This window comes from Rhinopithecus roxellana, chromosome 4 (assembly GCF_007565055.1).
Source record: "Rhinopithecus roxellana isolate Shanxi Qingling chromosome 4, ASM756505v1, whole genome shotgun sequence".
NCBI classification, from domain to species: domain Eukaryota; kingdom Metazoa; phylum Chordata; class Mammalia; order Primates; family Cercopithecidae; genus Rhinopithecus; species Rhinopithecus roxellana.
In genome coordinates, this window is record NC_044552.1 from 113,544,861 (window position 1) to 113,616,949 (window position 72,089).

A 72,089-nucleotide genomic window follows, 5' to 3' on the forward strand; every position below is an offset into this window, starting at 1 on the left:
GGACTATAGGCACGTGCCACCACGCCTGGTTAATTTTTGTATTTTTAGTAGAGATGGGGTTTTATCAGGTGCAGTGGCTCACGTCCATAATCCCAGCACTTTGGGAGGCTGAGGCAGGTGCACATCTAGGTTTTAATAATAATGTATAATTTCTATACTTTTTAGGCTGTATGTATACCACACTAAAGCTCCATAAATCCAGTAATGAACCAGATACTCCATTCAGCTATTGGAATCTTAGCAACAAAATGCTGACAGATAGAAACTTACTCATCTTGTTATTCTGTTTCTGATCTATGGCTAAATTCTATCAAACCTTTTATGTGCAGACACAGGTAAAATATACTAGAATTAGAAGGGTATATTTCCAAGCCCTTTCCTCTAGAAAATAATGCAAACCACAATTATTTAACATTTGTAAGCTCCTAAAAATAGAGTCTTACTACTGATGTTTCAAATAGTCATTAAAGATGTGGAAGCTATGAGTCATGCTTGGCAGTTAAATATTTTATTTGCTGCTAGAACTTGGATTATGTCTTTGTATTTCATCAGGTAAGCCAAATGTGGCATCACGGGAACAGCTAGTTCCCTCTGCTCTCCTGGCTGCTGCTATTAAATGATGTGTTTCATAACTACACAAGTGCTAAGGAACTAAGTGAAGCAATTACAACTTTGTTTATATTGGGACTAAGATAATTTGATAAACTTGGGACTTGCCTAACAGGGGTTACTAGTCTATATGTTATTCAATTGGCAGATCAACTTAGTATTTTCTTCCCACCAAATTGATTTTTTATAAATTGATTTTTTAAAAAAACTAAAAGATCTACCAATGGTATTGGTATTGGATAGGTAGTCTCAAATATTTAATTAACAAAAGATCTTTTGAACCTAAGAAAGAGAGTTTCTATTGGACAAATAATAGTATTGCCTATGTCCACTTTTTAGCTAGAGTTGCCACCTAATCTATGACAAGGCATTGGGTTTATGAAGGATGTAGTTTTTAATGATGGGAATGTAGAGTTTACCTGTCAGAAAATGATAGATTTTTCTTCCATAATACCCAATTTTGCAAAAAAGAAGCTTTAAGCTGAAAAACATATACTGTGGAAAAAATACTTTATTCAATAAATGGTGCTGAGAAAGTTGGAGAGCCACATGCAGAAGAGTGAAACTAGATCCTAGTCTCTCGCCACATACAAAAATTAACTCAAGATGAACTGAAGACTTAAATCTAAGACCTGAAACCATAAAAGTTCTAGAACATAATATAGGGTAAACTCTTCTGGAGTTTACCTAGTGTTACTAGTACTAGTAACTAGTACTAGTACCTAGTTACCTAGTGTTACCTAGTGTTACTAGTTCTGGAGTTACTAGTGCTTAAGCCTAGTATGCTATCAACAAGCAAAATTCTCAAAAATACCCAAATTTAAATTTTATGACAATATTTAAATTAATATGGTAAATTACTATCTAAAGCTTTTACTTCCCTAGTGTTTTATAGTTTACAAAGAACTTTATGTAGTTCCTACTTGAGATAATTCATAAAACAACTCCTGCAGTTCAGGAGGCGAAGTGCCCTACTCTAGACATTCAAGTAGTAAACAGCAAGGTTCAATTCAAATCCAGTTCTCTGGGTACATTTTTGGTAATATTTTCAGTATAGTCAGTCATCTTTCGATGTACTATGTTTTCTTTGGATTAACTTTAACATAAGCACAATTTTGAGTAAAATGATACATAAATCTTCCACACCCATCACAACTCTAGGCATTAAGGCAAAGAGTGCAGATGAAACATCACTGACCTTTACGTGGGCACTCCCCACTCTTTCCTGTCACTGGAGGTGGCCTCACAGTCCTTCACAACACAACTCTCCAAGCATCTACTATAAATTAGTTAGGTTTAAAATGCCAGAAGAAACCCAATTTTTTTCATTCCTGGAATAATGTTCTGTCAGTATAATGTTATTACGCATGTTGTTCCATACTGCTAATTCTTAATTACAAAATCATAAAAAATATCCAAGTTCTTCTGGAATTAGTAAAATTCTATAATTTTAATTCTAGATTATCAGTAACTTTTAACTTTCTGATTTTTCCACTTCTCTCATTCTATCGCAAATTTGTCTTCCTTAAATCCATTTTTACTAAAGTGACTCTTTTTTAAAATCTTCTTTGCTCTTTCAGGGACTACTTAATTAATTCTAAACCCTTTGCTCTCACATCCAAGACCCACCACCATCTAGCCCAGTGTCTCTTTTTAGTCTCATCTAATAAGAACACCATTCCTAGACAACTAGAACCACTCATTTCCTAATACACACTCTTCTTAACATCACCCTCTTTTCTTGATGAGCTCTATCAGAGCCCTCTTTCCTTTCTTTAATCTTATTCCAACTTTTTTGGTCAAAATTTCTGCCAGTTTTCTAGATTGACCAACTGCTCTCTGAGTTTTAATTCTCATTCATGCAATTACCAGCTGTATAAACATAGTTAAGTTACTTCACTTTCCATGACTCAGATTCCTCATTTATGAAATGGGTACAGTAACTACCTTATGGGGGTTGTTATGAAGATTACATGAGCTACTCTAATCAAAGGTCTTAGAACAATGACTGAAACATGATAAGTGTTATGCAAGCATTTGCTATTAGTATCATGCTATTAGTATCATAATTTAAGAAGTTAGTCTTTTTATTAAACTGTAGTACTATTTGGTATTATCTTGTGATAAGATACTTATCACACATTGCCTTGATACATTACATATATATATATTCTATGTTCTTTTCTAAATTTTAAGTTTCTTTAAGGAAGTTACCATGAATGTAACAAATTTTTGTATCAAAAATCAATGATATAGTGTCCTGAATATCATTGGTGATTGAGAGATATTAATTGAAGCCAAGGTTTTGACAAAAGAATGCTACCTATTGAAATAATTTAATATGTATTACATTTTCAAAATTCATTGCATTTTTCAATCTTACACACAATAACTAAGTTATTTGCTAGAATCTCTGAGCAGGCAATGAACTTCAAAAGGATTGTAATTCACCTTGTTACTTCCAAACAAATGACCACTTCTCTTCATTTAATTGATCTCAAAGGACAAAAATACTTCAATAATCCTTTTTGGCCCATTCTAGTGTTTATTTAGCTTAATTTTTTCTAGACAAATTCTCTTGATACAGTGAGTGTCTCCTAAATATATTATCTTCTCAGTCTTCAATGCAAGTAAAGCAAGATTATTAGCTTCTTCTCAAAGGATCTATTTCTCTCATTTTTAAATCAACTTGAATCCTCTGCCCAGATTCAGTCTCATTCTTGCACTGAAAAGAGAATTTAGAAACTAGTGCCAAGAATCAAGGATGAATGATTTTCTGGATATGTTGAAATTTTATCTTGTATTTTTCATAAAGGCTGCATTCTTGCCTTGTACTCACAGTGATTGATAAGACTTTCAGAACTTGGCTGCATATGTGTGGATTTTCTCCATCCCAGAGCGGTCTAAGTCCCTAAATGAACTGTTTTGCAACATGGTCTATAAACCATTCTCAAATATATCAAGGAAATTCTAGAAGGTGTTATGTGCCCCAGCTAATTTAGTGTCATGAGCAGATGTGATGAAATCTCAATTTCTTTATCCAGGTCAGAGCTATTAAATGAAATCGACCCTTGAGGGGTTCCTGAGGAGCAATTCTTAATGAGTAATCTTTCAGCTTGTTATGCACCCACTACCAGTGGGTAGGTCCAGACTTAATCTTGTAGCTTATAGACAAAACTGCCAAGAGGTGAGTAGGTGGTGGTGGTGAAGGAGAATCTAAACGCTTGTTAAAATCAATCAGGGTATGCCTATTACTTTTCCTTGGTCTAAACACAGCTCACCTCTCATATAGCACGAATGCAATATTTTATAACATGACTCACTGCTCAAAGAACCATGTCTCTCACATATAATACTTTGTTTTTATTTACATCACTGGAGTTTACCATTGGATCATTTTTAATAATTCCAAACCTTTTTATATTATTTTTATGTTGTCTTAGTCTAGAAAACTATTTTAAGAATGCTCCTATACACTGCAGCAAAGACTAAGAAGTCTACAAAATAATGGGTGAATTTGTGGTTGAAAGCCTACAGTGATAAATGATAACCACAAAAATCCCACATGTGAAGAAATACCCTGTTCTTTTAGGAAAGGGAAAGGCAGTAAGGGAAGATTAGATCTAAAGTTTTCCCAAAGGCTTATGTCCTGAAAATTGGAAAAAGACCAAACTCTGGAAACTGTTAAGAATTTTTTAAAAGGGCTTAGGCCTGAAAGCAGGCTGAGGGATAACGACTCTAAACTGAAAGATGGATTGTGCCCAATTGATATCAGATGTCTGAAGTTAAACACCAAGTAATCTTTCCATTTTACTTTTCATGATAGTGACAGGCAAATCAGAATCTATTTTTGATGCTCTTTCATGGCAGATATTGGAGAATCTATCCTGCCTTTGTACATTTGGTGTTTATGACAGGTCATATTTTCTTTGAAAGCCATAGGAATTGAATATATACTAACCCAGGAAGTGGCATAAATGACCCAATAGAGATGTTACCAGTCCTCAAATTGTTTCTACAGCTTTGAAAATCTGCCAAGAGAAGTTAAAAATATTTTAATACAGCCGCATTTTTACTTGAAATGAGAATAATGTATTACTTTGCTCATTGTAAAGATTACAATTATTTACTGTTTAATAAAAAGATCAAAAATGAAAATGACAAAAGATAAAAATCACTTGGCAGCTTTCCATTCAACCACTTTTAGCTTGTTGTATGCATCCTTCCATCTCTGTGCATACATAAGCACATATACAATTGTGTTTCCAAGTTTCATATGTAGGATCATATTATGTAATATATTTTCACTCCACAACATATTATGAATATTTAATGTCAATAATACGTTTAAATGACTGCATAGTATTATGTTGGATGTATGTACATTTAGGTTGATGGATATTTAATGTTTGTAATGTTTTGTTATTATAAATAAAACTTCCATAAACAACTTTCAGTATACATATTGACAGATTGATGCAATTGTGTCTTGAAGATCAATTATTAGGTATGGTGTTTCTGAGACAAAAAGACTATTCATTTATATTTTTGATACATATTACTTAACTGCCCCCCAGAAGAGCTTTATTAGTTTACTCCTAAGACAATGCATGATCTACTTCATTTACTTTGCTAACACTGTTTGCTTTTGCAAACACCAAGTTTCATCAGCTTTTTGATTGTTGTCCACCTGAGTAAAAATGATATTTAATTGCTTTATGTTTCTTTGCTTAATAGTAAAGCTTAAAATATTAATGTGAATTTTTAATATTTTGCGAATTGTCAGTTTATTATGTCCTTAGTCATATTTTATATTATTGATTTTAAAGATCATATTTTTAAAAATACATAGTAGGATGGTCAATTTTGTCTGCCATATTTAATTACAATAATTTCCTGAATTTTTTACTTATCTTTCAGTTTTATGTATAGTATTCTTTAATTGTGAAAATTTGTAGTTGACATAGTCAAAGTTTCACGTAATCAATTTTACACTTATAGTTTTTATGTCATAACATGCTTAGAAAAATACTCAATTCTAACAATTTTATTGTGTTGCTTTTTGCATTTAAATTTTGTGATTCATAAGGGATTGATTTCTGTATGAGGATGGAGTTAGGGATTAATTTTTTTTTCCAGTGGCTAAAATATTGTCCCAATATCCTTTGTGGAAAAAATCATTATTTTGTTCAGTTATTTAAAATACCTGTCTTATTTTAGGCAAAAGTTTTATATACACATGGTTATCTTTTTGCAATATCTCTAGAATAATTGGCCTATCTCTATCTATAGTGGTGACATCAACTATAGCTTTTCGATATACCTTAATAACTAGTGAGTAGAGAAATTTTATTACTTTTAAAGAACGTTTTTAGTTCCCCTTCTAATACAGCAGTCCCCAACCTTTTTGGCACCAGGGACTGGTGTCACAGAAGACAATTTTTCCACGGACCATAGGTAAAGTGGGGGATGGTTTTAGGATGATTCAAGTGCATTACATTTATTGTGCATTTTGTTTCTATTATTTGAAATTGTAATATATAATGAAATAATTATAGAACTCACCATAATATAGAATCACTGGGAATCCTGATCTTGTTTTCCTGCAGCTAGATGGTCTCATCTGGAGGTTATGGGAGACCCTGACAGATCATCAGGCATTAGATTATCATAAGGAGCACACAACCTAGATCCCTTACATACGCAATCTCATGATAGATAGTGAGAATCCAGTGCTGCTGCTGATCTGACAGGAGGTGGAGCTCAGGCTAATGTGAGCGGTAGAGAGCAGCTATAAATACAGATGAAGCTTTGCTCACTTGGTCCGCCACTCACCTCCTGCTGTGTGGGCCAGTTCTATGGACAGGTACAGGGTTGGGGACCCCTGTTCTAATATATTATTCTAGATAAAACAGTTAACTTCCAAAAAAATTATTGGATGTTTAAGTGAATGACTAGATGAATTTCAGTGGAATTAATTTTTGCCCTCTGGTGGCTTTGTGATGTGTCAGCTTGGCAAGGCTGAACTACACTTCCTGGAATTCCCTTTCTTATATATTTTCAGAGAGATGCTTGGATGAGATTTGGGGGTGGAGGCGAAGCAACGGACATTTTGTAGCTCACACACTTTATCTCTTATCTGCTGGTTCACTTTGTTGGTATGAGGGAGGCAGCAGCTGGACCTACAACTGTTGCACCTTCTCCTTCAGCTTCTCTGACTCCTGGGTCAGGTATATATGACTCTTGGGCCATAACAAAGGTGCCTAGCTTCTGCAGGATACCATCAAAACCTGAGACAGGACCAGGACTAGAGTGAGAAAAGCCAGGCACCTAGGACATAAAAGTTAAGGGGGCACTCACTCTTAGATTTGTGTAAGTACTGCCCCATGCTTGCACAAACCAGAAATCATGGACCTATTTAAATTTACAACCTAGAAGCCACATCTACCTCACCCAAGTTTTGGCACTATATAATTCAATAGTAACAGACCCAGGCTTCTGTTAGTCCCAGTGAACTCCAGATTTTGCCTTTGGGTTCTATCTTGTTCTTGCTCTGTCCTACCTTATAGTCATCCTCCTGTCCCAACTGCCTGCTCTGTGGATTTCAAGCTCCAGCATCAGATTCAGACTGCTTAGCTCCCACAATTGCAGACAGCCAAATTCCTATAACAAATTCCTTTGTATACATACATACATACACCCACACCCACATACATGCACACATATATTCCAGGAAACTACGACAGATAAAGTTGAACATCCCTTACATATAAAAATGCTGTTAAGAATCAATAATAGAAAAATAGGCTGGGCGCGGTGGCTCACACCTGTAATCCCAGCACTTTGAGAGGCTAAGGTGGGCAGATCACTTGAGGTCAGAAGTTTGAGACCAGCCTGGCTAACATGATGAAACCCCGTCTCTAGTAAAAATACAAAAATTAACCGGTCATGGTGGCGCACACCTGAAGTCCCAGCTACTTAGGAGGCTGAGGCAGGAGAATCGCTTGAACCCAGAAGGTGAAGGTTGCAGTGAGCTGAGATTGTGCCACTGCACTCCAGCCTGGGCGAAAGAGCAAAACTCTGTCTCAAAAAAAAAAAAAAAAAGCAATAAAAAAATAGATGGACAACAATATAATAAACCAATAATTTATAAAAGAATTAAAATTCAAATGTATATTTTAAGATTCACTATTAATCAAAGAAATGAATATAAGTACAATTAAATATCATTTCACCTATCATATTGGTAATATGATATGTAAGTATTCTCTTAGATCAACTCTTTTGCCTCCTTCCTCAAAGATCACAAATCCTATGATGTACATTATATATGAATTTAACTCACTATTCCATCTTGTTACAGTCATCTACAGAACTTCAGTCACTCCTCTCAACTCACTGAAGATTTTATCTCCTGGTTTACCATCTTCTCTACTGCTAATTTCATCTTCATTCTTGACGATGTTGCACAAATTTTCTATTCACCCCTGGACGCTCAGTTCCTCAAAATCCTCACTCTGAAGGATCTTGCCCTCCAATTTTTTTTTTTTTTTTTCTTGAGACGGAGTCTTGCTCTGTCGCCTAGGCTGGAGTGCCCTGGCGCGATCTCGGCTCACTGCAAGCTCCGCCTCCTGGGTTCAGGCCATTCTCCTGCCTCAGCCTCCCGAGTAGCTGGGACTACAGGCGCCCGCCACCTCGCCCGGCTAGTTTTTTGTACTTTTAGTAGAGACGGGGTTTCACTTTGTTAGCCAGGAAGGTCTCGATCTCCTGACCCCGTGATCCGCCCACCTCAGCCTCCTAAAGTGCTGGAATTACAGGCGTGAGCCACCGCGCCCAGCCCAGCCACCATTTCTTAAGGTCACATCCTGTAATGTTCTACATCAGTGGGCAGTGAGACAGTCACTGAGATGTCAGACATCTTAATGCCGAGTATCTCATTGTCACCAAAGAAGTGGACAATTGATGTATAGAAAAAAGGGTTTAAAAGTTTAAGTAATATCTTCACAAAAGAAACATTTTTCCCATGAATGGTTTTCACTTACAATAATCTGATATGAATTTTAGTTACCAGATTTTAGTCTCCAATACCATTCTCCCTCCAAAGAAACCAGGTGAGTGTGACAGTGGCTAAATCTGTGTTTTGAATGAGGAATATATCCAGATGGGTCTGTAATACATTGGTGTTTCGAAAAATCAATAATACTTTTTTAAAAAGTGCTTAAATAGGCTGGGCACGGTGGCTCATGCCTGTGGTTCCAGCACTTTGGGAGGCCAAGGTGGGCGGATCATGAGGTCAGGAGTTCGAGAGCAGCCTGGCCAACATAGTGAAACCCCATCTCTACTAAAAATACAACAACAACAACAAAAAATTAGCTGGGCGTGGTGGCAGGTGCCTGTAATCCCAGCTACTTGGGAGGCTGAGGCAAGGAGAATTGCTTGAACCTGGAAGGCAGAGGTTACCATGAGCTGAGATCATAACACTGCACTCCAGCCCAGGCAACAGTGTGAGACACCGTCTCAAAAAAAAAAGTGCTTAAATAACAAAGGAATTTCTTAAAGTTGAACTTGAACTTGAATTTGAAAGCTGTTTCCACAATTTGAATATCAAAATAAATATAAATGTTTGGAGCAAGTTGAGTCTATGTAAAACAACTAGTTTATAATAAGTTTCATAAAAGGAAAAGTAATATAAAGTGTATTTTTAGAATAGTTACAATAAAAAAGAAAAGTGGCAAGAATAGGGTATGACTTCCTTTTTAACTTAATTTTAATAAATTTCAGGCCTTTCTATGGATGTTATTTTTTCTATACTTATATGCTTCTCTATGAAATGTATTATTAAAACTTGAAATTGCCAACATTTGGCCATTTTGAGTTATAAAAATGGCAATTTCATATGGTTCAACCAGTAAATAAGCATTTGCCTCTGTCTGTGTAAGAAACAAATGTTGTAAACAGGTAAATGTGAAAGTCATAAATACTAGAAACTATGCAAAGAACTGGAAGAAATTATTTGATCTAGAAGTCACTCAAAATATCTAGTTAGAAGAAGAGGAAACAAGGAGAGGTCAAATAATGGATTAGCCCAATGTCCTGAAAGACATTTTCATTGCACCAAATTACCTCCTTATCCTTGGGATCACCCTGCTATTAATAATGAAATAGTGAAAATGACCAACAAAGTAAACAGCGAAGAAGGAAGAACATCTGTAAAAAAATACTCAATAGGAGTGAAAAAACATCATCAGATGTCAAGGAGAGATCTGGTTTACAGTGTCCCATACAAGTAGCAACTGAACATTGACTACCACAGGCTTCAGTTTGAGGTAACAACCAGATCCTTGTAGGAAATGGCTCTGCCATAATGCCTTGGTGAACTTGAATTTTTCCACATAAGTTAGTAGACTGCAGTCTAACCAGTCTTGGCAGAATGTCCTGTCATTTTTCATACAGCAAGGGGTAATAAGTCTGGTGAGCAGCCACCAGAGAGTTTCTTATCCTCATCTTGCAGGAGATTGCTACATGGCTGTTTGCTATCCATCTCCCTAGTTTCAGCTAAGCACAGAACTTTCATCTTGACGCTCCCTTACGGTACAGGTGCAGGCTTTTGTGTAAGTCTATAAAACTGCTTGGTTGTAGTTTAGAGTTGGCTCGTCTACAACAGAGCGGCACACCACTCATACAGTTAGTCATCTGGTCTCTCTGGTTTGGTGCCATCTTTTGGTACAAGGGATGCAGGGAGCCAACACCATGCCACTTGCTTTTGCTTTCTGACTCCATTTGGGCTCATTGTTTTTTTTACCAACTGAAACTACGGAGGTATGTGGCAAGCCAAGCTCACAGGTGCAGTAGTAATATTTGTGGCACTGTTAGCCACTGTGTTGCTGCTTTGGGAATGCTTGACTGCTTGACAGTTCTCTAGCACAACCAAGAATCAAATATTCAGTAGCTCAGAATTGAAAATCTCAGCTGGTCTGAAACATCCTTTTTGTTTGGACCTGGCATGGTTAATGACACCTTAAAGAGGTAGAGAAAGAAGTACAATATAATAAAGAGATGAAACAAACCCCAAATTTTGCAACTTTGAAGTAGCATATGAAATAATAAATGTTTATCATTGAAATAATTGGTGTATATGTTTAAGATAGCAAAAGCACTTAAGAAATTTAATATGTTACATCATGTTTTCCCCTAATATTTAAGGATATTTGTGTTTGAAATCCACATCTAAATGTTTAAGACAAACTTATTTATAAAATTAACACAGTTTGATTTACTAATAGTTCGTTAGTTGTGTAAGTAGTGTTTAAATGTTTACATTAAAAAATTTAAAGGACTTATAAGTTATTGAATTGAAAATGGAAATATTTAAAATTAGTAGCAAGTGTTCTGTTTCTCATACAAAGAAGCCCGGGCATTATAGATCCCAGCTACATAATTCTCTCCTCTCTATCCAGCCTTATTACACTGGAACATACAATTCTTTAATTTGATGGCACATGGAGTCTATTGATCTCACTAATTTATGCTGCCCATCACCCCCCTCATATTCTCACATCTCCTCTTCCTGGCTTAGAGTCCATGGTCCAGCACCATACTCTTTCCTTTGAAAACATGCACCATTTCCTTAGTTTCTTTCTACACATACTAAACTCAAAACACAGGTCCAAATTAACCCAATTTTTTGCCTACTGCATGGTTTACCACACCTAGCTGACCAGTCATACTTTAAGTTTATGACCAAAATTTCAAAAGCAGGACTTCAGCATCGCTCAGCAGTTCTAGAAAATTCACACTTTCTGATAACAACTTTATAATTGCTTCTCTTCTTCTAGTCTCCAATACCCTCTCCTCCATTCCCCACTTCAGTTGATGACCTTGGTTTTTATTTCCCTGGGAAAGTAGAAGCAATCAGGAAAGACTAGCTCATCTTCCCACCAGCAAATCTGGTACATATTCATTTACGTAGTCATAAACTCTGCTTTCTTCCTATTGTTAGGGATGACTACCACTTCCATTTATTTATTGGATTGTATCCTCTCTTGCCTGTTCAAGGACTTTGTTCCTGAAATTATCTGCTTTTCCTTCTAAAATTACCTGATGTTCTTTCCAGTAGTAGAAAAATACGCTATTTTTTTCACAATGAAGAAAAACACCACCACCCTTATTAACTCCAAATCCTCCTCCCAGCTAAATTTTTCTGGTTTGTTTTTCAGCAAAACTCATCATTAGAGTTTTCTCTGCTAGCTATTTTTTTTCTTATTAACATTCACTCTTTCCATTCGTTTAACCCAAATCACTTCACTAGAAGGGCTCCTGTCAAGGTCTACTGGGCACCTCTGAGAAACTTTTTTGCTTCTATGTGAGTGATTCTGGAAGTACCTCTATCTTCCCCTCAGTGTTGCCAGTAAGAAACTACTATAGCCAACTTGCCACGTGTCTGAGGATATATATCCATTGAAAAGGGAAATTAGAAAAAGTAGAACTCAAGGGAAATGGCTCAGGTCACAGCTTAAGTCAGCCTGCACCCTTCTCTGCTTCTGTGCTTCATTCATTTTTTATTCACGGATATTTACTGAGCACCTCCTATAAGGCACTGCTTGAGGTGCTGAGACAGCTGTGAACAAAAGATGAAGTCTATTTTCATGAAGCTTACATGTCAGTGGAAAGGACAGATGATTCTGAATAATAATTTAAGAAATGTAACTGAGTTAAGGCTAGGGGAAATGAAGCAAAATTAGGGTGGTAAAAACTAGAGTAACATTCATGGGGATTTTGGTGGCAGCAATCTCTGCTCTCCTTATTTTCCTGAATAGTATCACTTTTCCATATCTAAAGTGTGATTAATAATAAAGATGGGATTTGTCCTCATTCAGTCAGGAACATTCTTGATGCTAATGGAATTGACTTTGTTGAGCTGCACTGACAGTATTGCAGGGAGATGGATATCTGAATAACATCTTCTAGGAATGCAGAAGGAGACTTAAATATTAAGTTTATTTATTTAATGTTAAAGATCATGGAACAAAATATGAATATCCATATATCTTTTACTGCTAAAGAAGCTTCTGCTGCCTAGTGTTCTCATGAGGGTCTTCTGGTGCTAGAGAGTTCTTTTAGCGGTTGTTTACTTGTTTACTTCCTTACTGACAAAATAGGGAACCTGTGGATAAATTATAATAAAATTTTATGTCAGTGATTGTGCTATTTGAAATAACCTCCTAATTTGGTCTAATTTCCAATATTCTTGCTGGACTTAGATCCAGTTTCCAAACAGCAGCTGAAGCAGTCTTTCTAAAAGGCAAACATGTCCAAATTCCCTGCTATGTACATAACTTTAGTGAACTCTCCATGGCCTACAGAAAACAATCTGAAACCACAGTAAGAGATACTAAGCCTTGACAACCTGGTTTGTACCTAGTCTTTCAGCCTTTTAAAATCATTTCCTTATATATTAGTTTATTATACATCTATTTGGTGCCAAGCTCTGTTCTAGGCACTAGACATACAACAATGAGCAAAACATAGATGGATGGAATACCTTATTAGGTTGGTGAATTTGTAGGAAAAAAAATTGGGCATGCAAAGCCCAGTTCCTTCTCTTTCTCTAGTGGTCTAGTGCTGCCATGATTAGGAGACCAAATTCTGGAATTCACATTTGGAAAGCACAGTATCCTATAGATACAGGCAACCTACTTCAATAACCACCTTGTAATTAATAAAGGTAATATTTAATCCCACATTCCCTACTCTGTCTGCCTTTTAAATAGTTCCAAATTCACGTAGAGAAGAGGGGTACCATTTATTGGATCTGTTTAAATTTCTAACACCAGCAATTTCACTCATAAAAGCTCAGTACAAAGGCTATGACTACTCTGATTTAGATAGATTTAAGTATAAATACACTTGAAAGTATGAGAATTCCATCTATTTTTATCACTTTTATATTTATCCTGAAATATTTGCATATGCATATCTGTTTGTCTATTACTGCCAAGTCTTTAAAAGTAATCCACAATGGACTGTAGGTGAAATTAACATAGGTTGTAGAACCACACAAAGTGCCTTAGGCTTACTATTTTATTACTCTAGTACTAAGTGTGAATATATTTTCTTCTACATCTTTTTAATTATTTTGAACACCACTAGTCTCTAGGATTTATTTACATGGATGATTATACATTAAAATTAAGCCTGCAATAAAAATCAGATTGAAAATCTTAATCTTCTAGGCAAAGAATGGAGTTGTTTGGCATCTCGCACAAGTCAACAAAAAGAAAAGCAGCTGTTTAATGAGGATTTGCTAATTTTTAAATAACTAGATGCCAAACTGTCACCTCCACACCAAAAAAATCTCTGCTCTCATTAAGAGGATAGCACATACCAATGTCTATGGGAGTTTCATAAATATCAGCCCTTCCAGTTCGTCACAACTTAGTGGTTTCAATAATGAGAAAATCATGCTTGAGCAAAAAGAGTTATTTACAAATGCAAATCAGCCTCCAAAATGAGCTTTTCTGAAGATAAATTTTACTACTTCTCTAAGAGAATTTATATTAGCCATTTGACTTGTGTCCACTGATTATGTTCTAATACTTCCCTAAAAATACAAAATGTAAACTTCACTTGGCATAACTTGTGTTCAATTTTAATAACTTTATTCTTCGTTCATCACACACATACTTTTTTTTATAGAATAGTGTATCAAAGAGATTTTCATTCCATTTTTAACATAAGTCATTATGTATTTAATTATTTTTATCTGCTCTCCTATCAAAAAGACAGTGAACAGTTTCAAAAAAATAAGTATAGTAACTGTCCTGACTACTTTTGGCAATCACTAAAGTGAATATATTTGACATTAAATTTAGAGACTCCATAATGTAATTATATTTGTAATGTGGGGATATGAATTCATCATTTGGAAAGTCTAAATGATTAAGCTAACTAATCAACCAATCAAAAATATTCGTTCTTTTTAACGGGAAGAACCTCTGCCTGAGTCCAAGTTAGCAATAATATGTTGATCCTTGGATTAAAAATGAAGCCACATGTAGTAGTGAAAATATAGCTATCATTTATTGAGACTGTTATGTGCCAGGCATATACCAGATGCTCAGTATATGTTATCTCATACAATTTAATCCCTACGATAATAACTGGGGTAGATACATTACAATTACACAGTTTTACAAGTGTGCAAACTGAATCTCAGAGAGTTTAAGCTTAATTAAGATCACATAGCTTGTAGGTAGCAGAGCTGGGATTTAAACTTAGGGAAGTCTTCTTGAAATGCTGTCCTTTGTCTCTACACTATGAAGTATTTCAGATGATGATCCATTTATGCCGAAGTCATCATTTGTGAACTGGTTGGCCAGGTATGGGGCAGTGGTTTAGAGCACAGCCAGCCGTTCAGTCTCAGGGTGGATTTTAAGATATTTTCCTTCATTAATATCATAAACTAAGTATTGGACTAACTTGTCAAAGATATCCCTTATGTGAATATAAATTTGACATAAAAACATAAACTCAACTCAGGTTTTTACAGATATCCTAAATATCTGAAGCATTTATGACCATTTATCACTGAACTAAGCTGTTCGTACAAGCTGTACAGTTTGCTAATCTTATACAGGTAGAGTTTAAGATCTATGCTTTATGGATAGAGAGGAAAATGAAGTGACAACAAGACAAATAATCCACACCTTCCCAACCAAAGATTCTTTCACATAAAATTTCTTGACATTAACAAGAAATAATATCAGACAGTGTTATCAGCAAGATGGTGGAATAGGAGGTCCCAGGCTTCACTCCCTCTCACAGAAGATCAAGTAGCAACTATCCACAGACCAAAGCACCTGGTGAAACCTCAGTATGTAAAAATCAACCTGAATTACCTGTGTGTTCCACGAAACTAAATAAAAACTTGCCTTGAAAGGATAGGAAAAATGATCTCACTTTAACCACATTACTATTCCTTCTCCTCCAAGTTGGCACAATGCCACAAAGAGAGAATTCTCCAGGTTTCTACAGTGGGAAAAGAACCAAGTAAGTGGATATCCAGCTTCCCTTGCATTCTGAGATGCCTACCAGGAAGCTCACTTTGCTTTCATCTCATGGGGAATGGGGAACATATAGAAAAACTGCATGGCTAGATTCCCTGGGGTCAGGGAAGAAACAAAGCAATTGATAGAGGCCACAGAGAACAATGTGTCAATTTTTGTGAAAGCACAGTGTACCTGACAGCAGTGGTGCTCAATAAAAGGTACCAACTAACAGCATAGCTCATCCACAAAACCAAGTTGGTGACTCCTAGAAAAGGTGAGAAGTGCTACATTGCTTGAATTCCTGGATGGTCAGCCTCTATAGCCAGCATTACACCCTACCCCAAATCGTTATCCTGAGAGGGAGAAAATTCCTGCAGTGAATTTCCAAACAAGTAGTATCTAGATAGGCCACATCTGAAAGCTTAATCAGTATTCCCTACAACCTCAAAACTCAACCCTAGACCCTGTCCAGGGAGGGAGGGAAACCTCAATTGTACATTTCTACTGAGCTTAGCAGTTGGTCCATGCATCCTTGTTTACTTAACCTCAAGGCTCTTCTTGCAACCCTGTGCAACTTCTAAACTCAAATGACAGCGCCTTCTAGCCTGAGAATACACTCCGTAACCTAGCTCAGTTTCAGAGCAAATGTATCATCCCAGCCATCTAGAGAACCTGAAAGAAAGCTTTGCTTGCCAGTCCATCTAGAATCACAGGCTAGACTAACTAGTGAAGGTCTATCCTTGCCAAAGAAAATCTCCTATAAAAGCTGGAAAAAGTGGCTATCCCTGCAAATGTGTAAGCACCAAGGCAAGGACAAAAAGATTACAAAGACTCAGGAAATCATGACACCTACAAAAAAATTAACAAAGCTCCAACAATAAACCCCAAAGAAAGGGAGATCTATGAAATGACAGAAATAAAATTCAGAATAATCTTCTTTTAAAAAGTTCAATGAACTTCAAGAATATTCAAATAAAAAATTAAATACAACTTGGATAACAGTACATGAACAACATGAGAAGTTTGACAAACAAAAAATAAATTAAAAATAAACAGGAATTTTATAGTTAAAGAATACAATGATTAACCTAAAAAGTAAAATAAAAAACTTCAACAGCCAGCTCAATCAAGCTGAAGAAAGAATCAGTGAATTCAAAGGTAGAACATGTAAAATTACCCAAGAGAGTAGGGAAAAAAAGAAAGACAAAGAAGAAATGAAGGAAACCTGTGGGAATTATGGAATACTATCAAGAGACCTAACCCACACAAAATTGGCATTCCAGAAGAAAAAGAAAGAGAATGAGGACCAGAAAGTATATTTAAAGAAATAATAAATAAAAGCATCCCTAATCTGAAGAAAGAAGACAAAATTCAAGTACATAAAGGTAAGAAGTCCCCTGTGAAATTCAACCCAAAGAGTTCATCAAGATATATAATAATCACACTACCAAAAATCAAAGACAAAGAAATCCTGAAAGCGGCAAGAATTAAGAAATATATCAGATACAAAGGAGTCCCAATACATCTATCAGTGAATGTCTCAGCAGAAACCAGGAGAGAGTGTGATAATACATTCAAAGTGTTGAAGGGGGGGGAAAAAAAAACCTGTGAACCAAGAATACTTTACCCAGCAAACTTATATTTCAGAAATAAAAACATTTCCAGACAAACAAAAGCTAAGGGAGATTATCACCATAAGGACTGCCTTACAGGAATTGCAAGAGAGTTCTTTAACCCTTTTCCCATTTGCCCTAAGAATACTGTCCAGTGGTGATTATGGCTACAGCATTTACCCTGAGATAACTTTGCCACAAAATATCTCACTTTTATTATTATTTTCACATTGCTCTAGCCTATCGACTTTGGAAAAAAAGATGTCATTCGGTTTATAGAATTCCATTTTTAGTAGTGATATTTGCATTTACAAAATGTAATAATTCTCAATAGTTGAAAACGTCAAATCCTAGAAAATGTAGCATTCCTACAAGTGATGTTAACATCGCTCTCAAACAGTTGTTGGCTGAAGATAAATCTGATTTTTCATTTGATAAATCTTATTTTTCCAAAATAGTTGATTCTGATTATTTAGATGATTCTGATGTTAGTTCTGTTTAGAAATACTTCCAAGAACAGTTTTTATATTTTATTTTTACATTGAAAATCAGTTAGATTTGCTTCAGCCTCAAAGAATGTGTTTATGTAAAATTAAATGAGTGCTTGCAATGAGCTGCACTCTTTTTTCTAAATGGGAAAAGAGTTAAATTGAAATGAAAGGCTGCTGATTAATAGAATAAACTTACAAAAGCGTAGAACCCAATGGTATAAGTGATACAGAGCAATATCCAGAATGCCCTTAAAGTGTAATTGTGTTACATAAAGTAATTTTATCTCCAGTTCAAGGGTGAAAACACATTAATGAAAACTGTAACTGAAATAAATTTTCAACAGGTACATATTATAAAATGATGTAAATTCAAACATCAAAAATGTAAAATTGGAAGACAGTGTAAAAGTGTAGCATTGTTGTACATAATTAAACTTAAGCTATTATCAGATTGAAGTAGACTAAGTGTACAATGTTCAATGTAAGCCTCATGGTAACTGAAAAGCAAAACTCCACAGATACACAAAACAAAAATGTAAAAGATTCAAAACATACCACTGCAGAAAACCATCAAACCACAAAAGGAGACAGAAAGAAAGGAAGAAAGAAAGAAGGTATTTACAAAACAACCAGAATACAATTTTTTAAATGGCAGTAGTGAGTTATTTGCTATCAATAATTACCTTAAATAAAAAAGAATTAAATTCTTCAGTCAAAAGACATGATGTGAATGAATGGATAAAATGTAAAAAAAGATCCAATGATATGTTACCTATAAGAGATTCACTTCACTTTTAAGGACACACATAGATGAAGTGAAGGGATGGAAAAAGATATTCCATGCAAAGTAGTGACACTTATATCAGATAAAATAGACTTGTCAAAAACTGAAAAAAAAGACAAAGAAGGTCATTATATAATGATAAAGGATTCAATATCAAAAGGACATAACAATTGTAAACATACATGTGCCCAACAGTGGAGCACGTAATGTGTAAGACAAACATTAAACAATAAAAGTAGGGCACTTTAATACACTACTTTCAATATTGAGTAGATCATTAAGACAGAAAACTAATAACGAAACGCTGGACTTGGACAACACTTTAGATTAAATGAGCTTAACAGACACACATGGAACATCCCATCCAACAACATAATACACATTCTTCTCAAGAGCACACAAATCTTTCTCTAGGATAATTTATAAGTTAGGCTACAATACAAGTCTTATCAAATTTAAGAATATTAAAATCATGTCAAATATCTTTTTCAACCACAATAATATAAAACTATAAATCAATAACAGGAGAATTTTCAGAAGATTAGCAAATACATGAAAATTAAGTAACATATTCATGAACAACAAATGAGTCAGTGAAGAAATTAAAAGGGAAATTTAAAAATATGTTGAAACAAACAGAAATGAAGACACAACATCACAAAACTTACAAGATGCAGCAAAAGTGGTTCTAAGAGGAAAGTTAATAGCAATAAATGTCTATGTCAAAAAAGAAGAAAGCGGTGGCTCAAGCCTGTAATCCCAGCACTTTGGGAGGCCGAGACGGGCGGATCACGAGGTCAGGAGATTGAGACCATCCTGGCTAACACGGTGAAACCCCGCCTCTACTAAAAAATACAAAAAACTAGCCGGGCGAGGTGGCGGGCGCCTGTAGTCCCAGCTACTGGGAGGCTGAGGCAGGAGAATGGCGTAAACCCGGGAGGCGGAGCTTGCAGTGAGCTGAGATCCGGCCACTGCGTTCCAGCCTGGGCGACAGGGCGAGACTCCGTCTCAAAAAAAAAAAAAAAAAAAAAAAAAAAAGAAGAAGAAAGGTCTCAAATAAACAACTCAACATTATGCCTCAAGGAAATAGAAGAAAGAACTACCTACACAAATGTTAGCAAAAGAAAGGAGACAATAAGGATCAGAAAAATCATACAAAAGATCAATCAAATTAAGAGTTCGTTTGTGAAAAGATAAACAAAATTGACAACTTTTAACTAGATTAACAAAGGAAAAAAAGACTCAAAGTCAGAAATGTAAGTGGAGACATAACCGACACTACGGAAATACGAAGAATTATAAGAGATTTTTACGGACAATTATATGCCCCCAAATTTCATAACCTAGGAGAACTGGATAAATACCTGGAAACATACAACCTGTCTAGACTAAATAATTAAGAAATAGAAAATCTGAACAGAGCAATAACAAGTGAATATAAGTAAAAAAAAAAAAAAAAAAAAAAAAAAAAAAAAAAAAAAAAAAAAAACACACACACACACAAAATAAAAATAAGTTTCCTGTTGAATAAAAGCACAGGACTAGATGGCTTAACTGCTGAATTCTATCAAACATTTAAAGAACTATTACCAATCCTCCACAATCTTTTCACAAAAACAGAAGATGGTGGAATACCTCCAAACTCTCCTTCATGAAGCCAGTGTCACTCTGATACAAAAGTCAGACAAAAACATCACAAGAAAAGAAAGCTACAAGCCAATATCCTTGATAAACATACATGTAAAAATACTCAACAGAATACTAGCAAACTGAATTCAACAACATTTTAAAAGGGCCATTCACCATAATCAGGGGGATTTATCCCTTGAAGGCAAAGATGGTTCAATGTTTACAAATCAATAAATGTGACAATCATATTAAAAGAATGAAGTACAAAAATAATATAATCATCTCATTAGATGCAGAAAAAGTATTTGAGAAAATTCTACATTCTTTCATGATAAAAATATGTAGCAAATTAGGTATATAAAGGATGTACTTCAACCCGAAAGGTTAAAAACATGCAAACACATTTTTAAGTATAAAATTCCAGAACTAAAATAATCTTGAAAGTGTATTTATTTCCTCATGATTTGATCTTGATTTTAAATGATAGCATTTATAGTTTCCTATTCTTGAGTTGTTGAATAGAAGCTTACCTGGGGTAATCAAAAGTGGTGAGACAGAAGGAAGCCTCTGACCTTCATTTCTATTTAAAATTAAGCACAAAGGCCACTTTGCAAAGGGTGGCTTTCTATCAGAACAAGCCACTTTATACTCCATCATTTGTGCATTGTACTGTGTAGTATGATGTTGAGCTTATCATTTCAACACTTGTGGTGTGGAAGGAGCTGATAAGAATTTTCCCTTTCATTAATCTTATGTTAAAATGCCTAATTCAGGCAGGGTACAGTGGCTCATGTCTGTAATCCCAGCACTTGGGGAGGCCAAAGTGAGCAGATTACTTGAGCTTGGGAGTTTGAGATCACCCTGGGCAATAGGGAGAAACCTGATCTCTACAGAAAAATACAAAAATTAACGGGGCATGAGGGTGCATATGGGTAGTCCCAGCTGCTTGGGGGGCTGAGGTAGGAGTATTACTTGAGCCCAGGAAGTTAAGGCTGCAGTGAGCAGAGATCACGCCACTGCACTTCAGCCTGGGTGATAAAGAAAGACCATGTCTTTTAAAAAGCCTAATTCAAATAATAAACATTCAGCATCTACATTTCACAGTTTCTTAATGAACAGTTGTTTGCTATCAATAATAATAGAACATTATAGAAGAATTGTTGAATGTGAACATACTAATAAACAATTAACCTTTACATATTGTAATCACAAACACCAGTAATTATTAAGTATTGACTAAAATGCAATAAAAGATTCATAAATCTAAAAGTTTACCAGAAGACTTTGATACCCTGAAGTATCCAGAACTCTCTGCCCTCTTTAACATCTAAGGTCAGACATGAAATAACTCCCCCACTAATTTCATTTTGTTATTTCCATCAAAATCTTTCCTATATAAACCCGTTTTATTCTCTTTGATTTCTTGTAAATAAGCAGAAAAACTCAGTTTGCTTCTCATAAAATCTCCTTAAATATTTCACAAAGGCATAAATCATCATTTAATTGATCATTTTTTTCTCATGACACCTAAGTTTCACTAGAGTACAGGTGGTGTAATCTTATGATCTACAGTTCATTTGAATAGTAACCCCAAATACATGGTTTCACTTTTGTAGGAGATTTATAACTTGCATTGAAGGCCCAGTAGTATTGAATTTTTCCATCATTATGCCTCATGTAGAGATTAAAAGTCCTATTTCTTTCAATTCTTTTTGAGGAAGGGAAAAAGAAAGAAGGAATGAACATATTGAGTGCTTGTATGTTAGGCATTGTGCTGGATGTTTTCACAATTCCTCCTGCTTAATCGTCCCAACAAATAACTGAAATGGTTATTATTTTCTTCATTTTGTAAGTGAGAAAACAAAGAATCAGAGTTATATAAGTTGTTGAATATTGCACAGCTATTAAAAAGCAGGGACTGAATTTCAGGCCTATAATGCCATGAGTTCATAACACGAGTGAAATCCAACTCTTGGAATATGAAATTCCAGATGTAGCTAATACTCATTGCAAAATTAATACCTCCAAAACACCTGTTCAATCCCCCTTGTACTTTCTGGCATTACACACCTTCTTCATTAGTACATATACTCAAAGAAAAACAACATTGACTTACAATATCAAAACAACATTATGCAAATATTCTGCTACACACAAGATCCACAATTCAGAAGAGTTTTTGTTGTTGTTCTTGTTGTCTTTGTTTGTTTTTGTTTTTGGGGGGTTTTTTGTTTGTTAGTTTTGTTTTGTTTTGAGACGGAGTCTCACTCTGTCACCCAGGCTGGAGTGCAGTGGTGAGATCTTGGCTCACTGCAACCTCCGCCTCCCAGGTTCATGCCATTCTCCTGCCTCATCCTCCCCAGTAGCTGGGACTACAGGCACCCGCCACTGCACCTGGCTAATTTTTTTGTATTTTTAGTAGAGACGGGATTTTACTGTGTTAGCCAGGACGGTCTCAATCTCCTGACCTCGTGATCCACCCGCCTCGGCCTCCCAAAGTGCTGGGAGCCACCGTACCCGGCCCAGAAGAGTTTTTTAAGAAAAAGAATAGTTTCTGTTGCATGAGATTTTACTGGTAGAACTAATATTCAGTGAAGTGTGAACAATAGAATGCACAGACGAGACTTTCAGGGAAATGTCACTCTTCATAGAGTGTTTAATAGGTGCAAGTGTTTGATTCTAACCTACACATTTTATAGATTAAACAGGAATTTTTGCATAAATAACTCTGATCCCAACATTGTGGGGCTGCATAAAATAGTAAACAGGTCCTCCAACCTGGGTTGTGGGTAACTAAAAGGTTTTCCAGGGTGGAGGTGGGAAAGGTGGGAGTTGGAAGTATACATTTAGGATAATAGAGAATGGGAAAGATGAAGCTGGCAAGGGGTACGGCATGACAAATGGAAATATCATAACCATAGGTAAGGATGACTAACTCATGTTAAAGATGCCCTCAATTATTTGAGGAGCAAGCCAAAAAATAAATGAAGGGCTTAATAATTCATTTTTGAAGCCAGAATATAGTGATATAATATCATAACATTTACTAAGAGAAAGCAACGTGAAAATTCTGCTTTAGAGACCTTGACTTTTAAAGAGAATGGTGAGATAAACAGAGAGCACATTTGGGTTGAAACATTTTAACATAAGCTAGTCTGACTCTGGAAAAAAAATTAAATTCTATCCATTTTCTATTCAGTTCCTGAAAAGAGGATGCAATTTCACAAGTATCATATGACTTCATAATAGTTACGTGTCTAAAGAATTTTGTATGTTTAAGAGGTAATTACAAGTGTTGCTGGAAGGACTTTTTGCTTTAATTTTTAAAATATGTATGCTTATTGTAAGAAATGTAAGCAATACGAAATAATGTAAAAAGTGAAATTAACCTCTGTACCGCTTCCTGTTGACTCTTTGACAAACATCTGTTATGCAACTAGTTTTACCTTCTACTTAATTTTTTTTTCCATGTGAGTACATGCAAGTTCTCATTCTTCTTAACAGCTATGTGACATTCCATAACATGTACCATAAGTGGATTGTAGTATTTACATACCGATTATGTATCAAATATTTTTTAACCTCTTAATGAGCTTTTAGATTGTCTCCAATCTAAAATTGTTTGCTGTAGCAAACAATCTTGTATATGTGTGGAGTTTTAATACGTCATTTAAAAAACTTCTAAGGTTTAATTTTGGCAATTTTTCTTTGGTGCTATTATGAAAGATAAATTCCTTTGTTTGGGGTTCCATTAATAAACTTAACAGCTGTAGGACAGTCATTTAGAAAATGTGATTAAGTAGCAAGCAAGGGAGGCTTTCAGTGTGTGTGCATGGGAATATGTAATAAATTTCCACATGAGAAATTTTGGAGAATGAACCAGGTAGCTCTGTGACTCTGGATTAAAAATCACATTTGGAAATTGTCTGTCAAACACATCAAAGTGTTCTGCATTAGTTACTTACTGGGGTTAGCAGAAGAAATGATTAGTGCTGCTTTCTTTTATGTCTTGGATGAAAGGGGAGCATAGAGGTAGATTTTGGTGCCTCTCTCCTTATGCCCTCAAATGTATTTTGTTTGGAATTATGTAGTTCTGGAAAAAGCATAACAGGGTGACTACAGTCAATAATAACTTAGTAGTACATTTTAAAGTGACAAAAAGAGTATAATTAGATTATTCGTGGCATAAAGGATAAATGCTTGAAAGGATGGATGCCCCATTCTCCATGATGTGATTATTATACATTGCATGCCTGTATGAAAACATTTCTTTTACCCCATAAATGTATACACCTACTATGTACCCACAAAATTTAAAAATTGACAATAAAAATTCCTAGCATTCTAGAACTGGAAAAAAATTGTGAAGATCATTTAGTCCATATACTATGGGGAAAATGAAGTCCAGAAGGGCTAAGATAGTTGCCTCAGATCGTACAGTCAGTGAATAGTACATGTACCCAGTCCAGTATCTTTATCATCATTCCATTAGCATGAAAATAATAACGGATAAAAATAAACAAATTGGCCATTGTTAGTTTCTTTGCACTCACAGAGCCAGACACGAAGGGGAGTTGATTGATCTTTGGTTTATGTAATCAATGATGACAAACTCTGAGTCTAGTATTGGGCCTGGATTGTCCTGATTTATGACTGACTGAAGAGGCTCCCCTACCTGTCCTGCACTCCGCACTGACACTCCCACCCAGGGCAAAATGCAGCTGCAAAATGCCAATGTCTTGTATCCACTGGTGGGCTCAAGCAGAATTAGCAGCTGCCCAAATAATTAACCATTTATTAACAAGCAGGCTGTACAGAAGATTACTTAAGGAGAAATAAAGCCTGCGCCATTGTGACCCTTATCGTTGCTGAGGGTTGCTCTGCTCTGTAAGATCTTCTATCCATAAGATAGATAATTTGGAAATACCAAGAGAAATCCAAAGTAATTTTACTTTAAAACAATAAAAACAGATTATTTAACAAAGCAAATAATCCTATAGGCCAATATGATTTTTCCTGAATCCCTTATTTAATTTCCAGGTCTTTCTCCTCAACTTGAGGTGATAGATTTTCACATTACTCCAGTGCCCACTCTGACACTCAAATAACAATTGAAAGGAGGACCCAGGGTATTCAGAGTAGTATTTCTTAACTCATATCAAACTTCGTCCTCCACTATCTAATGTATCTACTGTCAGTCCCAGAAATGAGGAGACGATGGAGAAAAGAAGGGACAAAGTACATAAAATCCCTATTCTGGGACATGACAGTAAACTTTCTATTTAGCTAGAGAAAGCTTACTTGTTCTTCAATGTGCAACTCAAATGTTAACTTATCAGTAATAAATCTTTGACTTCTCTTTTATCAATCACTTCTGCACTATGGTTTCCATTGTATTTGTATGTACATTAGGGTACTGTTACACTTTATAAAAACCATATGGTTCTCTATCTCCCATAATTATGAATTTCTTGAGGACATAAAATCATGTCTATCAATGTTTGCCCATAGCTTATTACACAGCAGGTAATGAGCAAGTGTGTGTTAAATTTCTACAATCCCCTTTGTGTCATCTGATTTGGTCAAAAAGCATAATTATCCTGATTAAAGCAAAGATATATGTGTTCTAGGTAAAGAGTCAATGTTAATTTAAAAAACACAATAAAATGCGCTTAACATCTGATTTGCACTAACAGGTTTTCATTTTTCTTTGATAATTCACACAGCATTTACCATGTCTCAGGGTCATCATTATAAATGTCAATTGCTGCTCTGTGGAATATGTCCACACATGCCAGTTAATGCAAATCTCTGGCGAATAGAATGTCAGATAAACCACCTGTCTCTTTGTTCTGCCTTCTACCAGACATCACTTAAGCACCCACTTTGACAATGGTTAGGGTTACCCATGACTGATCCATGTGTTCTATCAATTCCTGTTTCTAAGAATCAGGATTGGATGTCTGCAGGATTTTTTTTTATCTTTCTTTCTCACTCAATATACAGCATTCCTCAGTGCACACATGTACACACACACACAGTCACTCACACATTCCCTATCACATTTTAATATCCATATTCAGCTCTGTAGGCAATCATCATGTAAAAATGAAAGTGAAATGAGCCAAATAAAACCAATAACACTCAGCTTATACAGTTTTCAAAAATCTGATGTTTATTCAAGCATTGTGTCTGGTAATTCTCAGAAGGTGTGAAAGTATGTCCAAATCTAAGGTCATCTATGCAAACAGTAGAGCAATAATCTGATTTGGGGTCAATAAATCATAGTAATCATAAAGGATTCAAAATTTCAGATCTCCATCATTCTTGATTTGACTTCCAAAATGGAAGAAAAGCTAGTCTTATAATACAAAATTATAATACAAAAAAAATTTGGAGAGGTCTTCTGACTTACAAAAAAAAAAAAAAAAAAGCCAGCTGAACCTTACCTTGCCAGGCATTTGGTAACTGTTGAGAATAACATTTCAATAATTAAATAAACAACTCTGATTCATCAGAAAAAAAGGATGGTCTGCTTTTAATATGCTATAGTTACAGAATATTTGGGCCCAAAGCACCAAGAATCTATCTTATAAATTAATAAACTGATAAGATTATTAAATTTTAATATTGAGTTATTAACAGTAACAGTCAACTAATCCAAAAATGCTGCATCTCTTAAAAACTTGTGTGGCAAATAAGAATAGCCATACAAAGTACATGTAAATCAAGATGGCCCTATTTACCATAAAAAGATACCTAGTTTAATTTTAATTACATATAATCAACAAATAATTTTTAGTATAAGTATGTCCTATGCAATATTTGTATGTCCTGTATTTTATCTGGCAACCCAAATATAAATCTACTAAGGAGGCAATTTATCCAGCAAATTTTGTGGCAGAGAAGGGAAAAAGACCCCTCAAATCTGGCTTTACTCAAACATTTCACTTATTTCTGAAAGTAGGAATGGAAATAAAAATGAAGTAAATCTGTTTAGAACTTCGTGCTTTTTAAGCATGAAGGTTCAACCATTTAGCAACATGTTTACTTTTCCTCAGTCATAGCATTATAAGTCTCAATATGATTGCCTAAGAGTTAGTGTGTGATCATTTTATTACCAAAAGTTTTCTAAAGACTGAATCTCCTCTTGAAATAGTTGCATAGACTCTTGCTCATTCCTCTCATAAAGAGACCCAGAAATAAATTTCTAATCCTTTTGAAATTCAGTGTCCAGGATGGCTCATTAAACATGATGTGCTTGGGAATCAGGAAGTTTATTTTTGCAACTTATGTAGACTGCTATAATGTACTGAGACCTGACAACTCGGAATTAGAAAGAAGCCAGACAGACTGGACATGGTGGCTCATGCCTGTAATCCCACTACTTTGGAAGGTTGAGGCAGGTGGATCACTTGAGGTCAGGAGTTCGAGACCAGCCTGGCCAACATGGCAAAACCCCATCTCTACTAAAAATACAAAAATTACCCAGGCGTGGTGGCGTGTGCCTGTAATCCCAGCTACTCGGAAGCCTGAGGCACAAGAATCGCTTGAACCCGACAGGTGGAAGTTGCAGTGAGCCTAGATGGCATCACTACTCTCCAGCCTGGGCAACAGAGCGAGACTCTGTCTCAAAAGAAGGAAGGAAGGGAGGAAGGAAGGAAGGAAGGAAGGAAGGAAGGAAGGAAGGAAGGAAGGAAGGAAGGAAGGAAGGAAGGAAGGAAGGAAGGAAGGAAGGAGAGAAGATAGATTACTTTCCAGGTAAGGAGCCACTTTCTCATGCCCAAGATGAACCTGTGCTCAGAAGTACTACTGCACTCCTTGTCTGGCATAAGAGACAAATGGTCCGTCACCTCCCTCATCATCTCTCAGAGTGGGGAGGACAAAGGGCACCAAACCCAGCCCCCAGGTCTCTTTATGCAAACCTGTTGGACCACTTATTGCCTTTTCCAAGTATCAGGACTTATTGGACATAGATTATAAATGAATTGAGAAGTATTTGAATTATTTTGTTTATAATATATTTATATTTGGTAATATATGCTCTCCCTTATTATTTGGTAACTTTATAATTAATTGACAGTCTCTTTCAGGGTGGACACTGTTCAGCGTGGGACTTTTTCCCAATATATTAATGCTTCCACAAAGGCTCAGACTCTCCCAGGCATGCTTGAATGGCTATCCCACTAACCACACCCTGCTGGTATGTTGACAAGTCATTTTCTCACTTTGTTCTTGACCCGCAACACTAAGGAAGGGCTATTCTGCTATTCTCCACCAAAAGATGCCTCAGCAGTGTCCACATCCTAATGTCAGTTATGGAAACTTTGAAGCCACAAGGTCCTCATGGCTTCCACCCATGGCATTGCACTAGCTCAGAAAACAAGAGACTAGTGATCCATCACGTATCATTAAACTCAAAATGTCATTAATTGTAAGGCACACAAATACTTTATATTCCCCTAAAAAATAAAAATGCTCCCATTAAACTATGGCACATTATACCAAAAAAATGTTAAAACTCCTTAAAAATTTAGGAAAGTTACAAGATACAAAATCAACATACAAAAATAAGTAGCATTATATATTCTGATAACGAACTACCTGGAAAGGAAATTAAGAAAACTACTCCATTTACAATAGCAACAAAAAACTCAAATACTTAGGTGAAATTTAACTAAGGAGACAAAAGACCTGTATTCTGAAAGCTATAAAACACTAATGAAAGGAATTGAAGAAAACACAAATAAGTGGAAAGATATCCCATATTTTTAGATTTAAAGGTTTAACATTGTAAAAATGTCCATACTACCCAAAGCAATCTATAAATTCAATGCAATCCCTATGAAAATTCAGTGTCATTTTTCACAGAAATAGAAAAACAGTCCCTAAGTTTACATTCAACCACAAAATACCCTTAATAACCAAAACAATCTTGAGCAAAAAGAACAAAGATGGAAGCATCACAATTTTTGATTTCAAAATTTACTACAAAGCTATAGTTATTAAAACACCATGGTACTAGGAAAAAAAAAAAAAAAAAACATAGGCCGGGCTTGGTGGCTCACGCCTGTAATCCCAGCACTTTGGGAGGCCGAAGCGGGTGGACCATGAGGTCAGGAGGTCAAGACCGTCCTGGCTAACACGGTGAAACCCCGTCTCTACTAAAAATATAAAAAATTAGCCAGGCGTGGTGGCAGGTGCCTGTAGTCCCAGCTACTTGGGAGGCTGAGGCAGGAGAATGGCATGAACCTGGGAGGCGGAGGTTGCAGTGAGCTGAGATTGCACCATTGCACTCCAACCTGGGTGACAGCAAGACTCTGTCTCAAAAAAAAAAAAAAAAAAAAAAAACCAACCAAACAAACAAATAAACAAAAACCAGACATATAGGCCAATGGATTAGAACAGAGAGCCCAGAAATAGATCCAAACATTTATAATCAATTTATTTTTGACATAGATTTCAAGAACACACAATGAGGAAAGAACAGTTTCTTCAATAAATAGTGTTGGGAAAACTAAATATCCACATGTAAAAGAATAAAACTCTAACCTTGTCCAATTTACAAAATAAGCTGTATACAAAAATCAACACAAAATGGATTAACGACATAAATATTAAAGATCTGAAACTGTAAAACTACTAGAAAAAAACAGAGAAAATGCTCCAAGGACATTGGTCTGAGCAACAGTTTTTTTGGACATGACCCTGAAAGCACAGGCAACAAAAGCAAAAATAGACAAATCAGATTACATCAAACTAAAAAAGTGCCTGCACAACAAAAGAAACAATAAAATAAATCCATAGAATGGGAGAAAATATTTACAAGCCATAATACAATAAGGGGTTAATATCCATAATATATAAGAATCTCAAACTACTCAATAGAAGGAAAACAAATAACTCAATTTAAAAATGGGCAAAGGGCCGGGCACAGTGGCTCATGTCTATAATCTCAGCAATTTAGGAGGCCAAGGCAGATACAGCACTTGAGTACAGGAGTTCAAGACCATTGTGGGCAAAATGGCAAAACCCCATTTCTTCAAAAAATACAATTAGCTGTGTATGGTGGTGTGTACCTGTAGTCCCAGCTACTCAGTAGGCTGAGGTGGGAGGGTCTGTTGAATCTGGGTGGTTGTATTAGTCCATTTTCACACTGCCATAAAGATACTAACTGACACTGGGTATTTATAAAGAAAGGAGGCTTAGTTGACTCACAGTTCCACATGGCTGGGAGGCCTCAGGAAACTTACAATCATGGCAGAAGGTGTAGGGGAAGCAAGGCATGTCTTACATGGCAGCAGGAGAGAGAGAAGTGCTGCAGAGAAGGAACTTCCAAAAACTTCTAAAATAACCATCAGCTCTTGTGAAAACTCCCTCACTATCTCAAGAACAGCATGGGAGAAACTGCCCCCATGATCCAATCACCTTCCCATCAGGTCCCTCTCTTGACACGTGGGGATTACAGTTCCAGATGAGATTTGGGTGAGGACACAGAGCCAAACAATATCAGAGGTTGGGGCTGCAGTGAGCTATGATTGTGCCACCACACTCCAGAGCGAGACCCTGTCTCAAAAAAAAGTTGGGGGGTAAAGGATCTGAATAGATACTTCTCAAAAGTAGACACATAAATGCCCAACAGGTATATCAAAAAATGCTCAGCATCACTAATCATCAGGGAAAGGAAAATTAATACCACTATGAGCTATCACTTCACATCTGCTAGAAAGGTTTTTATCAAAAAGATGAAACATAACAAAGATGCAGAGATAAGGGAACTCTTTACATTGTTGGTGGAAATTTAAATTAGTATAACTGTTACAGAAAATGGTATGGAAATTTCTCAGAAAAAACTAAAAATAGAATTCCCACATAATCCACTAATCCCACTTCTGGGTATATATATCCAAAGGAACTGAAATCAATACATCAAAGAGATATCTGCACTTTCATGTTCACTATAGCATCATTCACAATAGTCAAGCTATGACTAATCAACATAAGAGTTCCTTCAATGGATGAATGGATAACGAAAATATGGTAGTGTATATGCACAATGGAATGCTATTCAGCTTTAGAAAGGGGGAAAATCCTGTCATTTGTGACAGCATGGGTACAATTGATGAACATTATGCTAAATGAAATAAGCTAAGCACAAAAAGAAATATGCCACATTCTACTCCCTACTTCTATAAGTTCATTTTTTTTTTTAGTTTCCACATATAACAACTCAACCTCCCCAGTAGCTGGGATTACAGGTGCATGCCACCATGCCTGGCTAGTTTTTGTGATTTTTGTCGAGACAGGGTTTTGCTATGTTGCCCAGGATGGTCTCCAACTCCTGAGCTTGAGTGATCAGCCTGCCTCAGATCTCTTGTTATATGTGGAAAAGCTAAGCTGTTATATGTGGAAACTAAAAAAATGGAACTTACAAAAGTAGAGAGTAGAAAGATGCTTACCATAGGCTACTAGAGGGTTGGGGAGGGAGGGAAAGAAGAATTGCTGGTAAAAGGGTATGAAGATTTAGATAGACAACAGTAGACAATAGGAATAGATTTTGAGACCTATTGCATATCAGCATGACTATGATTAATAATAATGTATATTTCAAAATAACTAAGATAGTAAATTTAAAATGTCTCACATAAAAAAATGACAGGTAAAGCTGGGCATGATGGCTTACACCTGTAATCTCAGCACTTTGGGAGGCCAAGGCAGGTGGATCACTTGAGCTCAGGAGTCGGAGACCATCCTGGGCAATATGGCAAAACCCTGTCTCTACAAAAAATAGAAAAATTAGCCAGGCATGGTGTCATGCATCTGTAATCCCAGCTACTGGGGAGGCTGAGGTGGGAGAATCGCTTGAGCCCAGGAGGTAAATGTTGTAGTGAGCCAAGGTAGCTCCACTGCACTCCAGCCTGAGTGATAGAGCCATACCTTGTCTCAAAAAAAAATAAATAAAAGATAGCTAAGAGAGATGATAGATATGTTAGCTTGATTTAGTCATTCCATATTGTATACATATACGAAAACATTACATTATATACCATAAATGTATATAATCATGATTTGTCAAGCAAAAATAATAATAAAACAATTTTTAAGACAAACTGACACATACTTTTTTTGAAACTTAGAATAAGACTGACAATAAGATCCCTTGGTTACTTCTTCAAACATGGACTTTTACAAGTTATTACTCTAGGGCATACATTAAAAAAATAAGCAAAAACATTCCATTAAGGTACTCCTAAATTTTTTTTCATATTCAGAGTTCAATACGTCTGTACAGACCTACCACTAACATTGGGAGGACCCAGGAAAAAAACACAAGTGGAGGCCAACATGCTATATTTCTAAATAGCTGGAAGTTATAATTTAAAACGATACCACAGCCCAGACCTTGTTCCCACCTATGTACTCCAGGAATTATCCTCCTTACACAGAGGCTAAAGGAGCCCTCTTGTCCCACACCAGGTTTGCCCCCTATAAATCACAGACTAGTTAGTTAGACCAGGACAGAGTGGAAGCTAGGGACAGACTCATGGGTGGTGACTAGACCTGTCCCAACCATGTCAAGCTCCCCAAGAGACAGGAAAAACACGTTCCCCTTCCCCAGCCTCACTTTTCTTCAGGATTTCCAAGATGTTCTCAGTACCTCCCAAAACCACACCACCCAGCTAGAGGAGAGGAAGACACACTGTTTTCCTAGGACCCTGCCCTACCTAGACACCCACACTGTGTGGTGTGGAGGCACCACCTAAACCAAAGCAGCCGCTCTTTCTCTGGGTTCCCAGAGTAGAATCTAGAACCCTTTCCCCTCCACCCTCAGCCCCACTTCCTCTAGAAAGTGTGTGGGCACCAACCATAATTCCAGAAAGTTCAGTCGCCAAACTTTCCAAAGACTTACCTACAAAATATAAAAAAATAAAATAAGACACATTTGTGTTTCAATGTGTGCAAAATACGCAGCCCACTCAAGGGCAGGACCCAGGGTAGGGCCCCTCTGGCCTGGGTCGAAGGGCATTCCTGCTTCTGAATCACCTTTCTCCCCAGAGTCAGAGACATGCTTAATATCCCCCAAATACCATCTTCTGTGCACCAAAAGTAACGATGATGAGCATTTCTTTAAAAGTGCTCTACTCTTTTCACCAGGAGGTTTCCTAAGCCACTAATCACTAAGCAATGTTTTCAGATAATTAAGCAAAAGACAAAATATTGGCACATTATTTTTAGTACATTTGTCCAATTTCAAGTTGGCAGATAAATACACGTGATTAAATCTTAATATTTCTGTTTTTATTCATAGATAAATACCTCAAAAATTCCTATAAGAAAAACATATTTCTTAATGCTTAAAAATTCAGCCTATATATTTTTTCTTCTCACATATTCTTTAACTTCTAAAACTTTTGAGAAAGAAATCAAGAAAAAATATTTTTACCATATACTTTTCTCATCCTCACTTGTACATTTTCATTTTGGAATAGCAGCTTAGGAGGAAAAAAAAAAGATGGTTGTTCTAGGAAGAACAAATTGTCTTTATCCAGCAATAGAAGAAGTTAAATTTAAGAATAGCTTATTGCCTGTCATTAGTTGAGGTTGCTGTAAGGTAAAGACTGCCCAGATTCACTTGTCAAAGTCTTCTCATGTTTTTTTTCTACCTTCTCTAGTTGTAGGGTACAGGGCAAATTGTCCCTTAAAATGCAAATATAACCATGCTTAAAATGTCATTTTTGTTTTTAGCACCAAGTTATTGCTAGAGGTGTAATTATATAATTATTCATTAAGAGAACTTGATTCAAATGAGTTTTCCTGGTTACTATGCAATTCATAGAGTCACAATCATTTTCTAATAGAAAAATAAGGCAATGAAAGCCACAAAGGATATTGCTAAGTTTAATCTAGGTGATGGTGTATTATTCACCTCTATTTAAAAAGAAAATGTTGGGGAATTGGGGAAGTAATATAGGCAACTATAGTATATGCTTTCCTTGCATACAAAAAAAATCACAGAAAGATTATTTCAATATGAATTCTATATATATTTTACATATATTATACATATATAAGATTGATGTCCTCTTATGAAAAATGAAGAGACAGGCAACCAACTCATTTACTAATAAGGTTGCCAGATTTAGGGAGGATAGAGACAGGATGGACAGTTAAATTTTGATTACAGTGAAATATTTTAGTATTAGTATAATCCCAAATATTACAAAGGACATACTTATACTGAAAAATTATTCATTCTTTATCTGAACAATCATATTTAAAATACAGAATACATATTCTGTATTTTACCTGGCCATTCTATTTACTCATTATAATAACTCTGTAAGGTTGGTTTTATCATCCTCATTTCCAAGTAAGGAAACTGAGTCTCAGACAATTTAAATAGACCAAAATCATACAACTAGGAGGTAGTAGAACCCATATTAGAATCTAAACCCTGTGGTGTGATTCCGTCCTGTATGGCCTTTCTCTGGAGCAGTAGTCATTTATGTCTGTCTGCCTTCTCTCCCACCTAAGTGCATGCCACCATCCCATGAAAGATTTGATGGACACAGACATGAGCCCCCTGAGGCCCCAGAACTATCTTTTCAATTGTGAACTAAAGACCAACAAAGATTATCACTTTAAGGTGGATAATGATGAAATGAGCACCAGTTATCTTTAAGAACGGTCCGTTTAGGGGCTGGTGCAAAGGATAAGTTGCACATTGTTGAAGCAGAGACAATGAATTATGAAGGCAGCCCAACTAAGGTAACACTGGCAACTTTGAAAATGTCTGTACAGCCAACAGTTTCCTTTGAGGGCTTTGAAATAACACTACCAGTGATCTTATAATTGAAGTGTTGTTCAGGGTCAGTGCATATTAGTGGACAGCACTGAGTAGTTGTGGAGGAAGATGCAGAGTCAGAAGGTAAAGAGGAGGAGGATGTGAAACTCTTAAGTATACCTGGAAGGCAATCTACCCCTGGGGGTGATAGCAAGGTTCCACAGAGAAAAGTAAAACCTGCTGCTGATGAATAAGATGATGATGATAATGATAAAGATGATGATGATGGTGATTTTGATGATGAGAAAACTGAAGAAAAAGCTCCAGTGAAGAAATCTATAGGAGATACTCCAGCCAAAAATGCCCCAAAGTCAAACCAGAATGGAAAAGACTCAAAGCCTTTTAAGTCAACACCAAGATCAAAAGGACAAAAATCAACACCAAGATCAAAAGGACAATAATTCTTCAAAAAAAAAACAGGAAAAAACTCCCAAAACACATAAAGGACATAGTTCTGTAGTAAACATTAAAGCAAAAATGCAGTATAGAAAAAGGTGGTTCTCTTCTCAAAGTGGAAGCCGAGTTCATCAATTATGTGAAGAATTGCTTGTGGATGACTGACCAGGAGGCTATTCAACATCTCTGGCACTGGAGGAAGTCTCTTTAAGAAAATAGTTTAAACAATTTGTTTAAAATTTTCCATCTTATTTCATTTCTGTAACCATTGATATCTGGCTGTCCTTTTTATAATGCAGACTGAGAACTTCTACTGTGTTTGACAAATGTTGTCCAGGTTCCGTTGCCAAGAATGTGTTGTCCAAAATGCCTGTTTTAGGGAGGGGAACATCACACACCAGGGTCTGTTGGGAGGTGCTGGGGAAGGGAAGGGAGAGCATTGGGACAAATACCTAATGCATGCGGAGCTTAAAACCTAGATGATGGGTTGATAGGTGCAGCAAATCACCATGGCACATGTATACCTATGTAACAAACCTGCATGTACAGCATATGTATCCCAGAACTTAAAGTAAAATTTTAAAAAATGCCTTTTTAGTTTTTAAAGATGGAACTCCACCATTTGGTTGGTTTTACATATGTATGGAATGTTATGGTAGGACACAGTAGTAGTGGTAGTCAGACATGGAAATTGTGGGGAGACAAAAATATACATATGAAATAAAACTCAGTATTTTAATAAAGTAGCATGGTTTTTATTTTTTAAAAAAGAATCTAAAACTCATGTTTCAATTCTACATTGTGTTCATTTACTAACTGAAATTATACCTAATGTATTTAGCAAACATGTAGGCCAAGTTCTACATGCCTTATAAAAATTGACTTAGTTAATTGCCACTATAAACCTATGAGGTAGGCATTATTATTATTTCCTTTCTACACATGAGAAAAACGAGGCATGGTGAGGTTAAACAACTTTCTTAGGCTCACATAGCTAGTAAATGGTAGAGTCAAGTTTCAAATCCAGGCAGTTTGCCTTCAGAGTATACCCTCTTCTCTCCATCCATCCGTAGGTAGTATCACCTTAATAAAGTCTCATTTAACTTTTGAATAAAAAAATGAACACAACCAAGCCTTAGAACACGGTTTTCAAATACACTAGAGAAACCTAGTGACAAGAACATAAGGATGTTTCAGGTCATATAAGACATCAATGACAGGAGTAGGATAAATATATTAGTAATTTGAACTTAGATTTATTTTATTTTATTTATATATTTATTTAATTTTTAAGATGGGGTCTCGCTCTGTAGCCCAGGCTGAAGTGCAGTGGCACTCTTTCGCCTCACTGTAAGCTCCACCTCCCGGATTCACGCCATTCTCCTGCCTCAGCCTCCCGAGTAGCTGGGACTACAGGCACCCACCACCATGCCCAGCTAATTTTTTGCATTTTTAGTAGAGATGGGGTTTCACCATGTTAGCCAGGATGGTCTCGATCTCCTCACCTCGTAATCTGCTCGCCTCGGCCTCCCAAAGTGCTGGGATTACAGGTGTGAGCCACCGCACCCAGCCTGAACTTAGATTTTTAAAAGACCAAGAAATATTAAGAGTTTAAATATATTTATTGAATTCGTTAAATATTAAGACATTGAGCTATTTTTAAAGTTCTTAAATGTAATAGATTTTGAAGATGATTTAGCATCACATCATTTCTAAGGCAAAACTTAACTTTAAGGAAAAGGTTTACCATGAGGTCATGTTTCCTTATTGGCAATAGTGTGAAGTAAGTGAACATATCTGCAATGCCCAGTCCTTTTCCTTTTTTGCCCTAGACACAGCTCCAGTTGCCTGTGGCACCATTATTATGCCTGCACCATCTCTACCACTCTCAAAGTTCTACTCTTAGACCCTTATTAAGCAAACTTACTTAGTTCTCCCTTATGGAGCATATATATCTTAATATAAGCATTTAGAAATAACACCTTAATGCCAAAATAACTTAATTTTAATGTTGAGAATTTTAGACATATGGGCAAGTTGTTAGGGGAGAAAATTTTTGATTAGTCCACTTTTTGGGTTAGTATTCATAGCTTTTATGTGACATATCAGTTAAAATTATATTCAGCTGCATGTAACAGAAAGAAAAAATAACAGTAGCTTAAATAAGAGGGAAGTTCATTTTACTCTAATCTAAATGAAATACAGAGATAGAAAGTCTGGGTCTGGTTTGGCAGCACAGGAGATGCACAGGAGATGGTGAAGCATAAATATTAGGAACCCAGGCTCCACCGTCACCTGTGCATGGTTTCCATATTCAAGGTCATTTCAAAAACCAGATAGTTGCTAGAGCTTCAACTTTTATGTCTACATTCCAGGCCAGTACCTATGCTTTCAAAGATCCTTCCTAGAAGTCTCACATGCTTCTACTTACATCTCATTGCCTGGAATTTAATCATATGGGCACATAATGCTGAAAGAGAGTTTGGGAAATACCGTTGTCCTAGGTATAAGATATACATGGGACTGGCTCCAAGACTCTCCCACCCCCAATACGAAAATCCACATATACTCTAGACCCACATTTGCCCTACAGAATCCATGAACACAGAAAGTTAGTGCTCTCTGTACTCAGGTTTTGCATTCTGCCAATACTGTATTTTCTGTCTGTGTGTAAGGGCAAGTGAAACCTGTATTGTTCAAGAGTCAACCATACAGTCTTTTAGCTGGCCACATTTTTCAAGGTTATGTTATAAAGAAAAATGGGGGAAATGCACATTAGAAGGAATGAATGCATGCAGAGTGGGACCAGCTATTTTACTTCCCAGTGAAGATGAACTTCCTGTGACAATCTAAAGTCTGAGATCAACTAGGTATTTTATGTGCCCTTTCAAACCCAGATAGCTCCTGAGCTTTACTAAGATCTCCAACTATTAAATAACGCAAGGTGGTTACTTAACAAAAACATATCCCTTTAGATTTTGTTATGGGAATTTGTGCATGTGTCTGTATATACAATGGAAGGTTATCTTACCGAAGCATCACTTGACAATGGCAATAGCTAAACATTCAAATGGAATTTCTCAGACTCTCTAAGAGGTTATTCTTGAGAGATGGTTAAACGTAGCACAGACATTTATTATGCTGAAGAGAATTGAAAGGAGACTGTGGGGCTAATTGGGGCAGGGACATGATTCAACAAAGTTCTTAGCTTTATCATGTTATATGTAGATTCCAAGTGAATGACTGACATGTTTTTAAAAACAAGTTCTTTAAAACATAATATTGGATAATCAATTTTCAAAATCATACATAAAGGTGTTTACTACAGCTAATACATATTATTTTAAAACCTAGGCTCTTCGGAGATCTATCAAAACTTACAAGAGCTCTGTTGTCACTGTCATATTCTAAAATCTCAATATAAATCTATATGTTTAACACATTTCACGTGAAATGAGCCTAGAGTTGCCCTGGTTTAAAGACTTTAAATAATTGTATTTCAAGCCTGGTTTTAGTTCTCTATGAACCACTTCTTTCTCCAATCATACTCTGATAATGATTGACATCTCAAAGGTCTAGGCCACCTGTGAACAGAGTTTTAATATCACATTTTTGAATTAATTATGCATAAAGCTCAAAATAGGTTTGGAAGGTACCTACAGAAATAGAATTAAATCAGGAAAGAAGTGTGGTGGCCACAAAACTGTGTTTATCTTTTATACAGTAGGAAATTATCAGCATTTTTATTAGCAACAATAAATTAAAATATACACAATTAAATTCACATATTTTGTGCTATGTATATCAGTTTGTGAAATATTAATGTATGAATATCATACGTTGTAACAAATAAATAAATACAAATTAAACAAAAGTAATGATCCTTGTCCTCCAGAGATCTGCAATGTGCTAATAGAGAATCATAAACATGAAGGAAATGCAAACATACAAACCGTAAGCACTTAGTTAATTTAGATCTAATTCATTCATGTTTTAAGGAAATCAAATACAATATAATAAAATTTTTAGAAGAATGTCTTAATTTGAATTTATATTTTTATATATCATTTTTCATGTTTTCATGAGTTACTTGTTTTCATTGAATTTTATCTTAGCTTTAACATGTACTTTTATTACTTGAAATCACACTGCTTTAGTTTATAGTCATACTTTTCACATCTTTAGATAGAATCTTATCTCCTACATGCATTCATATTTAGTCAACATATATTTATTGAGCTTAATGTGTACAAGACATTGTTCTAAGGACAAAGAATAATTAACTTTTATTGTATGTCCTGTCCCGTTTGTAGGAAAAAATCCTATTGTTGAATCATTGATGAGCCATCATCACACCCCAGGAAATTTTTAGGTCATTCATTTACTTACTTCTTTTCATTCCTCAGTCTATCCTATGGCTTCAAATTTTCCCTCTAAGAAAATAATCTCTGATTCTTTTCGTCTTTGATTCAGTTCCACTTAACTTCTATTCTCTCGTTACTAAATACATACAAAACACTTCCCCTCCTGTTTTGTATGGTTAAAATAGAGATAATCAAAGCATGATTTCACAGATCACATGGTTTATTGTCATATAAAGAGATTTCTTTTGGTTCACAACGCTTAAAGAGGGGGTGAATTATGTAAACAAATTTCACAGAGAACATACTTGATAGACCAAATACATTAACCACATTGTGAGTGAGTTCCAAAATATTAAAGTCTAGGTGCTTAATTAGGATGGACGCAGGCTTCTGTGGAAAGAAAAGTCTGTGGAAATTAACGTTTGAGGTGTACCATTATGTGGGCCGTTCTCTACGAACACATAAGTTTCCTGTATGCTAGAGGGCAGTGCCAGTACTAGAGGGCAATGCTTTGGAGGTTAGCTCAGAGGCTAACTGGGTGTGGTCCTGTCAAAGTCTGAGCTCTGAGTCTTCTTAGAGGTGCTAAGTGTAACCTGCCACAGCATAAGCTCAAAAAGTGTCTGTCAAACTCGAGTTTATTTGTAATTTTTTTCAAGCTTTATTTTTATTTATTTATTTATTTATTCACTATACTTTAAGTTCTGGGATATGTGTGCAGAACGTGCAGGTTTGTTACATAGGTATACATGTGCCATGGTGGTTTGCTACACCCATCAACTCGTCATCTACATTAGATATTTCTCCTAACGCTATCCCTTCCCTTGCCCCCCAGCCCCCGACAGGCCGCGATGTGTGATGTTCCCCTTCCTGTGCCGATATGTTATCATTGTTCAACTCCCACTTATGAGTGAAAACATTTAGTGTGTGGTTTTCTGTTACTGTGTTAGTTTGTTCAGAATGATGGTTTCCAGCTTCATCCATGTCCCTGCAAAAGACATGAACTCATTTTTTATTATGGCTGCATAATATTCCATGGTATATATGCGCCACATTTTCTTTATCCAGTCTACCATTGATGGGCATTTGGGTTGGTTCCAAGTCTTTGCTATTGTGAATGGTGCTGCAACAAGCATTCGTGTGCATGTGTCTTTATAGTAGAATGATTTATAATCCTTTCGGTATAGTACAGTAATGGGATTGCTAGGTCAAACGGTATTTCTGGTTCTAGATCCTTGAGGAATCACCACACTGTCTTCCACAATGGTTGAACTAATTTACACTCCCACCAACAGTGTAAAAGTGTTCCTATTTCTCCACATCCTCTCCAGCATCTGTTGTTTCCTGACTTTTTAATGATCACCATTCTAACTGATGTGAGATGGTATCTCATTGTGGTTTTGATTTGCATTTCTCTAGTTACCAGTGATGATGAGCATTTTTTCATAGGTTTGTAGGCCACATAAATGTCTTCTTTTGAGAAGTGTCAGTTCATATCCTTTGCCCACTTTTTGATGGGGTTGTTTGTTTTTTTCTTGTAAATTTGTTTAAGTTCCTTTTAGATTCTGGATATTAGCCCTTTGTCAGATAAATAGATTGCAAAGTTTTTCTTCCATTCTGTGGGTTCCCTGTTCCTTTGATGATAGTTTCTTTTGCTATGCAGTAGCTCTTTAGTTTAATTAGATTCCAGTTGTCAATTTTGGTTTTTGTTACTGTTGCTTTTGGTGTTTCGGTCATGAAGTCTTTGCCCATGCCTAGGTCCTGAATGGTACGGCCTAGGTTTTCTTCTAGAGTTTTTATGGTTTTATGTCTTACTTTTAAGTCTTTAACCCATCTTGAATTAATTTTTGTATAAGGCATAAGAAAGTGATCCAGTTTCAGTTTTCTGCATATGGCTAGCCAGTTTTCCCAACACCATTTATTAAATAGGGAATCCTTTCCCCATTTCTTGTTTTTATCAGGTTTGTCAAAGATCAGATGGTTGTAAGTGTGTGGTGTTATTTCTGAGGGTTCTGTTATGTTCCATTGGTCTATATCTCTGTTTTGGTACCAGTACCATGCTGTTTTGGTTACTGTAGCCTCGTAGTATAGTTTGAAGTCAGGTAGTGTGATGCCTCCAGCTTTGTTCTTTTAGCTTGGGATTGTCTTGGCAATGTGGGCTCTTTTTTGGTTCCACATGAACTTTAAAGTAGTTTTTTCTAATTCTGTGAAGAAAGTCAATGGTAGCTTGATGGGGAAAGCATTGAATCTATAAATTACTTTGGACAGTATGGCCATTTTCACGATATTGATTCTTCCTATCCATGAGCATGGACTGTCCATTTGTTTGTGTCCTCTCTTAGTTCCTTGAGCAGTGGTTTGTAGTTCTTCTCGAAGAGGTCCCTCACAACCTTTGTAAATTGTTTTCCTAGGTATTTTATTCTCTTTGTAGCAATTGTGAATGGGAGTTCACTCATGATTTGGCTCTCTGTTTGTCTATTGTTGGTATATAGGAATACTTGTGATTTTTGCACATTCATTTGTATCCTGAGACTTTTTGAAGTTGCTTATCAGTTAAGGGAGTTTTGGGGCTGAGACAATGGGGTTTTCTAAATATACAATCATGTCATCTGCAAACAGAGATAATTTGACTTCCTCGCTTCCTATTCAAACACTCTTTATTTATTTCTCTTGCCTGATTGCCCTGGCCAGAACTTCCAATACTATGTTGAACAGGAGTGGTGAGAGAGAGCATCCTTACCTTGTGCCAGTTTTCAAAGGGAATGCTTACAGTTTTTGCCCATTCAATATGATATTGCCTGTGGGTTTGTCATAAATAGCTCTTATTATTTTGAGATATGTTTCATCAATACCTAATTTATTGAGTGTTTTTAGCATGAAGAGGTGTTGAATTTTATCAAAGGCCTTTACTGGACCTATTGAGATAATCATGTGGTTTTTGACATTGGTTCTGTTTATGTGATGGATTACATTTGTTGATTTGCATATGTTGAACCAGTTGTGCATCCCAGGGATGAAGCCAACTTGATTGTGGTGGATAAGTTTTTTAATGTGCTGCTGTATCAGTTTGCCAGTATTTTATTGAGGATTTTCACACCAATGTTCATTAGGGATATTGGCCTGAAATTTTCTTTTTTGTTGTATCTCTGCCAGGTTTTGGTATCAGGATGATGCTGGCCTCATAAAATGAGTTATGGAGGAGTCCCTCTTTTTCTATTGTTGGGAATAGTTTCAGAAGGAATGTTACCAGTTACTCTTTGTACTTCTGATAGAATTTGGCTATGAATCCATCTGGTCCTGGGCTGCCTCAATTTTAGAACTTTTTATTGGTCTATTCAGGGATTCAACTTCCTCCTTGTTTAGTCTTGGGAGGGTGTATGTGTCCAGGAATTTATCCATTTCTTCTAGATTTTCTAGTTTAGTTGCATAGAGGTGTTTATAGTATTCTCTGATGGTAGTTTGTATTTCTGTGGGACCAGTGGTGATATCCTCTTTATCATTTTTTATTGAATCTATTTGATTCTTCTCTCTTTTCTTCTTTAGTAGTCTGGCTAGTCGTCAATCTATTTTGTTATTGTTTAAAAAAAAAAAAACCAGCTCCTGGATTCATTGATTTGGGGGGGGGGGGGGGTTGTGTCTCTATCGCCTTCAGTTCTGCTCTGATCTTAGTTATTTCTTGTCTTCTGCTAGCTTTTGAATTTGTTTGCTTCTCTAGTTTGTTTGTTTGTTTGTTTGTTTGTTTGTTTGTTTGTTTAGTTTTGTTTTGTTTTGCGACGGAGTCTCACTCTGTCACCAGGCTGGAGTGCAGTGGCACAATCCCAGCTCACTGCAACCTCTGCCTCCCAGGTTCAAGTGATTCTCCTGCCTCAGCCTCCCGAGTAGCTGGGACCACAGGCGCCTGCCACCATACCCAGCTAATTTTTTCTATTTTTAGTAGAGATGGAGTTTCACCGTGTTGACCAGGATGGTCTCAATCTCTTGACCTTGTGATCCACCCACCTCGGCCTCCCAAAGGGTTGGGATTACAGGCATGAGCCACCACGCCCAGCCACTTCTCTAGTTCTTTTAATTGTGATGTTAGGGTGTCAATTTTAGATCTTTTCCACTTTCTCATGTGGGCATTTAGTGTTATAATTTTCCCTCTAAACACTGTTTTAGCTGTGTCCCAGAGATTCTGACACATTGTGTCTTTGTTCTCATTGGTTTCAATGAACTCATTTATTTCTGCCTTAATTTCATTATTTACCCAGTAGTCATTCAGGAGGAGGTTGTTCAGTTTCCATATAATTGTGTGGTTTTTGAGTGAGTTTCTTAATATTGAGATCTAATTTGATTGCACTGTCGTCTGAGAGACTGTTTTTTTTTTTTTAATACTTCAAGTTCTAGGGTACATGTGCACAACATGCAGGTTTGTTACATATGTGTACATGTGCCATGTTGGTGTGCTGCACCCATTAACTTATCATTGACATTAGGTATATCTCCTAATGCTACCCCTCCCCTCCACCCCTCCCCACAATAGGACCCGGTGTGTGATGTTCCCCTTCTCGAGTCCAAGTGATCTCATAGTTCAATTCCCACCTATGAGTGAGAACATGTAGTATTTGGTTTTCTGTTCTTGCAATAGTTTGCTGAGAATGATGGTTTCCAGCTGCATCCATGTCCCTACAAAGGACATGATCTCATCCTTTTTTATGGCTGCATAGTATTCCATGGTGTATATGTGCCACTTTTCTTAATCCAATCTGTCACTGATGGATTTTTGGGTTGATTCCAAGTCTTGGGTATTGTGAATACCATACCATGTTCTTCCATTTGTTTGTGTCCTCTTTTATTTCACTGAGCAGTGGTTTGTAGTTCTCCTTGAAGAGGTCCTTTACATCCCTTGTAAGTTGGATTCCTAGGTATTTTATTTTCTTTGAAGCTATTGTGAATGAGAGTTCATTCATGATTTGTCTCTCTGTTTGTCTGTCACTGGTGTATAAGAATGCTTGTGATTTTTTATTTTTGCACATTGATTTTGTATCCTGAGACTTTGCTGAAGTTGCTTATCAGCTTAAGGAGATTTTGGGCTGAGACGATGGGGTTTTCTAAATATACAATCATGTCATCTGCAAACAGGGACAATTTGACTTCATCTTTTCCTAACTGAATACCCTTTATTTCTTTGTCTTGCCTGATTGCCCTAGCCAGAACTTCCAACACTGTGTTGAATAGGAGTGGTGAGAGAGGGCATCCCTGTCTTGTGCCACTTTTCAAAGGGAATGCTTCCAGTTTTTGCCCATTCAGTATGATACTGGCTGTGGGTTTGTTATAAATAGCTCTTACTATTTTGAGATACATTCCATCAACACCTAATTTATTGAGAGTTTTTAGCATGAAGGGCTGTTGAATTTTGTCAAAGGCCTAGTTGATACAGTTTCTTCCTAGCATCGATGGACTTTACATTTTGACATGTTTTTGCAATGGCTGGTACCTGTTGTTCCTTTCCATGTTTAGTGCTTCCTTCAGGATCTCTTGTAGGCAGGCCTGGTGGTGACAAAATCTCTAGGCATTTGCTTGTCTATAAAGGATTTTATTTCTCCTTCACTTATGAAATTTAGTTTGGCTGGATATGAAATTCTGGGTTGAAAATTCTTTTCTTTAAGAACGTTGAATCTTGGCCCCCACTCTCTTCTGGCTTGTAGAATTTCTGCCTAGAGATCTGCTGTTAGTCTGATGGGCTTCCCTTTGTGTGTAAATCGACCTTTCTCTCTGGCTGCCCTTAACATTTTTACTTTCATTTCAACTTTGGTGAATCTGAAAATTATGTGTCTTGGAGTTGCTCTTCTCGAGGAGTATCTTTGTGGCATTCTCTGTATTTCCTGAATTTGAATGTTGGCCTGACTTACTAGGTTGGGAAAGTTCTCCTGGATGATATCCTGAAGAGTGCTTTCCAAGTTGGTTCCATTTTCCCCCTCACTTTCAGGCACCCCAATCAGATGTAGATTTGGTCTTTTCACATAATCCCATACTTCTTGAAGGCTTTGTTCATTTCTTTTTCCTCTTTCTTCTTTAGACTTCTCTTCTCGCTTCATTTCATTCATTTGATCCTCAATCGCTGATGCTCTTTCTTCCAGTTGATCAAGTTGGTTACTGAAGCTTGTGTATTTGTCACGTATTTCTCGTGTTATGGTTTTTATCTCTGTCAGTTCGTTTATGGCCTTCTCTGCATTGATTATTCTAGTTACCCATTCTTCCATTCTTTTTTCAAGATTTTTAATTTCTTTGCACTAGGTACGTAATTCCTCCTTTAGCTCTGAGAAGTTTGATCGACTGAAGCCTTCGTCTCTCAACTCGTCAAAGTAATTCTCTGTCCAGCTTTGTTCTGTTGCTGGTGATGAGCTGTGTTCCTTTGGAGGGGGAGATACGCTCTGATTTTTTGAATTTCCAGCTTTTGTGCACTGCTTTTTCCCCATCTTTGTGGTTTTATCTGCCTTTGGTCTTTGATGATGGTGACGTACTGATGGGGTTTTGGTGTGGGTGTCCTTTCTGTTTGTTAGTTTTCCTTCTAGCAATCAGGACCCTCAGCTGTAGGTCTGTTGGAGTTTGCTTGAGGTCCACTCCAGACCCTGTTTGCCTGGGTATCAGCAGCAGAGGCTGCAGAAGATAGAGTATTGCTGCACAGTGAGTGGTGTTGTCTGATTCTTGCTCTGGAAGCTTTGTCTCACGGGTGTACCCTGCCATGTGAGGTGTGAGGTGTCGGTCTGCACCTAGTGGGAGATGTCTCCCAGTTAGACTACTCAGGGGTCAGGGACCCACTTGAGCAGACAGTCTGTCCATTCTCAGATCTCAGCCTCCATGCTGGGAGATCCACTGCTCTCTTCAAAGCTGTCAGACAGGGGCATTTACCTCTGTGGAGGTTTCCGCTGCTTTTTGTTTAGCTATGCCCTGTCCCCAGAGGAGGAGTCTACAGAGGCAGGCCAGCCTCCTTGAGCTGTGGTGGGCTCCACCCAATTTGAACTTCCCACAGCTTTTGGCTTTGTTTACCTACTTAAGCCTCCGCAATGGCGGGCGCCCCTTCCCCAGCCTCCCCGCCACCTTGCAGTTAGATCTCAGACTGCTGTGCTAGCAATGAGGCAGGCTCCATGGGCGTGGGACCCTCTGGGCCAGGTGTGGGATATAATCTCCTGGTGTGCCATTTGCTAAGACCCTTGGTAAAGTGCAGTATTAGGGTGGGAGTTACCCGATTTTCCAGGTGTTGTGTGTCTCAATTTCCTTTGGCTAGGAAAAGCAATTCCCTTCCCCCTTGCACTTCCCAGGTGAGGCGATGCCTTGCCGTGCTTCGGCTCTCACTGGTCAGGCTGCACCCATGGACCAGTGCCAATTGTCTGACATTACCCAGTGAGATCAACCCGGCACCTCAGTTGAAAATGCAGAAATCACCCATCTTCTGTGTCGCTCACGCTGGGAGCTAGAGGCTGGAGCTGTTCCTATTTAACCATCTTCGAGACTGCTTTTTATTATTTCCATTCTTTTGCATTTGCTGGGGAGTATTTTACTTCCAATTATGTGGTCAATTTAGAATACGTGTGATGTGGTGCTGAGAAGAATGTACATTCTTTTGATTTGGGGTGGAGAGTTCTGTAGATGTCTATTAGGTCAGCTTTGTCCAGAACTGAGTTCAAGTCCTGAATATCTTTGTTAATTTTCTGTCTCATTGATCTGTCTAATATTGACAGTGGGGTGTTAAAGTCTTCCATTATTACTGTATAGGAGTCTAAGTCTCTTCTTAGGTCTCTAAGAACTTGCTTTATGAATCTGGGTGTTCCTGCATTGGGTGCATATATATGTAGGATAGTTCACTCTTGTTGCATTGATCCTTTGATCCCCCTACCATTATAGAATGCTCTCCTTTGTCTTTTTTGATTTTTGTTGGTTTAAAGTCTGTTTTATGAGAGACTAGGATTGCTACCCCTGCTTTTTTGTTTGTTTGTTTGTTTGCTTTCCATTTCCTTGGTAAATCTTCCTCCATCCCTTTATTTTGAGCCCATGTGTGCACATGAGATAGGTCTCCTGAATATAGCACACCGATGGGTCTTGACTCTTTATCCAATTTGCCAGTCTGTGTCTTTTAATTGAGGAATTTAGTTGAGGAATTTAATTTAATTTAGTTTGAGGAATTTAATTTAGTTGAGAAATTTAATTGAGGAATTTAGCCCATTTACATTTAAGGTTAATATTGTTATGTGTAAATATGATCCTGTCATTATGATACTAGCTGGTTATTTTTCCCATTAGTTGATGCAGTTTCCTCATAGTGTCGATGGTCTTTACATTTTGGTATGTTTTTGCAGTGGCTGTTACGAATTTTTCCTTTCCCTATAAAGTGTTTCCTTTAAAAGCTCATGTAAGGCAGACCTGGTGGTGATAAAATCCCTCAGCATTTGTTTATCTGTAAAGGATTTTATTTCTACTTCACTTATAAAGCTTATTTTGACTGGATATGAAATTCTGGGTTGAAAATTCTTTTCTTTAAGAATGTTGAATACTGGCTGCCCACGCTTTTCTGGCTTGTCTGGTTTGTGCAGAGAGATCTGTTAATCTGTTAATGGGTTTCCCTTTGTGGATAACCCGACCTTTCTCTCTGGCTGCCCTTAACATATTTTCCTTAATTTCAACCTTGTTGAATCTGATGATTATGTTTCTTTGGGTTGCTCTTCTCGAGGAGTAACTTTGTGGTGTTCTCTGTATTTCCTGAATTTGAATGTTGCCCTGCCTTGCTAGGTTGGGAAAGTTCTCCTGGATATATCCTGAAATGTGTTTTCCAACTTGGTTCCATTCTCCCCATCACTTTCAGGTAAACCAATCAAATGTAGGTTTGGTCTTTTCACATAGTCCCTTATTTCTTGGAGGCTCTGTTCTTTCCTCTTCATTCTTTTTTCTCTGATCTTGTCTTCATGGCTTATTTCATGAAGTTGATCTTCAATCTCTGATATCCTTTTTAACACTTGATTAATTAGGCTATTGATACTAGGGTATGCTTCACATTTCCTTCCTCTACTGCCCTAGCAGAACTCCTCCATGAAGGCCCTACCTCTGCAGCAAACTCCTGCCTGGACATCCGTACTTTTTCATACACCCTTTTAAATCTAGGTACAGGTTCCCAAACCTCAATTCTTGACTTCTGTGCACCCGCAGGCTCAACACCACATGGAAACTGCCTATGCTTGGAGCTTGCATCCTCTGAAGTAATGGCTTAAGCTGTACTTTGGCCCCTATTAACCACAGCTGGAGCAGCTTGGATGCAGGGCACCAAGTCCCAAGGCTGCACATAACAGGGGGACCCATTAAACCATTTTTCCTCCTAGGCCTCTGGGCCCATGTTGAGAGAGGCTGCTGTGAAGGTTTCTGACATGCCCTGGAGACATTTTTCCTGCTCTTTTGGTGATTAACATTCAGCTCCTTGTTACTTATGCAAATTTCTGCAGCAGGCTTGAATTTCTCCTCAGAAAACAGGTTTTTCTTTTCTATTGCATCCTCAGGCTGCACATTTTATAAACTTTTATATTCTGCTTTCTCTTGAATGCTTTGCTGCTTAGAAACTTCTTCAGCCTGATACAAAAAAAAAAAAAATCTTTCTCAAGTTCAAAGTTCTACAGATCTCTAGAGCAGGGGCAAAATGCCACCAGTCTATGTACATAGCAAGAGTGACATTTACTCCAGTTCCCAAAAAGTTCCTCATCTCCATCTGAGACCACCTCAGCCTGGACTTTATTGTCCATATCACTATTAGAATTTTGGTCAAGGCTTTCCAACAAGTACATAGTGAGTTCCAAAGTTTCCCACATCTTTCTGTCTTCTGAGCCCTCCAAGTCTCTAGGAAGTTCCAAAGTTTCCCACATTCTTTCCATCTTCTTCTGAACTCTCCAAACTGTTCCATCCTCTGCCCATTACCCAGGTCCAAAGTTGTTTCCACATTTTTGGGTATCCTTATAGCAGCACCCCACTGCTGGTACCAATTTACTGTATTGGTTCCATCTCATGCTGCTAATGAAGACATACCCGAGACTGGGTAATTTATAAAGAAAAGAGGTTTAATTGATTAACAGTTCCACATGACTGGGAGTGGGGCTTCGGGAAACTTATAATCATGGCCAAAGGGAAAGCAAACACATCCTTCTTCACATGGTGGCTAGCAAGTAGAAGTGCTGAGTGAAAGGTGGGGAAGCCCCTTATAAAATCATCAGATCTCATGAGAACTCACTCACTATCATGATGCCAGGATGAGGGAAACTGCCCCCCATGATTCAGTTATCTCCATCAGGTCCCTCCCATGACACATGGGGATTATGGGAGCTGTAATTCAAGATGAGATTTGGGTGGGGACACAGCCAGCCATATCAGTCAGTGAGGAATCTATTGGAAAACTCCAGGAAAAGATGACGGTTTAGCACAAAAGTGCAGCAGGAAGGTTTTACAGGATGAAGAGAGCAGAAATGACTTGCCTTGCAGGCTTAATTTAGAATCTGAGCTCTTAACCACTGTCTGCTGCCTCCCACTGAGACCACTTTAAGCTCAAAAAATATCCAAGGAAGTAGGTATAAACTGCCTTTAAAATGGCTGATCATTTCATGAAGTGAAGCTTCAGATTGTTAAAGAAAAAACTACTTTCATAGCCAAATTTCAAGTCCTTCCCACCCTTCAAAGCCTTTACCAAGTTTGAAGAGTTATTCTGGCTCTAACTTGAAATCCTGTTACATTATATTTAATACTGCATGGTCTCTTTCACATCTTTGTGTAAGTTTTTATAATTCCTCAACTTTATTATGAACCCTTTAAGGCAGAAAACAAGATTGTATTTATTCCCAACATTGCCTGAAATATATAGATGTCCTAAAGTAAAATACATGTATTGAAATTTTTAAAGATTGTCTGATTGGTTGATTTTCACTGGAATCTCACCTTGAAAGTGGCTTACAAATAACGCAGATGTAAAGTTATTTTTAAATTCTGATGTAGAAAGAAAAGAAGAAAAGAAAATGTTTGTACTATATGTGTAAATACATGCAGAACAATAGGAAGAGGAAATAACAATACATGATACTTAAAAAAGAATTTATTATAAAGGCAAAATTCTTCATATTTATATAGCACATTGTTGTTTACTTAGTCCTTTTACTCAATTTATTTAATTTTATCAACTCTCCATGATTTTATTCTCATATTGACTTTTTTTGAAAAGATCAAAATTATCTCATGAAAGATGCATAATGTATTGAGGGAAAAATCGATCCATGTATTTAAATTTCATGCACTGTACCTTTAGGATTTATATTTTATATGAACTAGTGAAAAGCAGAAAAGATAATTAAGCAAGAGTGCATTCTGCTGACCTGAAAGTAGTGTTAGTTCTACTATAAGTATTTTTACTTTTTTCATATATGTTCCATGTAAAGGTCTGCATACATTGCTTCTCACAGGTGAATTAAGCACATCCTTAAAGATGACCTATCTGTCCTTCTTCAAGATCTCACCATTTGGTGTGGGTTTTAAATGTAATTTACTAGTATATCCTTTTTTTCCTCAGCCACACAAAGACCACTAATTATGCTCATCTGTGTGCAACATTTCACAGTGTCATCTTAACTCCCATGCATGTCTGTAGCTCCGATGGCTCTCAGATAGAATTACCACATCTAGGGTCTCAACACTTCTTTAGCTTTTCACCATGCATCCCTTCCACTGAACTCTTAATACCTTAATACAGCTCTCTCTCTCTATTATCTGTGCTAATGGCACAGCAGGGTAAGTGACAGCCACAGAAAACTTGTAACCTCAATTTAGCCTTTGATCCTCCCCCTTACTGCCTTTTACATGAGTTGCTAATGAGTAGTGAAGTTGACAGATTGAAATGTCACCTCTTTCTGCCCTCTGATACAAGTGTTAATAAAAATGAATATGACAAGGGTTTAACAGGACATTAGGAAGAGGAAAGCAAAGTCCTGGCTGACCTATATGACTGTCAGCTCTCCTTCATAATTAAGTTTATTTTAGATATTTCCTTTACAAATTATCCCCTAAGTTGGGGTTGAATATTGTACTCTTCCTATTTCTGACTCTGTGACCGAATAAGTCATTGAGTACTTCCAAATTACAGATTTTTCATCTATTCAGATCAGTCAACTAAAATATTCATGGCAATTTCATGACTCAAAGTATAGGACATGGCTTTCCATTTCAGATTTGTTCTCTTCCAATTTCTCACTAATAGATTCATAAAAATACAAAAAAGGATTGCAAGTCATAACAGAAAATCATGACTCAAAGCCATCTTATTGCCAGGAAATGAGAGGATTTTCTACTAACTGCATGATCAATGGAGCTGACTTCAGAATCCCACATGGTTGCTTATGCATATTTTGCTGCCATAAGTGGAACATATCTACCAGGTTAAAGACAAACAAAGGGAAATGTTGTACCCTCATAACTCCCAAAATCCTTTACAGAGACTCAGAGGATATTGCAACAGGAAATTCAGCAGCTGTTCTTCAGAACAGGATACTTTTGGAGGCAACCCACTTCCCTAATGCCTCTTTTTCTACTTCTCTTCAGAGACTAACCTGGAAACCAGCACAACAGGAAATATGAAATAAAGAGAGCTAACAATGATTTATGCCACATCAGAGATCTAGCATTTTACTTCTTTGAGTCATAACAACACACGGTAGAAACAGACTCTGGAAACAATGTATATTTGTATGTACAAGGCCCCTCTCAGGAGAAAATACCACTAAATTCAGAGCTATTCTAAAGTGATGCCTGTTGGAGCATGGAATTCGAAGAGAAACTGTAAAATACCAACCAGTCTTCCAGTTGGAGATCTGAGAATGTCCAAGTAGCCACGAAGCCAGATGGGGAAGAAACCACTTACTCTGCTTATTGGTAAATATCAGGATTGGAGACAACTCATGCCATTTCAGCATGAGTAAATGAAAATAACATGGAATTCTGAAAATATGGAGCAGCAGAAGAATTGGAAGGTCATCCTGAAAATTTAGAGTAAAAGATACTTTTCAAAATAATTTACTACCATAACTAGAGAACATTTTTTAAAAGAATAGTATTATCAAAAGAGGTTATAAGATTTTACAACTTCATTTATGAAAGAAAATCATGAAGAAAGAACATGTCAATTGAAGACAACACAATAAGTTATAAAGACAATATGCTGAGATTTATTGTCTGATCTGAGTGAAATAAGGATTAAAAGGAATTAAAAATGCAAAATGAGAAAGAAGATGATGCTAAGAAATGGAGACAATAGAGATTTAGTCCTCAAGTGATAGGTATTCTCAAGGAAGAAATCAAGATATGAATGAAGAGGGAATCCCTAAAACTGAAAAAGCATTGTCTAAATGTGTCAATTTAAATTATTTATCTTATTTCTTGAAACGTTATTGAGAATAGACCCATATTTAGATACATGCATTACTTAAATGTTTTAAGTATAATATTTCAAGTGTACAAAAAATAAAATTATTATAGTGAATACCCTAGTACCCACTATGCAGATTTAGCAAAAGCAAACATTTTGCTGTACTTGCACAAATACTTTTCTTTAAGAAGTAGAGCTTTATGTGTACTATTAAAGCTTCCCAAGCTTATTTCCTTCCTCCTCAGAAATAACAACTATCCTAAAGTTGATATGTATCCATGTTTTATAATGTCTTATACCTATATGAATTCATAAATTATACATAGGACTGATTTTTATATTTTAACATTACATAAATATCATCTGTGTGGTCCTTGTAGATTATTGTAAGAATTTTGTTTTTCATGTTGAATGAGATAAGAAACCATTGGAGGGCTTTGGGCAAAGGAATAGCATGCTCTCACTTAGTTTTAAAAAGATTCTCTGACAAACTAGGAAGTTAAGGGTAGAGGTGGATGAGATTAGCTTGGACCAAGAGTGACACAAGAGTAAGAGAAAGAAGTGAATATATTCTGAACCTATTTTCAAGATAGTGCCAAAAGCATCATTTCTAGCCTATTCATACTTGTAGCCCCAGTGCCCATCACAAGGTATCGTACATGGTAGGCTTGAAGTGTGTTTTCAATCAATACTCCTTCTATTCTACCCCAAATTTTCATCCTGCATGTGGTAGGAAGGATTAGCAGGAGGCAAGAACTGCTAACTGTAATGTAGTCTATATCATACACTGATGTAGGTAAACTTTCTCTTAATTATAGTCCATATAAGAGTGATACTATCAGATTATGTTGATTAATTATTTTGTGGAAAAGCTGACCATTTAAATTAGATAAACTAGAACATTCAAAATATACTTTATGTAGACTCAATTATCAATGATGCCTGTATAAGTTAGCTGGCTGCAGTTTATCCTGGCCCTTAGGCTCTTGGAAATGTTTTCTGTAGTCTTGATACTTGAAGCTTGATGCTTGAGCTTGGCTGAATATATAATCTCATTCATACTTTTCTTGAGTGTTTTGAAAAGGCTGTTTCATTGTTTGTTGCCTTATTTTGATTTTGAGAGGTCAAATGCAGTATATTATCTTGCCCTTATAAATTACTTTTTTTTTTTTTTTTTTGGTCTGGAGATGCTCAGGACATTTTTTAAATCTAATAATTATATTAGAATATGTCTCAGTGCTGATCTCTGCAGGTCAATTTTCTCTGATACTGGGCCTTGTTTTGTTTGAGAACAGATCCCACTCTGTCACCGAGGCTGGAGTGCAGTGATGCGACCTTGGCTCACTGCAGCCGCGACCTCTAGGGCTCAAGCGATCCTCCCACATCAGCCTACCAAGCAGCTAGGAGCACAGGCACATATCACTATGCCCAGCTAAGTTTTTTTTTTTTTTTTTTTTTTTTGTAGAGATGGGGTTTTGCCATATTCCCCAGGTTGGCCTTGAATTCCTGGACTCAAGTGATCCACCTGCCTTAGCCTCCCAAAGTGCTGGTATTACTGGCATGAGCCATTGTGCCTGGCCACTTTTCTCTTTCATAAAACAGAAACAAAGAAACAATTTGTAACTTCAGATCTTTAAGGAGAAAATCACAAAATTCATTCACAGAAAAGAGCAGTGACAAGAAGGTGTTAGGAATGAGCATTGGTTGTTTTCTGGATAAGACCAGTCCATGAGTGAAACATGGCTCTGAAATGAGGCAGCATCTTGGAAGAGCAATTACTGAGAAAATGGAAGTTCCTGTCATTAGAAAAGAGAGAAAATTGCTAACTTTTTACTCAGACTTAACATTTTCTTTCCAAAACCACAAAGTCCTGCCTACTTAGCATAATTGGGTTTATCACATCTTATTTTTTAATACAAAATTTAGAAAACTCATATGTATTTGAAAAAGTAAAAACCATCATAAAGACCAAGATAGAAAATCCTCTAATGTCTTGTTTAATAAAGTTTATGGCACATAATTTTTAAACATTTTTTCAAGTTCAAAGAAATTCTTGGGTATAATATCTAATTTGTGGTGGCTTTTTAAAAAATCTAGTGAGATAATTGATACCTTTAAGACAAATACTGGATTTTTCTGCATTTTTAAGTGCTTTAGGTTTGTTGTTGCATTTATTAGGTTCTTTTCCTAGCATTACCAACTCCAAATATTCACTTAAAATATGTAACTCTCCCCAGTAAACTATACTTAGTCTTTTTTATTGTGGTAAAATATACATTACATAAAATATACCATTTTAACCATTTTTAAGTGTATAGTTCACTGGCATCAAGTAAATTCGCATTGTTCTATGGTCATCACTGGCATTCATCTCCAGAACTTTTCATCTTCCCCAACTAACTGAAGCTCTGTACCAATTAAACACTAACTTCTCATTCTCCCCTCCTCCAGTGCCTGGCAACCACCATTCCATCCTGTCTATGAATTTGACTACTCTAGGTATCTCATAAAAGTGATATCATACAGTATTTGTCTTTCTGTGACTGGTTTATTAACTTAGCATTATGACTTCAAGGTTCATCAATGTTAGAGCATATGTCAGAATTTCCTTCTTTTTAAAGGCTGAATAACCTTGCATTGTATGTGTATATCACATTATATTTGTTCATTCATCCACTGATGGACGCGTGGGTTGGTTCTGCCATTTAGCTATTGTGAGTAATAATACTATGTACATGGACATGCAGATATCTGTTTGAGCCCTTGCTTTCAATTCCTTTGAGCATATACCCAGAAGTGGAATTGCTTAATTGTGTAATAATTCTGTTTAACTTTTCTGAGGAATCATCATACTGTTTTCCATGTAGCTGCACCACTTTATATTCCCACCAGCAATTTACAAGGGTTTCAGTTTTTCTACATTCTCGCCAATATTTGCCATTTTCTGGTTATTTTCCTTAACAGCCATCCTAATGGGTATGAAGTTGTTAGTCCTATATTTCAAATACCATTAGTAGTCATTAATATATCTATTCAATGAGTTTACATGTAATCAAAAATTCTACCAAGATAGCTGACAAAATTTTTTTAATTTATGGAATTGTATTACTAACTGTAATTGAAATTTGCTCAACATTGAATCACATTTACTCCAGCACACTGCTATTCCAGATCTACTAATGACATTGTTGAAGACTAAGCAGACAAAAATAATTACTTACGTTTTTCAGATAGCAAGATTACTGAGGCATCAGTGCCAGAATTCTTGCTTTGTTAATTTAATTCAAAAGGCAAAATATACTCAGGGTAAAATGAAGCCAATGAAATCCTAATGTTTCCTTTCTGTGACATGAGAGAATTCCTACTTTAATCCTAATGAGTATATTTATTAAGACATTCCCGCTCTTGCTATCATTATTTATTTTATATTCTTTTCTCAAACTCTTTCCAAAGACCAAGTCTTAAAATTGGCCAGACTTTGCCTTATTTCCACCTTAAGCCCAAATTGTTTTTTAGCTAGAGAAAGAATGCCTGTCAAAGCTGAGTTAAGGAATAGGCCTTTAAGGTGAACTAAAACATCACCTAAATAAATTAAAATTATGCTCTCACATCACATAGTTTCTTCATTCACTTTCTTATATAAAGCTGACAAATTGTAAATTGATTCCTTTCCTACCAAAGTATGTGGTGCTCTTGAGTTGGGGAGGGAAGAAATGGCTCTAAACTCTCTCTGCTGAATTGTCAACCTGATACTGGCTAAAGTCAATAGCTGCAGTCAATTGAAATTCTGAAACCAAATAATGCATGACATAAACCTGTTTACTGGTGATTCAGTGGGTTATTTGTTATATAAATTAAAATTTAAAACTCTTTATTACCCTTCCTTAGAAGTTTCCTGGTTTCACAAAAGAAACTGAAGAGATAAAGAGACACAAAATAAACAAAATGTTTTTGCACATATGGAAGCCAGAGAAAATATGATTTAGACGTGAACTTGATTTGAAAATGACTTTGTAACTAGGGTCATGAAAGACACTATATCAGTTAAAGACCATCAGGAAAGAGACTGCATACTCAAACTGGGTAACTGAAAAGGATTTAATTGATGGAATATCTACAAGTTGTGAGTAAGATTTAGGGAAGCCAGTAAGAGACTTTGCCATCCAGTGAGGCATCATCACTCCTAGGCCTGCATGGGTAATGAAAGAGTGTTTTCCAAAAACCAGGGTGAGGACGAAGCCCCTCTGCAGCAATCAGCAGGGAGTAATCTAAGGGGACAGGTACCCCAATTTTTCCTCTTGGTCTCCCATTAGCTGTTGATGCTTCCAGTTGTCTGAATCTAATTGGAAGCCAGAGGACAAAGTAGCCCATGAATGTAGTCCATTAGCCTCCTGTAGCAAAGAGCAAGGGGTAGAATGGTGGTGAGTGTATCCAGCAGAGCTGCCTCTGTTTTTAGAGATTGTGTGTAATTAACACTATTCAGTTATAAGTAATAATTGAGAAATAATTACTGAGAAAAAAGATTATCAAAATAAGTTAAAATATATTTTATATTCCATGGCTACTATACATTTTTAATGTTCAATACAAAGAGATATGTAACTTCTATCACACAAAAAGTATATTTTTTCTCCCACTGGTAAACAAATGTAAAACCAATATCTAAGAATGGGAATTAGAAAAAGTCCCAGCTATCATTCTGCCTGAGACACTCATCTACTGAAATCCAGTTCTGGTTGGTGATTTGCTTTAATCCTGTTTAGGGTTTGGATGTTAGTGTCTACTAGGCCTGACTCATTTACATAATAGCAGCATTCTTCTCCTAAGAAGAGACATGTTCCTCCTTTTTTGGCAGTTAGTAAATCTAATGCTTGCCTATTTTGTGCTGCTACCTGGGCCACTGAGGTAATTTGATGCTGCAGAGGCCAGGCTTTCAGCTGAAGCCTCTATGGCCTCTCGGATTTGAGCTGCTAGAGATCGGGTAGACTGTACCGAGTGGGCAAGTGCCCCAGTTCCAAGCCCTGACGCCACTAAGGAGGAGGCCAGGGAGACTCCAATGACTAGGGGAAGGAAGACAGCCCGTTTTTGGAGATCATTAGGAGGAGGGTTAAATTGTATGACAAGTTCAGCTACTTCTGCTTTGCTATATAAGGTTAAACTAGGTACTAGGGACACTGGGACACAAAGGGATTGACCGATGGATGTGTGATTAAGGACCTTGAAGAGGGTTTTGTTGCACCAGAAATAACCTCCGATGGGAGCCATCTGGGTCTTAGCGGGTGGCTGGGTATAGTTACACCAGGAGGTGTTTGGGGTACAGTAGCAGAAAGGAAGGATTGGACTTTCTGGGTTTTGGTATAGTGGGACTTGGAGTAAGAACGGTTTTTGGGAGGTGCCTATGGAGTTAGTTGTAGCCTTGAAAGCAGTAGGTAAGGGGACTGCCACTAAGGGGGCTCTTTCAAGGGCCACACAGAGGAAACAATGGGAGAGATTTTTTAGGTTGGCTGCCCGTGTTAGGTTTAACCCTTGACGGACCAGTTTTAACCATGAGAAGGGGTCCTTATTGGAGGAGTGTAATTGATCTTGTAAGGCCTGTTCTTGTGCTTGTATGGCTAAGGTTAAATTCTGTAGGGCTTGTATGTTTTGAGGAAGGGATTTTTGCTGGACAAGTGTTCTTTTTATCAGGAGAGTAGCCATGGGATATGAACTAAGGATTGTGTAGCCTGTGTAGAGTCCATCTTTGACTCCATCTGCCCATCGGGGGTCCACTGTTTGGACAAACGGAGGCAAGATGGCGCAGTTCCGGGTTCTTCACCGTCAACTTTCCCGCGCCAGGGAAAGACACGGGTCGACTGCGCAGGTGCAACCTGACCTCCGACGGAGAAAAACTGGAACCACCTAGCCACGCCTACTGCCCCGCCCCCAACCCGCCTACGTCCCGCCCACTGCCGTCCCACTCCCGGGCCCAGGACATAAAAGCCACTGGGGGGGGGGGGGCACGCACGGTGCAAACTTCCTCGGCCCCTCCTCCTACGCGGGACCCAGGAACCTCATCGGAGACCGCCGGTGTGAACTTCCTTGGCCCCTGCTCATATGTGGACCTAGGAACCTTGCCCAAGAATGCCGGAGTGACTTCATCGGCCTCCATCGCCGGGGACTGGTGAACCTCGCCCCCTCCTTCACATTGGCTTGTAAATAAAGTTTTTTTGCCTTGCCTACTTGCCTTTTCTCTGGCATTTGCTCTGGGGGTCGCATTAAAGCAAATCAGTTGGGCTGATCTAAAAACAATTGGATGGTCCTTCTACTTACTTCTGATAATGTAGGTACATTATTTTAGCACCTTTGATGTAGTAAGGTGAATATTTTTCATAAATGTTTGTTAATAGTAACTCCATTTTGATAGGCCAACAATATTTCCTCATTCTTAGCCTATAATAAAGTTTCACCTAGACATTGTGGTTGGCATCTCTAGATGTTTAATTGGTCTCTTCTCTGTATCTTCTGTCTCCACTTAAATTTTTAAACACATAGAATACAATTATAATAGCTTTCAATGTACTTGTTGGCTAATTCTAACATCTGTGTCAGGTCTGATTTGGTTTCAAATTGATTGGTTATTCTCAATATGGGTTTTATATTCAAATATGTATACCACTACTTTTTTGCATGCTAATAATTTTTTATTGGATGCCAGAATTTGTGATTGTAACTTTGGGGTGCTGAATATTCTTAGACTCCTATAAATATTCTTGAGCTTTGATGTAGGATATAATTAATTTACTTGGAAACAGTTTGATTCATTCAGATCTTGCTTTTCAGCTTTATTAGGTGGGAACAGAGCAGTTTTTAATTTTGATCTAATTTTGCTCCACTACCGAGGAAAAACTCTTCTGAGTATCCTACACAATGTTTGATTTATGAGGTTTTCTACTCTGGCTCGTGGGAAAACAGGAATTATTCCTGGTCCTGTGAAATCTCTAAAGATAATTACTTGTCAGTCTTTCCAGCAGTTCATGTCCCAGCCTTGGTGTTTTCCTCACAAGTGTGTGATGGTCAGTCTTCAGATGAAGATTCAGAGACCCTCTGCAGCTCTCCAGGGTGCTCTGCTGTGCAGCTCTCTCCTTTCAACTACTCTGCAAACTCTGACTACCTTGGCCTGCCTGCAGTCCCAGCTCCATCTCCTAGTCCCAGGAATACTGCTGGGCTCCACCTGGGTCCCCCGTCCCTGAACCATGGCCTGGAAACTCTCCTGGAGAGGGGTAGTAAGCTGGGGCAATCATGCCTCATTAACTTCCTATCTCTTTGTGATTACTGTTCTTCATTGCCAGATGTCTAAATTCTTGAAAAATAATTGTTTCACATTTTTCCCAATTTTCTAGTTATTTTAGGTGTAAGAATAAATTTAGTCCCTGCTACTTCATGTTAGCTAAAGGTGGAATTTCTTGCTACTGCTATGCACTGCTTTTATTTTGAGTTAAAAGAGGATTTTTAATATAATTATCAATATTTCTTTAGGCTTTAGGCTTCATATTTTTAAAATATAATACAAATTACTTTTCCAATGGATGACTTTGAAACTACAGAAAATAAGTACTAGTAGCCATTATTATTGGATTTCAAGTCTTTTTTATATAAACGTCAATCTGAGGACATTAACTTTTTTCTGATAAGCACAAGAAAATTATGCTGCTTCCATTTCCAATATTTTAGAACATTTCATTCAAGCAGTATTTTTGAACCCAAAGGAGAAATTTTGAAATAGGTGCCTTTCATCCTTGTGCCTTAACCACAGCCTTCAGCTTCGCCAACATCACTTTTATTTATCTTAAAGATAAATTGTCTTCTGGTTTGTGATGCCTGCTTCCACTACAAGTAAAAATTAGAGCTCTCACAGTCTTTTCCAAGGTTATCAGATGACACGAGCTACAACTGTAACCAAAGGATAGTTTAACGCTTCAAAGTAATGCCAACTAATTACATCGTGGGCTAGCCAGCATTCAAACATTCTATGCATCCTTTCTTCTCTAACATTCCAATGTGTACTGGGACTTAGAAAGTATACATGTGGTCTGTCCCTGGAAAATTCCAGATGTATATAATGATATACATTATTCAAGAATAAACAATCTTTACGTGAACACTGATTCTAAATGACACTTAACTACCTGCTGTGGTCAATAAACACAGGATGTGCTGTATATATATTAGAATCACATCCATGATCAAAATTATTTAGTTATGTCTACTATAGTATTAAAGATTTTGCCTTTTACTCTAGAATTCTGAGATTATCAGGGATTCGTCAGGAAAATCTACTTATTTTAACCAACACATGGCATTAATTAGGATTAAACTATTGAAGATGATTGGAAAATAAAACAATACATTTTTCTACTAAAAAGTATACATTATTCTGTTAAATTTCTTCTTTCTATATTGATGGAATCATAAGAAACGAAAAAATATTCAGTTTTGCAATAAGCAATAGGTAAGGGGTGACTGGATCTCTTCTTTGGTAACTATTGAAAAAATAAACAGGAAAATCCAAATTGTCCAATTCTTTAAAATGGGGCCTGTTTAATTTCCTTATTTGCTTATACTCTAAACAGAATTTTTTACATGTAATAAAATCTGTATTTTACATTTGCATGGAGTAGGTAACTATCTTGCAAAATAAGAAAACAAGTGAGGACACAAGATAATCATTAATGTATGTTTTGAAATTCCAATAAATAATGTTTGCTAAATGCTTTAAAATTAGACAGATGGAGAAATGATTATTTTTCTGAAAAAGGGAAAAAATGGTATTGGAATCTATCAATCATGGCTTTTCATCTGGGAAATTTCTATCAGAGGTTCCTTCCTCCCTGCTGGGACAGACCAGGCCTTCCTGCCACGTGATGTGTGTTCTGACCCCTACATCACATTCCCTTCCCTCTGCACTCAGCCGCCCAGGGAGCTTCCTAGTCTCAAGAAGTCTGAACTGACACAGCCTCCACCCCTCTTCCTGGCTGAATGGGCTAGTATTCCCAGTTTGCTTGCTTCATTCTCCCTTTTTCCTCCCTTCAGTGCAGTAGTCAAATGTAGAATTTTCATAATCCTGGCCCACAACCTCACCCCCTCAACTATTCCATCAGTACATCACTCACTACTCTGTCACCTATTGTCGATTGGCAATTAATGCCTTCAGAACTTTTCTCATTGTTCAGTTTCCCAGGGTATATGTAGATTTTTCCCTTCATACAAATCTCACCCCAATTCCACCATTGCAGTTGTAATAAATTCAGAAGTATACAAGTGAGACCAGAATGCAAGAATCAGGGATGTCCCAATTTATGCAGCTCAAAGGTTGTCAGACTATAGGCCTCTTGAGGACATAAGTCAGTGTCCAATGATAGCTGTTGAATTATGCAATTAAAGCCAATAATTTAATACTTTAATTTTCATCTGGTTACTGGCATCATGTAAACACTGAATTAGATTGATGCAATAAAATGTTATAAAATTCTAGTTAAAGTCTAACATCGAAAATAGCTTACGCTAATTAAAACAATACATTTCAAAATCTCCAAAGACATTTGTGCACTGTAGGAAATAACTGGAGACTGGAACAATGCTATGTATAAGCAAGTCTGAAATTAGGACAAAGATTAATTTGTAGTTATTAAATATAGCATTTTTCCCAAGTAACATAGAGAACTTTTTTTTTAGATTAATCTCCTCTACCTCAGCTCTTTGACCTTTTCATTACCTGGCATTTCCAGGGTCTAGTATCTATATTCAATAAATTATTACACTCTGTAGAGTGTCATCTACTCATTTTGTTTTTCATAGTACTATTTTTTACATCATTAGAATTAGTATTCTATTTTTCAATCTAGCTAAGATAATTTCTATTTTAAATTGATCCTATACGGCTTCTATAAACTATATTAGCTGTTAACTTCCTATTAAACTTTTCATAAAAGTAGCAATAACCTTCCATGTGTCTTGGTTCTCAAAAGCACCTATGATATAGTACACACCTCACTCCAGCCTTACTTGCATCCTAGCTTATAAATGATTCCTAAGCTGTGCTAGGATTGTTGCAGGTCAGCCTGGACTTAGGGTTTCCATGTCAAAGTATTCATCTGTAACCAACCCAGTGCCATGCATTTTCTATACTTTTCAATCAATGTCTGCTAACTGAATTAAAGGGAAATACAAGAATTTCTCTCATAAATCAATATGCAGAATTAGGCAATGTGCAGAAATTTATCAAAGCCATATGCAAAAATGTGTAGTGTAAAATGTGCTTGTTTCTTAGGGCATTAAAGAATACTGTCTTACTAGTTAATTAAGGAGAGTGGAAAACTTTGAAAATGTAATTTTTATTATGTTGATGTTTAAATTCAAGACACTTTCTGGAAAAAAAAATATGGAAAAGTAAGTGTATCAATGTCAAGCTTTTGACTATGTGCTTTCCTGGAGCTGGGATGTATCTATAAAGCATTGTTGTGTGAATGTATAACTTGGGATATATGAAGAGTTTTTCAAATGTACCCAACACTGCTCAAATGGTTTATGTGCAATAATGTTTTTTGTATACATGTTGCTCTGCCTAAATGATTTCTTTTTTTTTTTTTTTTTTTTTTTTTGAGACGGAGTCTTGCTCTGCCGCCCAGACTGGAGTGCAGTGGCCGGCTCTCAGCTCACTGCAAGCTCCGCCTCCCGGGTTCACGCCATTCTCCTGTCTCAGCCTCCCGAGTAGCTGGGACTACAGGCGCCCGCCTCGTCGCCCGGCTAGTTTTTTGTATTTTTTAGTAGAGACGGGGTTTCACCGTATTAGCCAGGATGGTCTCGATCTCCTGACTTCGTGATCCGCCCGTCTCGGCCTCCCAAAGTGCTGGGATTACAGGCTTGAGCCACCGTGCCCGGCCCAATGATTTCTATTATAAATGTTCAGATTTCAAAAAAAGTCATTAGTAAAAATAAACTGTTGACATTGTAATTAATAGTAATAGTCTGCTATAAATAATTGACTTATATTACTAAAGTTAAAACCACAGATTTTATTATTATGGGTTATTCTAGTAAAACTGCCCAAACTACCTAGAGCAGAGTAGGTGGCCTGTATCTCCAGCACAGCCCCTCTAGACCACAGGCAGGCAGGAGATATGCCTTTCAATCTCCACAGCTGACATTTGAGATTTTTTTCATCTCAAGAGTTTCTAATTTATTTATTTTTATTTTTTAATTTGTAATTTTTGTGGATACATTATATATATAACACATACATATAAATATCCTACGTACTATATATATTTTTTGATACAGGCATACAATGTGTAATAATCACATCAGGGTAGGTGGGGTATCCATCACCTCAAGCATCTTTTCTTTACAAAAATCCAAATGTACTATTTTAGTTATTTTTAAATGTATAATAAATTATTGTTGACAGTAGTCATCCTGTTGTGCTATCAAATACTAGATCTTATTCATTCTATCTAACTATATTTTTCTACCCTCTAATGAGCACCATTTCCCCGCCATCCACTACCCTTCCCACCCTCTGGTAACCATCATTTTACTCTCTATCTCCATGAGGTCTATGTTTTCAATTTTTAGTTCCCACAAATAAGTAAGAACATGTGAAGTTAGTTTGCCTTTCTGTGCCTATCTTATTTCACTTAACATAATATGTCCCAGTTCCATCCATATTGTTGCAAATGACACTATCTTATTGTTTTTTATGGTGGAATAGTACTCCATTGTGTTTATGTAACACATCTTCTTTATTCATTTATCTATTGATGGGCATTTAGATTGTTTCCAAATATTGGCTGCTGTTAATAGTGCTGCAATAAACATGTAAGGGCAGACGTATCTTCTACATTCTCATTTCCTTTCTTTTGGGATATACCTAGCAGGGGATTGCTGGATCATACAGTAGCTTTTTGAGGAACCTCCAAACTGTTCTCCATAGTAGCTTTACTAATTTACATTCCTACCTCCAATTCCCTTTTCTCCATATCCTCACCAGCATTCATTATTCCTCTTTTTTGAATAAAAGCCATTTTAACTGGGGTAAAGTGGTATCTCATTGTAGTTTTGATTTGCATTTCTCTGATGATCAATGATGTTGAGCACCTTTTCATATACCTGTTTGCCATTTCTATGTCTTCTTTTGAGAAATGTCTATTCAGATCTTTTGCCCATTTTAAAATCAGATTATTAGTTTTTTTCCTATAGAGTTTTTTTGAGCTCCTTATATATTCTAGTTATTGTTCCTTTGTCAGATGGGTAGTTTGCAAATATTTTCTCCCATTATGTAAGTTGTCTCTTCATTTTGTTGACTGTTTCTTTTGCTGCACAGAAGATTTTTAACATGATGTGATCTCATTTGTCTATTTTTGCTTTGGTTGCCTGTGCTTATAGGGTATTTACTCAAGAATTCTTTGCCTAGACCAATGTTCTGGAGAGTTTCCCCAAAGTTTTCTGTAGTAGTTTCATAGTTTGAGGTCTTAGATTTAAGTATTTAGTCCATTTTGATTTTTTTTTATACGGTGAGAGATAGGGGTCTAGCTCCATTCTTCTGCATATGGATATCCAGTTTTTCCAGAACATTTATTGAAGGGATTGTCTTTTCTCCAGTGTATGTTCTTGGCACCTTTGTCGAAAATGAGTTCCCTGTAGATGTATGAATTTATATCTGAGTTCTCTATTCTGTTCCATTGGTCTATGTATCTGTGTTTATGCCAGTCCCATGCTGTTTTGGTTACTATAGCTCTGTAGTATAATTTGAAGTCAGGTAATGTGATTCCTCCAGTTTTGTTCCTTTTGCTAAGGCTATCTTTGACTATTGTGAGTCTTTTGTGATTCCACATAAATTTTAGGATTATTTTTTCTATTTCTGCGAAGAAGGTCATTGATGTATCTTTGGGTATCAGAGTAAAATTGGCCTTGTAAGATGAGTTTGGAAGTACACCCTCCTCCACTATTTTTCAGAATAGTTTGAGTAAGATTGATATTAGTTCTTTTTTAAATGTTGGGTAGAATTCAGTAAGCTCCAGGCTTTTCTTTGCTGGGAGACTTCTTATTATGGCTTCTATCTCATTACATGTTCTTTGTTCAGGTTTTGGATTTCTTCAGGGTTCAATTTTGGTAGTTTTATGTGTCTAAGAATTTATCTATTTCTTCTAGATTTTCCAATTTGTTGGCATATGGTTGCTCATATCAGCTTCTAATGATCCTTTAAACTTCTGTGGTATCAATGGTAATCTGTACTTTTTCATCTCTGGTTTTGTTTGGGCCTTCTCTCTTTTTTTCTTAGTCTGGCTAAAGTTTGGTCAATTGTGTTTATCTTTTCAAAAAAACAGCTTTTCATTTTATTGACTTTTTTATTGTTTTCTTTGTTTCAATATCATTTATTTATGCTTTGATCTTTATTCTTTCTTTTCTTTTACTAATTTTAGGTTTGATTTGCTGTTGCTTTTTCAGTTCTTTAGATGCATCATCAGGTTGCTTATTTGAAGTTCTTCTACTTTCTTAATGTAGGTGCTTATTGCTATAAACTTTCCTTAGTATTGCATTTGCTGTATACAATAGGTTTTGGTGCGTTGTTTTTCCATTATCACTTTTTTCAAGAAATTTTTAAGTTTCCTTCTTAATTGCTTCATTGACCCACTGGTCATTCAGGAGCATATTGTTTAATTTCCATGTGTTTGCATAGATTCCAAGGTGTTTCTCCTTCATGATTGAGGGATATTTTTTCCAGATATATTATTCTTGTGTAAAAAATTTTTCCTTCAGCACTTTAAATATGTCATGCCACTCTCTCCTGGCCTGTAAAGTTTCCACGGAAAAGCCTGCTGCCAGACATATTGGAGTTTCATTGTATGTTATTTGTTTCTTTTCTTCTGCTGCTTTTAGGATCTTTCTTTATCCTTGACATTTAGAAGTTTGATTATTAAATGCCTTGAGGTAGTCTTATTTGGGTTAAATCTGCTTGGTGTCCTATAACATTCTTCTACTTGAATATCAATATCTTTCTCTAGCTTTGGGAAGTTATTCATTATCCCTTTGAATAAACTTCTTACCTCTCTGTCTTTCTCTACTTCCTTTTTAAGGCCAAGAACTCATAGGTTTGCCCTTTTGAGGCTATTTTCTAGTTCTTGTAGGCATGCTTCATAGTTTTTATTCTTTTTTCTTTCCTCCAAATGTGTGTTTTGAAATAGCCTGTCTTCAAGTTCACTAATTTTTTCTTCTGCTTGATCAGTTCTGTTGTTAAGGTACTCTGATGCATTCTTCAGTATGTCTAGTGTAATTTTCAGTTCCAGAATTTCTGCTTGATTCTTTTTATTTCAATCTCTTTGTTAAATTTAACTGATAGGATTCTGAATTCCTTCTCTATGTTATCTTGAATTTCACTGAGCATCCTCAAACAGCTTTTGAGTCATCTGTCTGAAAGGTCACATATCTGTCTCTCCAGGATCGGTTACTGGTGCTTTATTGAGTTCACGTGGTGAGGTCATGTTTTCCTGGATGGTCTCCATGCTTGTGAATGTTTGTCAGTGTCTGAGTATTGAAGAGTTATTGAAAAGTTATATTATTAAAAGACTTCAGGGAAAAGAAGTTTTTGTTTAGTAATTCCATGGGAGAAAATTGGATTCGAAGAAACCTAGAAAAATGTAGGATCCAGTTCAGTCTACAGGTTGATAATAAAACTTGAAAACATGTTTCAGACTATAAGCCAATAACAAGTATATTGTATTCATCTCAATTTTTGCCAAATGTAATCAGATTAAGACTAATTTGCTCTAAATAAATTTAATTTTACTAGATTTGGTCTTATAATTTACATAAGTATAATAATAATAGTGATTAGATTTCATATTGGACTTAGAAAATTTTTCAAGGCTAGGAAGACAAATCAAGCTGGGCTTTAGGTTTCATCTGTAGTACCTATAAACTGTTTTTTGGTTTTTAAAAATCTTTTTTGTGATTATAATTTACATACCATAAAATTAACTAGTTTAAAGTATACAATTCCATAGCACAGTATCTACAAACAACTTTAAATACAACAACCTAGTTAAATCTTGCCACTATTTTAAATTATATATTGTTATAAAGAAAATATTTATATTGAACTTATGTAAATAAATATATGGCCATAAAATAAATATAGCCACAAATAGTTTTTGAATTTTGAAGGGACCAGATAGAGAGAAAAAGCAAATCTTTTAATTCTGTTCACAGTATATGTTACCAGATTGTTGTACACTGGAGGGACCTTATGAGTTTCCTCAAATCTAAAAAATAAAGAACCATAATTCATTAAAGAACCATAAATATTTTAAATGAACATTATAAAAATCATATTACTTTATCAATTTAGTCCATATAATTAATTCTTGCTTTGTCTGATCTTGGTTAGCAGTTTCATGAATTCCTCAATGTTTTTAAATAAGTGTTTTGGACATTTTTACTTCATGCATTGATTTTAAAGTCATCAGAAACTGTATTCAAAAGTACTTGTTAGAGTATTTTCTATGAAACTGATTGGAGATGCCTTTAGAGAAAAATCAAAACTGTAAATGACAAAAACTTAAAATGGCCACGGTTAACAATCTGATGAGAATTCTTTGTAGCTAACACAAAGAAATTTAGTCACTTCTACCGTATTTTAAGATGGCCAGAATTATGACTGACAGTGTCACAGAAGGACTATCAGACCTTTATAAATATTAAATAATTTTTAAAATATCAACACATCTGCATAAATAAATTTTAAGAAAGATTTAGCATCACTAATTAGAGATGATTTAATTTTTCTAAGTAATCAAAAACCTAATAAGGACAGCAGAAAACACAAGAAAAGCATAAGAAACTATATGAATAAAACAAAAAAAATCCTGTTTCTTAGGCTTATTACTTAAAACATTAAAAAGCAACCACACACACACACACACACACACACACACACACACACACACACAGATCTCCTGCAGTATTAGTGCTTCTATTTGTTGGAAGCCCATTTACATAACCTTGAAGTGGAAGGCTGTTGAAAAGGTACTTCAATTAAATTGGACACTGAAAGAGTCTATGTCCATGATTATGAGTGTACACCATATTATAAAATAACAACGTAAACAAGAGAACCATTACCTTGAGCAGGGGAATCTACAGCTTTGAGAAAAAGTAAAAGCAGGTAAAATTGTCTGGTTACATAGAACAATTTAGAGGCATCAAGAAAAGCAAAGAGTGGAGAATCAAGTTATAACGGAAGAAATATTGTTTTCCTAGTCCTTTAAGACAAACTTTCTCAGTGTTAGGCCACAATAGCACAAAAGCTACAGAAATGGATGAAAAAGCTAAGGAAGAGAGTAACCACTCTAAGCAAAAATATGTACCTTTTCAAGGAGATAAGGAAGAAAAGCAGAAAGCAATGATGCATGACCTGTGAATCACATGTAGTGAGATGCAGTAAAAAGCCAAACCCTAGGCATGTGAATCTGAAGGGCTTTAAGAGGAAAAGTCTACTCAAAAAATGTAATTATCATTTTAAGTGAAAACAGCACTTCCAACTTGAAATTAGGTAGAAGCTGTAAAACAAGATAAGCTGTAGGTCAGAAGACGGTTGAAAATTTAAAGAACCATTTCTTTAAATTAAAATCCAAATTTTAATTTGATTTTAAATTAAAGGCTTGAGAATTAAAATCCAAACCTCTTACAGTTTATTTTTTACTAAGAGTAGATCAACATTCCAGGAAAACCTTGTTGCTTCAAACACAGAGAATCAGATTCTGGTCCTGTATCAGTGCACCCCTGACATTAATGCTCAGTTCTTAGAAAAACGTATAATCAATTCCCTTCTAATCCCAGCCAACCCAATTACACACAAAATTCTCTTTACAAGATTTATAAACCCCCCATGACTTGTTTATACTTTTCATCATTCTCTTAAACCCCAATCTTTGTCCTATACTGTAACAGTTCATAAATTAGAACTGTATAGGTCTAGAAGATTTCTTAGTAAAAAGAAAATATTTTCTCTTATCTATCAGAATGGCCAAACCGCAAGCTCGTGAGAGAAATTCAATCAGCGGTATTCTTAGGACTCACCTGATTCTAAAACTCTGGTAGTGACTTACTGGGTACTCCCATAAAGACAGAGTTTCAGATGAAATGTCCATTTACATTTGGACTTTGTGGTAGAGTATAAGTAGTGTGAAAGGAAAAATCTTGGAACCCCAATTCACTATGCCAAAAGGAAAGAATTAAGCCAAAAGCTGTCACGCAAAAAAACTGTCTTTCCTATTGTTCCTAAGCAGATAGCCACAGATAAAAGGTTAAATATCTCCACGGGTAGCTACTCTATGTTCACCTTATCTTATGTAAAGTGCCGATTTACTGAGCTTGAGACTATTACATAATTCACAATTCCCCTGTCTGCTTCTTTTCTCTTACAACATGTGGATTACCGTACCCCTCCTCTTTTCTCTCCAGCCTGCTTTTCCCCTTTAAATACTGAAGCCCTCAGAATCATCTTTGGAGAAAGGCACAAACCACAGACTGTTTCTGTGATGCCATGTTCTTTTCTTCCAGGCATGTCCTTAACCTTGGCAAAATAAACTTCTAAATTGATTGAGACCTGTCTCAGATACTTTTTGGTTTAGAACAGACAGGCATTTATTAACACTTCCACCTTGTTTCTGAGTTATTCCGAAACAAAACCACCAATAGAGTTAGAACAGCTAAAAAGGTTTTTAGTGATTTTTATTTCACATGTGTATAAGGTGAGGCTCAGAGTCACAAGAATTTTGGTGCCAGAGTCATCCTGGCAGTAAGTGGAGCAGGACCCCTCAGGGGAGCTAGGAGATTTAAGGTGATGGCACTTCTTGCCGACTTGGTCCCCCAAACATTTGATTAATCTAAAACATGGTAGTCACTACAGTCTTACAACTAAAGGATTTGGCCTTTGTTATTAAAAATCAGAATAAATGATGGAGATATCTAAAAGGAAAGGTGCAGACAAAGTAACATTTATCAGTTCCATTATCAAAAAAGGAAAAAAAGATCTGAGTGTTTGAAATTCTAGATTACAAGTCAGCCCACTTTCTTTTGCACAGCATTACTTCTTTTCCTAAATGACAACATTTCATCTGTAATACACCCTTAGGTCTCTCAATTGCTCATTACAATATAAATCCTCTGTGGTGTAAGAGACAGTACATTCTGAACTGAGAGATACTCCACTTTGTCACTTTGCCTGCTCCCAGTAATCTCTGGTCTGCCTCAGCCCCGCATGTGAATGACAGGAAAGACAAAGGCAAGCCAGGGGACTGAAAGGGAAGTACAGCTAAATAGTTGTGTTATTTGTCTTAACTTTATGTCCAGGGTTAACAGAAAATGTAGCTGTCCTATGTCTTGGATTTAACTCTTTTCACAACTGAAGTGTTCCTTCACTCCATAATCCACTTTTCTACACTGACTGCTTATTTATCCTTCTGTCCCCTTTGATGACAATGCAGCTCAGAGGAGAATGGTCAAGAGTGCTCTGAAGGAAAACAGTCAAGAATACCCTGGAGGAAAATGGTCGAGATCTTTCTAAGGTGGAAGTAGGATCAGCTACAAGTAATACTGGCTCCTCCACAACTGGCTGAAGGTGAAAAAGAGAAACTACCCAATAAGATTCACAGGTGTACTTTGGGAGGCTAAGGCGGGTGGATCACCTGAGGTCGGGAGTTCAAGACCAGCCTGGCCAACATGGTGAAACCCCATCTGTACTAAAAATACAAAAATTAGCTGGGCGTGGTGGTGGGCGCCTGTAATCCCAGCTACACAGGAGGCTGAGGCAGGAGAATCGCTTGAACCTGGGAGGCAGAGGTTGCAGTGAGCTGAGATCAC

At 36.6% G+C, this 72,089-nt stretch overlaps 1 pseudogene; it reads left to right on the forward strand.

Moving 5' to 3' along the window:
* The first annotated feature begins 34,724 nt into the window (after positions 1 to 34,724).
* LOC104675090 lies at positions 34,725 to 35,633 on the forward strand (annotated as a pseudogene).
* Positions 35,634 to 72,089: the final 36,456 nt, after the last annotated feature.